General features: G+C 44.0%; 1 protein-coding gene across 1 annotated transcript; it reads left to right on the top strand.

The window, feature by feature from the left end:
- Positions 1-30850: 30850 nt before the first annotated feature.
- Positions 30851-52931, top strand: BAG3 (BAG cochaperone 3). The gene is made up of 4 exons (XM_075000534.1): positions 30851-31202; positions 47163-47516; positions 48191-48577; positions 51642-52931. Exons 1-4 carry the CDS (start codon positions 31026-31028, stop codon positions 52398-52400), a joined length of 1677 nt encoding a protein of 558 aa, XP_074856635.1. The 5' UTR covers positions 30851-31025; the 3' UTR covers positions 52401-52931.
- Positions 52932-63673: the final 10742 nt, after the last annotated feature.

The following is a 63673-nucleotide window of genomic DNA, read 5'->3' as shown; positions in this document are numbered from 1 at the left end:
GACTTCTTTCGGGTACTTTATTACTGTCATTTTAGCAACCTATGATTAGGAAGACCTGGGTTTGTAGGGGAAGAAGGCTACAATAAGCAGAAATCAATAGCTGATTATGCATATGTTGATAATCATGATAACAATGTTCGGCAGAATACAAAACACACTGCAAGTTCCTTTGTCATCCACAAACTTGGACTACTTACCAATGGGCAACCTAGACTAGTGAGTGAGCTGCATGAGTGTCCCTTCATCTAAGTGGGCTGCAAGATTGATGGTCTCTCAAGATGGTCTGCCAACTGTGCTTGTGTACCTAGAATTTATTGGGTGTTTCAGCTGAACCGTATGTAGCAGCACTTTGACTGGATGAAGAGTGAGTGCAAGGCTCTCACAATTAATGTTGTATGCAATCAGCACACACCTCTCTTCATATGTCTATTATTTATGTGTGTGTCACTTTAGTAATAGTGGTATGAAAAAAAGCTACGTGGAGGGAAACCAGAAGAATCTGGCAAACTACACATGGGCAATGATAAACAAAATACCTTGCCGAGCACCCAAGAACCCCGATGGGCCTCATTTGGTTGTCCTTCACTGACTTGGATGGATAATAGATAGAAAATAGTTCAGAAAAAATAGTCTACTGGATAACCAAGGACTAGAAGGTCTAATTAATTATGAAGAATATTTTCATTTTTATACATGGACCAAGAGATTTGCCTGGTGTTGCTCAGGTGCTTAACTCAAATAATTTTTCCCCTTCATTTAAATCATTGCTCTGGAATGGGACTGGGGATGAGTTCAATATACAGGCTGCCTGGATCCAGCCCTCTCTATAGCAGCATGAGGCCAATTGAGAAGTGCCATGGTTGGGGAGGACAGACAGCCACACAAACACACAAATTCTCTGAAATATACAGCAGATAGCTGCTCTTTTCTCCACTTCTGTACCCTGCTGTCCCCATGGGATTATACAGCAACGAAGGGTCCTGCGGCACCTTATAGACTAACAGAAAAGTTTTGAGCATGAGCTTTCGTGAGCACAGACTCACTTCATGTGATGTGATGAAGTGAGTCTGTGCTCACGAAAGCTCATGCTCAAAACTTTTCTGTTAGTCTATAAGGTGCCGCAGGACCCTTCGTTGCTGTTACAGATCCAGACTAACACGGCTACGCCTCCGATACATGGGATTATAGATATCCTTGTCCCCATCTCTGGTCCCTTGCTGCCCCCTGTGGTCATTATATAGTATAACTGTCCCTGCTACCAGAGCCCTCCCTTTCCATTTATGAGGAACAATTGCATTTCAGGCACATCTCACTGTTCTGGCTCAACCAAACCCTCACTTCACTTTGTTATAAGAGGTCCATGCATACCAAATTGGATGGTTTTATTTGTTATCATTTAGAATGTGTTCTTGAACAGACAGATGGCTCGAAAGACAGACTCACAAACTCTCATACATATAGTCAAGTATCAGAGGGGTAGCTGTGTTAGTCAGGATCTGCAAAAGGAACGAGGGGTCCTGTGGCACCTACATCTGACGAAGTGGGTCTTCACCCACGAAAGCTTATGCTGACACATTTCTGTTAGTCTATAAGGTACCACAGAACCCCTCGTTGCTTTCTCATACATATACTAGATTATTGATAAATGGCTTCACGGAAGTGCTTGAAGCAGAGAAGCATTTCACTGCTGAAACAAATGCCTCTGCAGTGCCCATTTTATGTGTATAAATACTTAACAATACAAAATTATACAGTTTGAGGACCTGGTTCTGTAAACACATATTTTACTACCAAGTGTGCTTTCTACAGTCTAGCTGATGTCATAGTAGAAAGACTCATTGGTACTGTTGCAGGATCAAATTTGAATGGCTTATTTCTACAAACTATATGTCCTCAATGTGTTAAATTCTACAGTTACAAAGATGACTAAGAGCAGAAGGATTACTATAGGAGATAAAAATCACAGATGAGAAAGGAGGTTGAAGTTGAGATCTGAACAATGTTTTAATTCCCTTTATGCTAGCCCTTTTTACTTAGTGCATTGCCTTGTTAGTTAAATGTCAACAGCTGAAAATTAGCTACTGTTACATACATTGTGGAACTGTCAAGTTTAATGATGTTTTAAAAGACTGGGAGAGGTGACAGAACCCAGTGTATTCTGCCCTTTCAAAATATCACACATTACATATGTTCTTCCAATATTCAACAAACTGTCAGTATGCTGAATTGATGGTGGTAATCCCAAATTCTGCTGAAAACATTTGGTATGGGGAAGCAGGGAAAAAGGAAGATATAAACGACATCTGTGACAGGTAAAAGTATACAGGAAAATATAAATGATATACTATTACTCATATATGCTATCACAGGAATCACAAATACATTCAGCAAAATATCTTAGCCTTTAATCTTACATGTCAAGTTAGTGTTTTATTAATAAGTTAATTAACTCACTAGTTTCGCTAAATTCTATGTACCATTTAGCTATGTTGAGTCTTGGTATTTTTGTAGTACTCAATAACTAAAGGGGGTGGGATAGCTCAGTGATTTGAGTATTGGCCTGTTAAACCCAGGGTTGTGAGCTCAACCCTTGAGGGAGCCATTTAGGGATCTGTGACAAAAAAAAAATAAAAATGGGAGAATGGTGGGGATGGTGTTTGTTCCTGCCTAGAGGGCAGAGGACTGGACTTGATGACCTCCTAAGGTCCCTTCCAGTTCTATGAGATGTGTATCTCCATATAATAGCTAACTAGCATATTAAAATGACCTTAAAAATTAGTGAGCAATACCCTACTCTTGTATATATGTTTCCCCAGAAGAGCTAGAATACAACATAAGGATCTTCCTACAAAGTTTCTTCTACATAATTCTGTCTGAGGGGCCATTGAAGCTAGTAAAGGAATTGATCCACAAAACCCACAGATGTGCTAAGATCCACACAGATGATAGGATCTCTCCAAAGGCTCAGAGCATACACGCAGAAGCCTGTGTCCTGTCCATACCCTCTCCCATCACATACCTACATACAACCCCATAACCTGAGGCTTCACACAGAAATCTACATGTAAGGAATGTACCAGCAGGAACTCAATGCTGCTGAAGGCTGGGAGGAATGTGTCTCCCAGAGATCATTTCCATGAGAATGCAAAGGGGTGCATATGTGATACCTTGCAAACAAAGACTGATGGGTAGCAAGGAAGCAATGCAATTTTGTCTATTGTAAACACATTGTTGTAAAATCACAATTTATGCTAACGCTCAGTATAAGAATTGTGAAATCTCACCAATGCTCCAAGTCATTGTGGGGGACAGGGCAGTCAATATAACTGCATAAAACATGGATTACACAGGGCTCCCTGGTTTAAAGCATTGAAAAGCAGATAGGGAGGGATAGGGGTTGAATCAGATAGCTGAATCCCTTGGCCATATACTAATAAGCCTGGTTTGGTTAGCCCTCTCCACCTGTTAAAAGATAGAGCTGGACACTAGTATTTTTATGAGACTCCACTTTGGTAGATATCAAGAGCTGAAATCACAGGGTTTATGCCTCAGGCCAGACCCACAGCAGCGGATAGGTGGACAGCATGACTGGCGGGCAGCCAGTAGGAAGAGAAGCAGAGGGCGCGAGTGGCAGGCAGCCGGTAGGAGGAGCAGCGGACAGATGGACAGCGTGAGCAGCAGGCAGCCGGTAGGAGGAGCAGCGGATGTACCAGCAGCGGATGGACGGACGGTGCAACCGGCAGACCAGCGCAAAGGTGGCATTGTCTCAGGTTCCATGAGGGAATGCATCAGCGGGAGGTGTCAGTGCCCGCATGGACTGGACACAGTTGTAAGTGGGGCATTTGAAATGGGGGTGTGGAGAAAGTTGGGCGTGTGGATTGGCTGTTTACAGGATTGGACTGGTGAGCCTAAGAGGCCAAGGACATTGCTCAATGCATTTAAGCTGGGACAGTTACTTGAGGATTGGTTATGAACTCTGGGTGTGATCATTTTCCCCAGCTTATGCTAATTGACTTTTCTGCCTCTTTTATTAAAAGTCCTTTTCTACACTTAGATTCTGTGCTTGCGAGTGGGGAAGCATTGCCTCTCCAAAGCACCCAGGGGTCTGTGATGTTCTCAGCCTACTGGGTGGGGGCTTGAGCCAGTTCTGTGTGAGATGGATGAAAGGGAACCCCTGGATGTTGAACCCGGCCCTGGTTGCTGCCAATTCCTTCCGGCAGAAGAGTTACATACATTTGGAGCAATGAGTTTGCGTTTTAATGTGAGGGGAATTCCTCTTATCCAGCAGTAACTGCTAAGTGAATTGATGGTTCGAAATTCATCAGGATTTGAAAGAAGCATGTCACAGAATGCAGTTACTCCTCAACTGGAAATGCAGGATGTAAAATGCAGCAAAGTCACTGCTCACACCCACTTCTACTGAAGATCTGAGAGATTTTCTCACACGTAGTTTTTAGCATCCTCTTTGTACAGCAAATGGTAGTAGTGGCCCAAAAACATCACAAATTCAGGATCCGAATGTATTGTGTTTAGATTTTAAACTCTGAGGCCACAGCATTTCAGCCTCTTTTTTATTTTTTTTTTACAGAGCACTGATATTTTTTCAGTATAACTACATGGCTTGCAGGCAAGTCTGGGATATATTGGGATTTCTTTTTTAACCTAACTCTTGCTAAATTTTAAATGGTGATTCTTTAAATAGAGGTTCCAGGTTGTATTCATATTATTACCATAATGATGCCATACAACTAATAAACCATAAACATTGTAATGTATTAGATACCAGAAAACTGATGTACTACTTCTGAAAGAGTTGGCTCTCCATATCTTATCATTGTCTAATATTAACATTGCTTTCTAAAGCTTCTATTTCAATCTTAACACGCTTCAAAAATTCTCAAAGCACCATGCTGCTTCAAACTGAGGTGCCTGGTAGCAAATATGGAATGTACAATAATAAAACTGCCAGTCTTTTTTTTTTTTTATATACTGTCTTTTTAAAACTGAGCAGGTAAATATAAAAACTACATTCCAATTCTTGAATCAGCAAATTGGTTTTATTGTTACTCCCTTATGTCTAAGGATTCAAACTTAGTAGCAGTAAATTACCTGCTCATCATACACATAAGAATGTCTCAAACCAGTTCTAAGAATGAGGCATCTGCATTACAATAGACACCTTTATTTGCATCCTCAGCAGAGAGCGGAGAAGCAATAAATGAACATGGAAATGGACCTATCCTCTCACACCTACAAGTGCTGTCTGTGCTATGGATGAGGAAATTTCTTTGGGCTCAGGGGCCACTGACCCATAGAGATATAAGTCAGGGGCCACAGAAATGAGAAGCAACCCCCCACCCCCTCAACAAAAACCCAGCTCACTGATGTGGTATGAGGGCCAGGGCTATGGGGTCTGGGCAGAAGGGAGGGTTCAGGAGCACATTGGGAATTGGGTGGTCAGGAGTGGCCTGGGGGTAGGTGATCTGAGCCAGAGTGGTGTACAGGAGCAGGCTGCGGGTGGGGGTCTGGATGGGAAGGGGGCGCAGGAGCAGGCTGCGGGTGGGGGTCTAGATGGGAAGGGGGTGCAGGAGCAGGCTGCGGGTGGGGGTCTGGACGGGAAGGGGGTGCAGGAGCAGGCTGCGGGTGGGGGTCTGGATGGGAAGCGGGTGCAGGAGCAGGCTGTGGGTGGGGTCTGGATGGGAAGGGGGTGCAGGAGCAGGCTGCGGGTGGGGGTCTGGATGGGAAGGGGGTGCAGGAGCAGGCTGCGGGTGGGGGTCTGGATGGGAAGGGGGGTGCAGGAGCAGGCTGTGGGTGGGGTCTGGATGGGAAGGGGGTGCAGGAGCAGGCTGCGGGTGGGGGTCTGGATGGGAAGGGGGTGCAGGAGCAGGCTGTGGGTGGGGTCTGGATGGGAAGGGGGTGCAGGAGCAGGCTGCGGGTGGGGGTCTGGATGGGAAGGGGGTGCAGGAGCAGGCTGTGGTATGGGTCTAGGTGAGAGGTGTAAATAGAGTTTAGCGTGCAGGACGGTTTGGGGTGTGGGATCTAGAAGGAAGGGGTCAATGTGAGACAAGGGGTTTTGGAAGGAGTGAGCAGACGCAGTATGCAGGTGTGGGATCTGGGCAGGAGGAGAGGGCGTTTGAGGCATCAGGTGTGGGAGCGGGGGGTCAAGGTGGGGATGAGGGGTCTGGGATGGAGGAGGCAGGAGCACGTTGCAGGTGGGGAGTCAGGGTGGGAGGGGGTCTGGGGTCTAGGAGGAATGGGTGGGGGTTTGGGGTGCAGGGTCTAGGAGGGAAAGGTAGCAGATGAGGGGTCTGGAAGAGAGGGGTGGGGAGTCAGGGTGATCAGGAGCGGGGAGGAAGGGAGTGGGGTCAGGTTGGGAAGGGGAACAGGAGCTATCTGAGTGGAAGGGGTCAGGGCAATGGGGGAGCACTTACTTTTGCAGCACCCCTGGATGCACATGACTCTGCATCCCCTCCCCTGGCTCCCAGGCACCACTCTCTGCCACTCTGATGGGCTGGAATTTGAGGCCACTGCTGCTCCTCCTGGCTGGGTGATCAGCAGTGACCAGCACCAGCCAGAGCTCTTGGCCCCTTTGAAACAGCACAGCAGTGCTGCTCCACCACTCCCCATGGCTCTGATGTGACTGGTGCTAAGGGTTGATGGCCCTGGGCCCTGCCCATTCCATCCTGGGCCCTGCCCCTTCCTGGGGTGTGGAGCCAGGCCCCCCTCCCACTTTGCCCTAGTGCCCCCAATGGCTGCCAGCCCTGCTGAGTGTAGATATGGCCTTAAACTTCCAGGCCAAGAACTTTAACATGTATGTTAAGATACAGCTAATGAGCATATTAAAACAATATGTTAGAATATTGCAGTTACAGAAAAAAACACTGTAAAGTTTAGCAATTGAAATGTGAAGAAGTAAATAAACACTTTAAAAGCATGATTGACATTTACAAAGTAAGGGCTTGTTTTACACTTTGAAAAAAAAACAAGACTACAGATGCAGAACTGGTACTCGGTTACCAAATACCAACAAAAAATCACTAATCACTCATTGAAGGGTTAAAAATGTTGCAGCATAGAAAGATAACTGATATCAGTGCCATAGAAAGAACTGCTATGAGCACCCGCATGGCTCCACAGTATGTTAATATATTTATGGCTGACCTGGAACAACGATTCCTCAGCTCTCATCCCCTATTACCCCTCCTCTATTTAAGATACATTGATGACATCTTTATGATTTGGACCCATGGTACAGAGACTCTAGAAGAATTCCACAAAGACTTTAACAATCTGCACCCCACCATCAACTTATGCCTCGACTACTCCATGTGAGAGATACATTTCCTGATCAGTACCACACTGTACCGGAAACCCACTGATTGCTACACTTACCTACACCCTTCTAGCTTCCATCCTGCACACATAACTAGATCCATTGTTTACAGTCAAGCTCTTAGGTACAATCACATTTGATCTGATCCAACTGACAGAGACCAAAAACTACAAGATCTTTACCAAATATTCATAAACCTGAATTACCCACCAGGAGAAGTAAAAAAACAAATCAACAGGACCAGACGAATACCCAGAGACCAGCTACTCCAAGATCGGCCCAAAAAAGCCAAGAACAGAACACCACTGGTCATCACCTACAGCCCCCAACTCAAACCACTGCAACAAATTATTAAGACCTACAACCTATTCTTAATCAGGATGCCACACTCCAGAAGGCCCTAGGTGACAGGCCTGTTCTCTCCTACAGACAACCTCCCAACCTTATGAGGAGTCTAACCAATAGCCACAGTCTATACCGCAGGAATACCAGTCCTAGGACTTTTCCTTGCAACAAAGCCCGCTGCCAGCTTTGTCCACATATCTATTCTGGTGATACCATCGCTGGACCTAATCGGGTTATTCACAGAATCACAGGCACATTCTCATGCTCCTCAACTAACATCATATATGCCATCATGGGCCAACAATGCCTAGATGCTTTGTATATTGGACAGACTTCAAACTCTCTCAGACAAAGAGTTAATGGGCACAAAACAGACATCAAAACACTCCTGATCCACAAACCAGTTAGTCTACATTTTAATGGAGTGGGCCATTCTGTTAATGACTTAAGAGTTTGTGTCTTATTGAAGAAGAATTTTCACTTTGCTTTGGAAAGAGAAACTGCTGAACTCTCTTTCATATTCAAATTCGACACATTAACATGTGTTTCATTGTGATGGCTGACTTTTATTTTTCAAGGAGAGGATCCCTGGGGTGTGAGCATTCAGGATGTTTGTAAACTTATCCTTACAGATGGTAAATCTGAAAAGAGAAACTTTTCTGTGCCTTTAGAGCATGTCTATGCTGCACTAAAAGACTGGCAGCAGCAGCAAGTCTCAGAGTCCCAGTCAACTGACTTTGGCTGGCAGGGCTAAAAATAATACTGTGGGGCAGGGGAGGGGCTTTTGGAGACAAAGCTGCAGGGGGAAAAAATCAGAAGCTGACTTAATGTATGAGTATCAGATTCACCAGGCTCTAATAAGCACCATTCATCTGATTTCAAAACTATGATTCCATGCAGTGGTCTAGTGTTGTTAGACAGTTTGCCTCTCATGGCAGTGTAAAAACGGACAATCTGCTCGACCACTGGCATTCAGGGAGGGGGAGTACCCTACATCAGCAATTACCTTGCAACTGTCCTCAAATGTCATCTACTCCACATCTAATGATCTTGCATTGGTAGCAGTTATGGGGAATGCAATGTTGATATTTACCTCTACTCTGTCCCTGCATGGATTGGAGCTCTGCTGAAGCAATCAGTTGAGTAGGGATGGTCTTAAGAGTTTTGGACTTGGGGGGCTCCAGAGAGACTCAGAAATGGGCTTGCGCAAGCTGTGTTTGCTTGGTGGACACTAAGTTTAACAGAACTCTAATTTTAAAACATGCAGGCTTATTTAATACAACTTTTAACCACTGGGCCACTTAATTTTCAGGATACATTGGTGCAAACACTGCTTTCCCTGACCTGTAGAATAGCAGTGCTGGAACATGAGGGTCCCATATGGAACTAAATCAAAATGAGCCAGCACACACATCTACAGAAAAGCACACTCCAGGACTTGATGCAGCAAAGACAAAACTATACTGAGAGGCCCAAATGAGAATCTGACATAGCAAAAAAAAGAGTACACAAATAACTTCCCCTGCCTATGCCATCAGTTGGTAATCACCACTCCCTATCAATGGCAATAAGCTTAAAAATCAATGGTATGCATGGCTATTGCCATTTACTCTTCTGTGACAGTGAAATGATACAAGTGGAAAGAGACAAGTAATTTTTATTTAAACATAATGTTCTGACAATAGATGTAGTAATAGTAAGAAGCAGTACAAGCCAGAAGTGTGGTAACTATACTAAGAACATCACACTACCTTAGGCTAGGGTGAAAGCAAACATGGTTGACAACAAGCCACAGATGGAGAAGATGTAATCACCTTGCCATTATAATAAAGGGGACAGACCCTCACTGCACCTGTGCTGTCCTCTAAGGCTGCGTCTACACTAGCAAGTTCTTTCATTTTTTGAAAGGGGGCTTTTTCGAAAGATCCCACAGAGCGTCTACACACAAAGTGTTCTTTCGAAAATAAGCTGAAAGAATGCAGTGCTCCTTTCGAAAATGGTCGTCCACGCCCTTTTCAGGAAGAATACCTTCTCCTGAAAGCTTCTTTCAAAAGAAAACGTATGCCGGCGCTCTGCAGGGCCCTTCTTTCGAAAGAGCAGACCTCATGGCACCCGCTTTTTTGATCCTTGGCCCATTCTTTTGAAAGAGCAGGGGCTGTATGGACGCTATCTTTTGAAAGAGCAGATCATCCTCTTGATCCGCTTTTTTGTGTGTGGACGCAATCTTTCGAAAGAGGCTCTTTCAGAGGAGATCTTCCAGAATAGCTTCTTTTGAAAGATCTCTGTAGCTTAGACTTGGCCTAAGCAGGTGGTTCCGGGAGCGGGTAGGGGAAAGGGAGCCTTCCGACCTCTTTTATTCCACCCCTCACGCCCCCACAAGAGTCTGAGATTGTCTGGGGACCAGACTGGCCCTTAGAACTTGTTCCCAGCTACAGGAGTCCCAGGGCCCCTGCTGTCAGACTAGGCCAGGAGAATGTATGACACAGAGCCAGTTCCTCAAATCCTACACTATCTGGATTCCCCTATGCCAAGTGAATCCCCAACCAGATGGTTAAACCAGTTTTCCTGCTTTTTTGAAAACTGGACACATCAGGGATAAGGAAACGCCTGAGGTCCCCTTCAGCACTGCACACTGAGCATTTTCACAGCTGCATGTAGCAGTTCGTTGCATAACATTTAGCATTTTGTGGCTTCAAAACACTGTTCATTCATTAATTAAGCCAGCAAGACTCCTCCCAACTAGGTAAATAAGTATAATTAACTCTGTTTTACAGATAGGGTAACCTACGAAAGGCTTAAGTGCGTTTCCTGAGCTCACGCAGCAACCCAGTGCAACTAGAACCCAGAATGTATTCAACTGTTCCATTTAAGTGACTAGGAGTTTGTAAGGTATGATTTCTCCCCACTCTTTTAGCTGGAACAGTAGCAAGCTGCTGAAAATCAGAAGCACGGAATCTGTTGTGTGATTAAGATCCTTACTCAGAAAGGTCTCAGATCTCCTAATTAAAAGGTGACTTCTTCCAAAGTGGATGTACCACCAGCAATTCCTTTACTGCACCTTTGGCAGCACAAGGCTAGCAGAGTCATTAGGATGCTTGGCTGGTGGTCAATGGACACCTGCTTCAACAAACCAGCTCTTCTGATTAATCCATGCCCGTTGGTTATATTGCTGGGATAAATAAGTAGTTAACATAGTCCCAGAAATAGATGAGACATTCCGTCCTACACTTATTGGACTACACTACATTATCAGTTATCCACCACCACTCTTCACTGAGTCCAATGGGAACCTGATAGCAAGAACCCTGCAAAACCACAACTTTATTTGAACAGATTTCTGCATCCCTGTGCACAGATATGGTTGTATTGCTTATCAGCTTTGCAGTTTGGATGCTGGTCCAAATTTTTGTATCTGTGCAGGGCTCTAACAGAGAGATAGGGTGCTAATGCAGATACATACAAAAAATGGAATGGGTAGAATGGGTTGTATAGAAGTCAGTTATCACGGCTGTGGATCCAAATTTTTGCGTCTGTGTTGGACTCTACGGATAGCACAATAAAGTCCACTTGGTCGTATTGTCACTGAATACAGACTCTACTGGGGAATTTTATGAAGCAGCTTCTTAATTTCTCTTTTTGTAAGAGCAGTTTATATTATAAAACTTGTTTGGCTTCTACACCCACATTTTTAATTATGTCCTTACCCAGGACAGTCTGGGAAGCTACACTGTAATTGTGAAACTTTGAGATGAGATAATTTCCCAGCTCTGATATCTTAATTTTCACCTATCTCTAAAAGGGAAATGTTTGTTGATGGAATTGAGACACATTTGTGGCTTACAGAGGAAACTGATTCTTTGTGAAGAGTTAATGTCTTGAGCAAGACCTTCAGCCAGAGGCTGGCCCCTTGATCCCGATCTGCTGAATCAAACAGGACAGAGTGACGCCCCAAGGGAGACATCCAGAATGTCCTTCATGTGTGAGGAATCCTTTGATGTTGCAAAGCTCACATAGCCTCTACATCATCTGCCTCTCCCAGTCATACTGAGTGAGCTGCTAGTAGCAGGGGCTGGAGTCAGATTGTGGTGTACTCTTTTGGTCCCCAGTAGCAGGACCACTCTAAGGCTGTGTCTACACGAGCCCCTTCCTTTCAAAAGGGGCATGTTAATGAGTGGGTTCGAAAGCATAATGGTGGCCGCAGCAATTTGAAAGTGTGGCTTTTCCAATCACGTGCCACCCATGGAGATGGGACCTTCCGAAAGGTCCCCCCAGTTTTCGAAAGCCTTTCTTCCTAACACTAGCTAGGAAGAAAGGCTTTCAAAAACTGGGGGTGGGTCCTTTCAAAAGGTCCCGTCTCCATGGGCGGCGTGCGATTCGAAAAGCTGCACTTTCAAATCGCTGCAGCTGCCATTATGCTAATGAGGTGCTGCATATTAATTGCAGTGCCTCATTAGCATCTTTAGAACCCGCTCATTAACATGCCCCTTTTGAAAGGAAGGGGCTCATGTAGACACAGCCTAAGACAAATTGTAGTTTATAATTCCATCCATCCCAGGTGCAGCCAAGAGTCACTTTTCCTTCCACCCTAAGTCATGTACCAACTGCAGCTAGGCTGGACCTGTGAACGAAGTAGGTCTTAAAGCTAATTATTTAGTAGATATTGCTTTCCCATCTCAACTATCCTCTCAAAACACAAAGGCTGTGTCTACGCTACAGTCCCCTTTCGAAAAGGGAATGCAAAAGAGGCATATCGGAAATGCAAATGCCATATTAGCATCTTCCGAAATGCCTCATTAACATGCCCCTCCGAAAGCAAGGCATGTATAAGCACAGCCAAAAGCTGCTGCTATTCACACTTATGTCAAAGCAGCAAGGCAGAGACCAAAGCAATGACTGTGACAGTGGCTGCTTCAGAAAGCTTTTTTAAAATAAATTTACTGCAGCTCCAAGCAATCAGGATTTTGAACTTGGTGGAAAAGTTCAGAGAAAGACATACACACTCCTGCTGGATCTTGGGCGTCCACACATGGTCTTCCGCTGACACTACTTTTAGGGCTTGTCTACACTACCACCTTTCTTCGAAGGAAGGATGGTAATTAGGGTGTTGGGAGTTTGCTAATGAAGTGCTGCGGTGCATAGGCAGCACCTCATTAAGCAAATTTCCCCCTTCGGCAACTTCAATGTTCTAAACTTCGAAGTACCGGCACGCGTCTAGCCGCGGCTCACCACTGGTACTTCAAAGTGCCGGGGCAACTTCAAAGTCCTCTTACTCCTCTTGAGTCATAAGCCAAGAGTCTTACTCTTGAGTCTTACTCTCAAGGAGTAAGAGGACTTTGAAGTTGCCCCGGCACTTCAAAGTACCAGCGGGTGAGCCGCAGCTAGACGCGTGCCGGTACTTCGAAGTTTAAAATTTCGAAGCTGGCGCAGGGGGGAATTTGCTTAATGAAGTGCTGCCTATGCATGGCAGCACTTCGTTAGTAAACTCCCAACACCCTAATTACCATCCTTCCTTCAAAGGAAGGTGGTAGTGTACACAAGCCCTTGATGCTGAACAATACCTCTTACGGAGTCTTTCTTAAGGCAGTGATATCACCACTGTTGGGCATGCTGAGCTCCCTCAGTTTTTTTGCTTTAGCTAAGACAAGTCAAATGTTTGAATCACAGGGCCCCTTCCATGCTTTTAGAAGACTGGCTTATGACTATGAATACACATAGGTCAAAGATGCTTTAGGCAAAACAGATAAAGTAACGTATTTTAAAAGTTGTAATTTGCTGAATCTGTAGATCCTCTTTGGCCGTGTCTACACTAGCCAAAAACTTTGAAATTAGCATGCGGGCGGCCGCAGCACTTCGAAATTGACGCAGCTCGCCACCGCGCGGCTCATCCAGACGGGGCTCCTTTTCGAAAGGACCCCGCCTACTTCGAAGTCCCCTTATTCCCATCTGCTCATAGGAATAAGGAGACTTGGAAGTAGGCGGGGTCCTTTCGAAAAGGAGCCCCGTCTGGATGAGCCGCGTGGCGGCGAGCTGCGTCAGTTTTGAAGTGCCACGGCCGCCCGCATGCTAATGAGGCCCTGAATATGTATTTCAGCGCTTCATTAGTAAACGTCGAAATGGCCATTTGCATGGCCATTTCGAAGTTTTTGGCTAGTGTAGACATGGCCTTTGTGTGCATATATATTTCTTGTATGTAACGTTAGAAATATTAAGCGTGAATCTGTTTCATTAGTCCAGGTAGTCTAGCAAAAGCCATTAGTCATACTTTGCGAACTTAATGGTAGGGTGATCAAGTCTAAGACCTGTGAATGGTTGGTCCTACACAGACATGTGGCTGCCTGATGCCATAACCCATTTTGGATCTGGAAATTTTCCACTCGAGGGGAGAAAAACATAAATTGAGCACAAAGAATTCCTGCCTTAGGTAAAAATGACGGAAAGGAGGAAACCAAAAAATAGCAGGAAGATACCAAGCACCAGGAGACCTCCCTCCCCACTTAAGATGCATGCTGGAAACATTTAAAATTGAAGGAGGAGGGAGGAAAGAGCACAGGCTAGGAGGCTTCTTAGCTTGTGAAACCAATGATTAAAACAACTGTTTAAAGCAAGAATTTGCATATAAGAAGTTTCTTAGTTTCTTAGGAGTACCTGGCATGTTCTGTTTATTTTGGCTTATCAACTTACTTTGATCTGTCTGTTTTCACTTGCAATCACTTATATCTTTCTTTTTACACTTAATAAAATTTTTGTTTATTATCAACACCAGTATAAATGGTACCTGGAAGTACGGCAACCTCTGTGAATCTCTCTTTCACTGATAAAGAACTCTGACCATATAAGCATTCTCTGTGTAACTCTTTTACAGAGTATGACAGATTGATTTGGGGCTTGGGTCATTTTGTGGGTTGGGTTCTTGTTACTATCACTGGCCCTATTGCTGAACCCTCCCACAGCTGAGCTGGTTCAAGTCTCTGTGTTGCTCTGTTGAGGGGCAGTAAGGTAACCCCAACTCTGTGGCTTGGCTGGGAGAAACCAGGGTTTCTGACCCAGCAGTCCAGAGCAGTTGGGAGCCCCAGAAAGCAGGAAAGTGGACTTCACAGCCTTGATCAGCACACCAGGGGAAAACAACCAGGGGACAGCTGTGATCCAACCTGTCATAGGGCAGCAGTTCCCTGAGATGGCAAAAATTATTTTGGAGGCTACATCTACACTTGTTGGGAATGTTGACGGCTGCTATACAATTTTAAGTATGCCAACTGTGTACTAAAATCAATTTTGCAGCTGTTGACATTGGTCCCTATCCTCACTGCAGAATATCAACAGGAGCGCTCCTCCTATCAACATTCCTTAATCCTTGCGGCTCACAAGAAGTGAAGGGGTTGACATTGAACCTGGAAGGTACCACACTTTGTGCATGCACAAAACAGCTCCCTAGAAGATTGAACCTAAGCGTTCGATCTTCCCCAGTTAAGTGTAGCTGTAGCCTAATTGTTTTACCCGTTTGCAGTCTGAGTACAGAATAGCAATCTAGCCACCAGGGGGAGGCCTGTAACACTAACCCAGTGCCAAGATTCGACTCACTACAGCGACTAAATTCTTATGAAAGAAGGCAGATTTTCCTAGTTTCTACACAGGAGGAAGGGATAGCTCAGTGGTTTGAACATTAGCCTACTAAACCCAGGCTTATTAGCTCAACCCTTGAGGGGGCCATTTAGGGGTCTAGGGCAAATAGATTAAAAAAATAATAATAATGAAATGTATCAGTGATGGCGATTAGTTCTACCATAACAGCAGCAGACTAGACTCAATGACCATTCCAGCTCTTAGTAGCAAGAATCATAAAACATCTAAGTGATTTATGAATATACTTCATCCTAGAAAAATAAAAGGCCCTCCATATATCTGGCCTATGGAGTTTAATTTCCCTAGAGAATCATGAGGTTAAGGGGAAATCACTGATATGCATATCAGCTAGTTCATATGAAAGTCCAAGGCTCCTGTTTGCCTGAAAAATATTGCTTGTGGTTTGAGTGTGACTGTCTTTATGAAATACAAAATGTGGTGGCCCTGCCACTAATGCTTGAATTTTTCTCTCCTTGTGGGCCAAGAGCAAGTAGAAATACTGTCAAAACAGAAGGATGAAATAAAGAACATGTTGCTATTGCCTCAAATGGAGGGAACATTGAAGATGTGAACACCACATTCAAATCCCAATGGGAATTGATGGAAACATGTGAGTCAGATCTTTTTATAAATCTAGATTCTGCAAAGTGAGAAAAAATGAGTGACTATCTGCAAGAGGATGATATGCTGGAATAGTAGCCAAGTGGACCACATTGAAAGTGTAATAACAATAACTAGTTCAAGATGACTGATACAGAAGATACCAATGGTTGAACATAATTCCAAGCAGACCACAAAGAGAAATGTTTCCACTTCACTTACTGTATCTTTCTACTAGAGGTTTTCTGCTTTGAATCAAAATGTCTTGTGCAACTGCTGAGCTGAGGATCCTTCTACAGAATTCAGCCAGATCACATACTATTAAGTGTAAAGATTCTGGATTCAGGTGAAGCAACAAGTCTTGATTCTGGGAAGTGATTTTCAGTAGATTTATATAAAGTGGGACAGGTGGACTGATTGAGAGATGCGTCAGATTGGAGCATTAGAACTGGGACTATCATTCCCACCTTGTCATTGTCTTAGCAAACCTTCTTAAAGCTTCTGGGGACTGACGGAACAGGTGGAAAGCAGACCACTGTCCCTTTGCAAAAGCATTGTCCAGAAGCACAATCAGAAATGACCAAGACTTCTTACCTCAAAAGAACAGAACGCAAGCAGTCCCTTGACTTATAACACAATCGGCTCCAGAAAATCACATTTTAAATTGAAATGTTATCATTAGTAACCAGAAGCAGTTCCATTGGGGATCAAATGTTGTGAATTCGAAGCCAACATCCAAAGTCAAATAAGAGTATCAGTTTATAAATGTTGTAAGTGCTGTTTGTCGTAACTGGAACAGCGTAAGTTGAGGACTGACTGTACTGGACATATCCATGTTGCTAAAGGGAAACCCCAGTCTGAAAGGGAAACCCCAGTTCTGAATACCTGATCCAGTTCAAGATTGTTAGAGCTTCTTCTACTGAGGTGAGCAACTAAATTGTTTTGGGTACCTTGCAGATGGAGAGCTAGTAGGCTGAGCAGATGTAGGATACACCAGTCCCAGGTCTACATCACTTTGTGACATATTGCCTGCCCTTCAATGTTCATGCAGAGCATAACAGTTTTATTATCCATCTGAACATGAATGGTGATCCTCACCAAGAGGGGCAGGAATTTGACACTGTTGATGAATGACCCAGAGCTCCAGCATATCTATGGACAACTGAGACAGTGCTCAGCACCATGTGCCTTGAATTCAGAGAGAGTCCAAGTGAACTTCCCAACCTGTCTTGGGACACATCTGTCACCAGCATCCTTCAGCGGGCAGTGGATGGAACAGAACATGTCAGTAGATATTTAAAAGATCCTTCCACCAAAGAGATGGCAGCATAGGGTGAGGAACTTCCATGTTGTATGTTTGGCTGGTAATCAGTCCTCAAACAGTCCAGAAGATTTGGCACTGCTGTTATTTTACTGCCACCTAGACATACCCTAAGGCTCCTGAGCCCAGCCTACATCTGTTCCACTTTCACTCCCTTTCTGTACCTTTGTAGTCTCTGAAGTAATAAGGTAATTAATTAGCTTTTCACGCTTGGCAGTTGATCTTCAATCTATCCGTTTGGCACAGTTCCATATACAGGTGTGCACTGGGCAACTAACTGATGTTTCAGTGATTAGTGTTGGATCACCTGCTGTTGCCCAAGGCTTTGTCACAGCACTGGTATGAGAAAGATGAAGGCATCTGCCTAGAAAATGAATAAGGTCTTGCTTGCTTCCTCTGATGGATCAAGAGACAAGAGCATCACCCTTCAGACCATGGCAGCCGTGTCTACACGTGCACGCTACTTCGAGGTAGCGGCACTAACTTCGAAATAGCACCCGTCACGGCTACACGCGCCGGGCGCTATTTCGAAGTTAACTTCGACGTTAGGCGGCGAGACGTCGAAGTCGCTAACCCCATGAGGGGATAGGAATAGCACCCTACTTCGACGTTCAACGTCGAAGTAGGGACCGTGTAGTCATTGCGCGTCCTGCAACTTCGAAATAGCAGGGTCCGCCATGGTGGCCATCAGCTGAGGGATCAAGAGACGCTCTCTCTCCAGCCCCTGCGGGGCTCTATGGTCACCGTGGGAAGCAGCCCTTAGCCCAGGGCTTCTGGCTGCTGCTGCGGCAGCTGGGGATCCATGCTGCAGGCACAGGGTCTGCAACCAGTTGTCAGCCCTGTGTATTTTGTGTTGTTTAGTGCAACTGTGTCTGGGAGGGGCCCTTTAAGGGAGCGGCTTGCTGTTGAGTCCGCCCTGTGACCCTGTCTGCAGCTGTGCCTGGCACCCTTATTTCGATGTGTGCTACTTTGGCATGTAGACGTTCCCTCGCAGTGCCTATTTCGATGTGGTGCCGCGCAACGTCAAAGTTGAACATCGACGTTGCCAGCCCTGGAGGACGTGTAGACGTTATTCATCGAAATAGCCTATTTCGATGTTGCTACATCGAAATAAGCTATTTCGATGTAGGCTTCACGTGTAGACGTAGCCGGAGTGCCTCATCCATTTGAGAATTAAGGAGATCATGACCTTAAAAGGTAGGAGTCCAGTAGTGGCTCAAACCTCTTTAGGCTGCTGACTACTGCAACAAGAATGTTCTTCTCATAGAAATTGCAATGGCCACTAATCTGGCTGCAGCAACAGAGGCATCTAGTGAGGGTTTCATAGCATCTCTTGTCAGAAATTGTCCTTCTAAATTCTCCTCTCTCAGTTCATTACTGGGCTCCTAAGGAAATTCTTCAGATAGGTGCAGAACTTTGTCCCCATTGAGTCACAAACACAAACCCATGAGTAGAGCGCTGTCCCTTCCCGCCTTGGGTAGCATGAGAAAATGATTAATCTAGGAGGGTCAATGAGCAGGCTTTAAGTGTTTGCCAGCAGCAGATGGTCTCTTAAAAGCATATCTGGTGTCCTGAAGTGACATCTCCTTAAGTCAAGGCACTTAAGGAAACTGGCTCCACAGCAAGAAATGGTTGCCCTTGAGGGGGGCATTGTGGAGTCAGACACACTTCCCATAAATTTCTATATAAAAATAACAGTGGAAAGATATGACAAGTACTCTATGGGTGCTTAGTACAAGAGCAGCAGCTAACACACTTATTAGGTGCATGAGATTCTCCCACCCAAAAATAAGCACTTTCTTAAAGTGTGCACCATTAGACCAGTAGTTTTCAACTACTGTACCACGGCACACTGGTGTGCTACAAGAACTATCCAAGTGTGCTGTGAAATTTTGTCAATTTCTCCTCATGGTGGCTCTTTGTAGAGACACTGCGAGGATTGGGGGGCAAGATTGATAACCCCAAGCCAGCTGGGGCTCAAGCTGCAAGGCTGCCAGAGTCCCAGCTGGTGCGGGGTTCATTAATTCCCTCCCTCCCTCGACTGTCACCGTGGCTCTTTGCAGAACCACCTTGAGGGGAAATGCCAACCCCACAGGACCCTGTTCTCACTGGGAGGCAGCTGAAATGCTGTTCCCTGGCCCAAATGAACTGGTGGGGAGCTCAACCCCACTCCCTGCTGTGGCAAAGGGGAGGGACAGAAGGCAGGAGCCTGCTGGAGCTGGGAAGCAGTTTAAAGGCTGCTTCCTGGCTCTGACAGGCTGGAAGGGTGGGGAGCCTGCTGTCAGTGGTTACTCATTTACTCCACATTTTGAAAATGTGTAAGGCAGCGTATTCTGTGGTGGATTTAAAACATTCACGCATTTGATCCTTGTTTAGCTTGTTGCATGCATTACTACATTTCAAACCTCTCTAATAAGACTGTCACCATAGTAAATGTAAGTAAATGTGACATTTAAGAACAATTGATTCAGCCGAAAAAAGGAGGTGTGGTGTGGAACTGTTTGTCTCACTCAAGCGTGCCATGTGACCAAGAAGGCTGGGAACCACTGCATTAGAAGACACAGCAATTGTGGAGACAGGGCAGATTTTTAAGTCCAGAGATCTGTTCTGCATCATCAGACCTATTTCTTGATGCTAAGAGCAAGATTAAAAAGCTTTTATCCCCCTTCTTAGCCAAAGAGCCTCAGTAAAACTAATCAAAATTCACACTGAGCTTCCCTAACCAAACCTAAACTACCTCAGAGTTACAAGGAAGTGGGTGAGCTACGGGAGTGGTGACAAGGAACTGACTGAAGTATAGGGCTAGAACAGGTGCAAGAGTGTGGAAGGTGTTTGTATTCACACCCCACGGACACAGCTGACTAAAGCAATAAGGGCCTGCATGCAGGGCAGCAGGTTGGCAGATATTTTAGTAATGCCCAGAGGCTGTACCCCAAACCCATCGAAAGGCCCTCCCCCTACCTGCCTAATGCTCTGGAGGGAGTTTTAACTTCTAGGGTAGGAGATTAGAATGGTGGGGATGCTAGCTTCGGGAGGGTGTTTGGGTGTAGCCAAAACGTAGTATTTTAGTGCTGGTGTAAAAATATAATTGCAGTAATAAGTCCTATACAATGATTTGCTTGTAAGTTCTGTATGATTCACTTTTTCACCTTGCAAGTTAGCATCACAAATTAAGTTGGGCTTCTTGTCTGAATTGCAAACTAAGTTATATAAAGGTCTTTTGGAAACTATGTAATCCTTTCTCTGAAATTCTTTTTAAAAATTGTTTGGTGTGTGTGAAGAATGTGGGTGAAAGCCATCACGAATGTCCAGATGGCCAAGAAGATGTGAGAAACTTGGAGATGATCAGAGAACATCCCTTGTGCCCAAGGCTGAACGAATTAGCAGAAGAGATGAAACCTGGAGACAGGCAGAAACTCCCAGAGGTGAGACTACAAGCAAGAGATAAGAATGGAAAGCTTAACCATAAACCTGTGTCTGCGTTTGTGGGTGAAAGCACATGCTGCTTTTCACACTCCATTTTTAATAAATGCTGCATATTGCCTTTTCATCTGAAAAGAAAAATTGTTCTCCTTGGCCTCTGAGGATCGCACAAGGAGCAATGGGCTTAAACTGCAGCAAGGGAGGGTTAGGTTGGACATTAGGAAAAGCTTCCTAACTGTCAGGGTGGTTAAACACTGGAATAAATTACCTAGGGAGGTTGCAGAATCTCCATCACTGGAGATTTTAAAGGGCAGGCTAGACAGACACCTATTGGGGATGGTCTAGACAGTGCTTTGTCCTGCTGAGAGGGCAGTGAAATAGACTCATTGGCCTCTCAAGGTCCCTTCCAGTTCTACTGTTCAATGATTCTGAAAGATCTTATGTGCTTCTTATAAGGATAACATGGATGCTGGGTACAGGCTCTGAGAGAGTTTTGGAGTAAGGGTGTGCAGGAGGGAGTTTGGGGCCGTGAAGGGATACAGATTCTGAGCAGGAAAGGATGGGGGTCAGGGGGTAGTACTTAACTGGGGCATCCCTCTCTAGCAGTGGCTCCCAGGTGCAGGGAAGCAGGACTCTCCGTGCATTGCCAGGGATTGTGTGTGGGGAGGCAGGTCCTGCCCCTCGCCTGGGCAATGTGCCAGCAGAGCAGAATGAACTCTGGCCACCCTGCTCCACTAACCCCACTACTGCCAGTGAGTACAGGGAGCTGGACCCCTGCTGTAGGTTCCAGGCTCTGCCCCTCCCTGCTCCCCACTAGTCCTCTCTCTGGCAGCTGGCCAGCCCCTTCTGCTCACAGTGTTTGATGGCACAAGAATCCTTGTGCCCCCTAAATGTCGCCTGTGCCTGGGGGTCACAGCAGGCTGGGGGGAATGTGCTGAGGCAGGTTTGCAGAGACCCGACAGCAGGCAGGGCTGTTGGGAGAGCCCCAGCCCTGAATTTTGGTAGAGCTGGACCTTGGGCCAGGAATATTCCTGATACTGACGCATCACAGAGCTTGCTTGCATGTGTGAAGTGCATACACTTACAGTAGAATCTGTGTGGACAAAGGCATCTCAAAGACTAATGTATATACACTAAGCATTTCCAGGATCAGGGTCTGCAATGCCCCGCTGCAATTTACACTGGCCAAATTGGTCAGTCTTTATGTAAAAGAATAAATGGACATAAATCAGACATCAGGAACGGTAACATACAAAAACCTGCAGGAGAACACTTTCATCTCCGTGGCCATTCAGTAACAGATTTAAAAGTAGCAGTCCTACAACAAAAATTTTCAAAAATAAATGGAAAGAGAAATTTCTGAGCTGCAATTCATTTGCAAATTTGACTCCATCAACCAAGGACCGAACAGAGACTGGGAACGGTTGGCCCATTACAAAAGCAGTTTCTCTGCTCTCGATGTTCACACCTGCACATTAGCATCTGACAATGGGCCACATACCCCCAATTGAACCGACTTGTTTTCACAACTCCACATTAACCGCCGATAAGGGCCATATCCACCCGGACTGAATAGACCTTGTCAACTCTGGCCCTCTCCTTTACCGACACCCCCCTCTTTAAATCCTCCTGTGAAACCCTCCTACTTATGCATCTGATGAAGAGAGTCTTTGTCCATGAAAGCTTATGTTCCAAAATGTCTGTTAGTCTATAAGGTGCTACAAGACTTCTTGTTTCTTCTGAAATGAATGTCATACTTTGTAAAAGAGAGAAGCACCTTTTTACCCTTTGGGCACTGACCACACTGAAGTTAGTCCTTGGTTGATGGTGGCCCTGAGGGGCTGCACAGGTGTGATTCAGAGAATATGGCTGTTTAGGTGTTTAGATAAAATCTTACTTCTCTATCAGAAACTACTGATTTATAGCTGTATGCAAAGGAACCCACAGCATGGTAATTCCCAAAGACCAGTGCATTTGCTTAGGAGCCCCAGTGGCTGAAGGGGGCCTCCCAACTCACATTTTATTATTAAGGCTATGAGAGGCCTGTGCACCCTCGTATGTGACCTATGTTGCAAAACTCCTTTTGTTGAATGGGGTTGTGACGGACATATCCTTAGTCAGGGGTCAGCAGCCTGCGGCTCTGGAGCCACACGGCTCTTTAAAGGGTCATTTGCAGCCCCGGATGCTGCTGCCGCTTACTCCTCTGTGGCTCTCTACTGTGCCCCCCGACAAGAAGCCCCCGGGTAAGACTTGGCCAGAGAGCTCACCTCAGGAAGACTCCCCACTCTGCTGGCAGGTGACCAACCTGGGGATGCGAGAGAAGTCTGGAGGTACACACGCCCCAGCTGCACGTGGCTCTTTGAGCAATAAAATACTTGGTACCTGTAACCAGACAAAATCTCCCCACTACAGACCAGCTTTTGTCTCCCCTCTAAGGTGCCTCAGAGCACAAAGGGCACTGAACAGCAGTTAAACAGCACAGTCTTTGATGCCTTCCTAAAGGGGCCCAGATGTGCTGGCTCATCGAGACCCTGAGAAACAGAAAACACAGATAGAGGGCTAGCAGGCTAACCGTGAACGAAGGGCCTCAGAGAACTGCCCTTGGCTGGCATCAATGGAGTGATGCACCCACACAGTTATCCCAGAAGAGAAATCTCCGCCCTTGTAAAAGAATGTCCTGTACTCCCAAATTCTTTATCTCCCGTCTTACAAGTGCAAATTAAGTAAGAATTGCTCTTGTAAAATCTGGCATCACAAAAGACAGACCAGTACGATCTGACACCATAGATAAGAAAGAGAATACGTGACCCAAGGGGTATGAAGATGGGCCCAGCAGCACACTGACTCTGAGTGCATTCCCACCAACTACCTGCTGGTCGGGTCAGGTGATTGCCTCCCGAGGTCCACAACTGGGGACACCCAACCTCGTATTCGTCTTTCCGCGGAATTGAGTGACCGATCCTGGCTTGGCTACGCTGGTATCGAGAGACGCAAGGAGGATAAGATGTACCCACATTAAGGTCTCCTTTGGTGTAGACAGTTAAAGAATTAGAGCTCTATAGATTGATGTCGATGTATTAACATGTTGTTGTATTGGATTGTAACGTAACCTGTTAACTCCTGTACTCTGCTAGCATATAAGAAGTAGACAATAGCCTTTTATAACCGCACGCTTATAACTGTAGCTTAATAAACTTGTAACTAGTTAAGATCTAAGCCTGACTGATGTTACTCTTTGTCACTGCAACACAGCCCGCACAATCAAAAGAACTTTAACCATTTGGTTACTACAGCCTGGCCATAGGTGAGAGTGCTAGGAGTCCAGCGCTCTAGCAGTTAAAGACTCGGATGGTAACAAGGGCATAGTTGGTACCTTACCACACATTACCCGGCCACCGGCTAACAGTACCGCGGAAGCACTGTACGCACGTGTCCTGCCCCAGCACTTTGAGGGAGAAGCATGAGACAGCGGTGACAGCAGTGGCTCCAGTAAGTCGCCAGCATAAGAACATAAGAATAGCCATACTGGGTCAGACCAAAGGTCCATCCAGCCCAGTATCCCGTCTGCCGACAGTGGCCAATGCCAGGTGCCCCAGAGAAGGAGAACAGAAGACATTGATGAAGTGATTTCTCTCCTGCCATCCATCTCCTGCCCTTGTACTGAAGGCTAGGGCACCATACTTTACCCCTGGCTAATAGCCATTTATGGACATAACCTGCAAAAATTTATCGAGCTCTTTTTTAAACCCTAATAGAGTCCTGGCCTTCACAGCCTCCTCCGGCAAGGAGTTCCACAGGTTGACTGTGTGCTGTGTGAAGAAAAATTTCCTTTTATTAGTTTTGAACCTACTACCCATCAATTTCATTTGGTGTCCCCTAGTTCTTGTATTATGGGAAAAGGCAAATAATTTTTCTATATTCACTTTCTCCACACCATTCATGATTTTATATACCTCTATCATATCGCCCCTCAATCGCCTCTTTTCCAGACTGAAAAGTCCCAGTCTCTCTAGCCTCTCCCCATATGGGACCCGTTCCAATCCCCTAATCATCTTAGTCGCCCTTTTCTGAACCTTTTCTAATGCCAATATATCTTTTTTGAGGTGAGGAGAACACATCTGCATGCAGTACTCAAGATGTGGGCGTACCATAGTTTCATATAGGGGAAGTATGATATCTTTTGTCTTATTATCGATCCCTTTTTTAATAATTCCTAACATCCTATTTGCTTTACTAACTGCCGCTGCACACTGCGTGGATGTCTTCAGAGAACTATCCACTATAACTCCAAGATCCCTTTCCCGATCTGTCGTAGCTAAATTTGACCCCATCATGTTGTACGTGTAATTTGGGTTATTTTTTCCAATGTGCATTACCTTACACTTACCCACATTAAATTTCATTTGCCATTTTGCTACCCAATCACTCAGTTTGCTGAGATCTTTTTGTAGTTCTTCGCAATCCCTTTTGGTTTTGACTGTCCTGAACAACTTGGTGTCATCTACAAACTTTGCCACCTCACTGCTTACCTCATTTTCTAGATCACTGATGAACAAGTTGAACAGGATCGGTCCCAGGACTGACCCCTGGGGAACACCACTAGTTACCCCCCTCCATTGTGAAAATTTACCATTTATTCCAACCCTTTGTTTTCTGTCTTTTAACCAATTCCCGATCCATGAAAGGATCTCTCCTCTTATCCCACGACCGCCTAATTTACATAAAAGCCTTTGGTGCGGGACCGTGTCAAAGGCTTTCTGGAAATCTAGGTATATTATGTCCACTGGGTGCCCCTTGTCCGCATGTTTATTAACCCCTTCAAAGAATTCTAATAGATTAGTTAGACACGACTTCCTTCTGCAGAAACCATGCTGACTTTTGCCCAACAATTCGTGCTCTTCTACGTGCCTTGCAATTTTATTCTTTACTATTGTTTCTACTAATTTGCCTGGTACTGATGTTAGACTTATCGGTCTATAATTGCCAGGGTCTCTTCTAGAGCCTTTTTTAAATATTGGCGTTATATTGGCCGTCTTCCAGTCATTGGGTACCGAAGCAGATTTAAAGGATAGGTTACAAACCACTGTTAATAACTCCGCAATTTCACATTTGAGTTCTTTCAGAACCCTTGGGTGAATACCGTCTGGTCCTGGAGACTTGTTACTATTCAGCTTATCAATTAACTCCAAAACCTCCTCTAATGTCACTTCAATCTGGGAGAGTTCCTCAGATTTGTCACCTAAAAAGGCTGGCTCAGATTTAGGAACCTCTGTAACATCCTCAGCCGTGAAGACTGAAGCAAAGAAATCATTTAATCGCTCCGCAATGGCACTGTCTTCCTTGATCGCTCCTTTTATATCTTTATCGTCCAAGAGCCCCACTGCTTTTTTAGCGGGCTTCCTGCTTCTAATGTATTTAAAAAACATTCTACTATCATTTTTTGAATTTTTGGCTAGCTGTTCCTCAAAATCTTTTTTGGCTTTTCTTACTACATTATGACACTTCATTTGGGAGTGTTTATGTTCCTTTCTATTTTCCTCACTAGGATTTGACTTCCACTTTTTAAAAGCTGCCCTTTTCTCTCTCACTGCCTTTTTAACATGGCTGTTAAGCCATGGTGGTTCTTTGTTAGGTCTCTTACTGTGTGTTTTTATTTGGGGTATACATTTTAGTTGGGCCTCTAGTATGGTGTCTTTAAACAGTTTCCATGCAGCTTCCAGGGATTTTAGTTTAGTTACTCTACCTTTTAGTTTCTATTTAACTAGCTTCCTCATTTTAGTGTAATTCCCCTTTTTGAAATTAAATGCTGGAGTGTTTGACTGCTGCGGTGTTCTTCCCAACACAGGAATATTAAAAGTTATTATATTGTGGTCACTATTTCCAAGCGGTCCAGTAACCGTTACCTCTTGGACCAGATCCTGCGTTCCAGTCAGGACTAGATCGAGAATTGACTCTCCCCTTGTGGGTTCCTGTACTAGCTGCTCCAAGAAGCAGTCATTTAAGGCATCAAGAAATTTAATCTCTGAATCCCATCCTGAGGTGACATGTACCCAATCAATATGGGGATAATTGAAATCTCCTATTATTACTGTGTTTTTTATTTTGATAGCCTCTCTAATCTCCCTTAACATTTCAGCATCACTATCACTGTCCTGGTTAGGTGGTCGGTAAAATATTCCTAATGCCATATTCATATTAGAGGAATGAATTGTCATCCATAATGATTCTATGGAACATTTTGATTCCTTTAGGATTTTTGCTTCATTTGATTCTATATTATCCTTCACATATAGTACCACTCCGCCACCTGCACGACCTGTTCTGTCTTTCTGATATAATTTATATCCCGGTATGATAGTGTCCCACTGATTGTCCTCATTCCACCATGTTTCTGTGATGCCTATTATGTCAACTGCCTCCTTTGATATGAGGTACTCCAGTTCACCCATCTTATTAGACAGACTCCTAGCATTTGTGAAAAGCACTTTAAAAACCCACCACTATTTATATGTCCGCCTTTCACAGACGCGTTGGATTTTTTTATATGCGATTGTTTCACATCTGATCTTGCCCATATATTATTTCCCACGTTCCCTATCTGACTAACTTCTAGGGAATCCCTATCTATGGAGCCTCATGTAAGAGAAGTCTCCGTCTGATCCACGTGCTCCCCCGCACCAATCGGCTTTCCCCGGATAATGAGGGGAGGAGGGGGCTGGGGGTGCCTGGTTCTGGAGGAGGGGTGGGGGTATTGGGTTAAGGGAGGGGATAGGGATTCCTGGCTTGGGGTGGGGGTGAGTTAAAGCCGGGAGGGGGGGCGCTGGAGGTGTCTGGCTCTGGAGGATGGGAGGGAGGATTGGGTTAAAGCGGAGGGGCTGGGGGGGTACCTATAATTTTTCTTTTTTAAAAGGAGTACGTTATTAAAAAAAAAGAAGAAAAAAATGTTGAGAAACACTGGTGTGGAGGGCTGATGCAAATATTGCTCCTTCTTGGTTAACAGCATATCCCCAGGCCCCTTTTCCTTTTCGTCTTCCTCATTTGTTCTCCAACCCAGCGCAAAAGGAATTTAAACTTTCTAACTGGTATGAATGATTGTGTGCGCATGGCTCTTTAAATAGGGGTTACAAAAAGTACAGTTTCACCGGACAGTAGGGTCGCAACATTTGCAAGGGTTCCGTGCCGAGAATCCTCACAAATGTTGACTTTTGCGAATACCTGGACGCACCGCACAGCTGGCTAGGGCACCTTGTGGTAGCTCCAGAAGCACCGCATGGGGACTACAGCAGCACCGTGCAGCGGCAACAGTGCCTCGTGCCAGCAACAGCACTGCCACACAGGAGGCTACGGCGCCTTGTGCCAGCAACAGTGCAGGGGATGACGAGCCACTTGCAAATAACTGAATTTGTGAATGTTAAATTTGCAAATGTCACAGCCTTGCGGTACTTATTATAGACTGTCTCGTATTCCAGCAACATCTAGCATGATTCTACTTAGCCCAATAACCACTTACTATGGGTGTGGCCAAGTATCCCAAGGTCCCAGAAATATAATATAATCACAGAACTTGTCAGGATCTCAAGAGGTTATCAAGTCAAATCCCCTGCGCTCACAGCCTACACGTGATCCCTGCCCCTAAGTACATGGAAGGTACTATCATGAAATACATTTGAGGCCCCAACCAGGAATAACCTCATAAACCCTGGTTTACAAATACACGACTCTAACTACCCGGAAAGTTTGTTTTCAGCTACCAGTCCCGGATCTCAGTGTTCTGTGCTATTCTTTAGCTGTAAATTACTTCTAAACGTCTTCTAAGAGCTCAGTAAGCAGTGGAAGTGTTGGTAATGTGCTAGAAAATACTCACCTCCTTTGGTCCAGAAAACTCTCTTATTCAGCATAAGTCCAGTCCCAAGGGTGTCAGGCTAGAGAGGTTCAACCTGTACCCCACTCTCTGTTGAGCAGAAGGAAACGAGTTTGGGGAGCAGCCCGCAACTCAGGGGCCCCTTGGTCAAAAGACCTCAGGTTTGTCTCACTCTTGCTACTCTGCATTCTCAGGAGGCAGATTTCCAAGCAATCAGAGTAACCATTCAGATGTTAGATCACTTAGAAAGACTGAGTTTAAAGCTCACAACTTGGAAACTCTGTTGTTTTTCTGTAATTTGTCATCTTCGGTGTATGGGGCTGGAGTTGTGGGGCACTGAGTCTGCTACTGAGAGGAGGGAACCTCAAGGCTGGAGCCTGCTGCAGGAGAGCTGAATGAGTCAAGGAGGATCTTGAGGTGGGGCAGTTACAAAGGCTGCCCTCCCTTGAGGGGGAGGGATAGCTCAGTGGCTTGAGCATTGGCTTAGTAAACCTGGGGTTGTGAGCTTGGCCCTTAAGGGAGCCATTTAGTGACTTGGAACAAACAGGTCCAAAAGAATAAAAGGGGGGATCATGCCTGGTCCTGCCAAGAGGGGCAGGGAACTGGACTTGATGACCTCCTGAGGTCCATTCCAACTCTAGCAGATGTGTGTTATCTCCCTTGTTCTGCAATCTGGTGCTAAGAACACACACCCACCCCACCCCTAGGAGAGGGGAGAAAGAGCAGTGGCACAGGGTACTGAGGGGACACCTGTTTTGTGCTCTGGTAAGAAGACACTGGCAGCTGGTGCTCACCTGTGCTAGGACTGGCGGTGGGGCCCCACTGCCGCAGAAGGGAAGGCTCTGTCCATCCAAGGCAGAGGCCTACAAGCCGCTGCCCCCTGCCTACTGGCCTGAACTGGGACTTGTGGGAGCACGAGCACCTGGTGGCCGGGCCTCACTCGCAAGGCAGAATGACCATACACTCCATCTTGGAATGCTATCATACAGCGGCGGGAAGGTCTGAAGTCAGGCCAAGAGAAAGAAATCAGAAAGTTGACAAGTAGTTGGAGAGTCCCCAAAGAGAACATCCTGACAAGCAGATAGTAAGCCCCCAAAGAGAACAGCTGGGGCTAGTAGCTGGAAGCCCCCCAAAGAGAACATCTTGGTTGTACAACATCAGAGGGTCTCAGGGGAGGTTCAGAAAAAGACCAAGGACAGAGGAAATCTTGTAACATGTTCTAACAGGCCGGGAGGATAGAAAGCCCAAATTAGGTAACAAACGCTTTAATTGGCCAGGTATCGAACCCCCAAGTAAGAAACAATATAAAAGGTGATTTAACAGGAATAAGGGTGTGGGCTCCTGGACACAAGGCGGAGGCTAGCAACTTCCAGTCCAGACAGCAGACCCCGGCCTGATCACCCGGACGTCACCACCACGAAAGGTCCCAACCAAGCCGTATCTCTGACTTGAAGGGCCGCTGTAACGTAGTTATTGGTGAGATGTGGGAGCATTGGATGTTATTGGTAAGTCACATGTAATTATATATAGTTATATGTAACCTAGTATTTAGCTTATGCCAAATAAATAACTATCTATATATATATATATAACAAGTGTTAAGTAATTATAGTTACAAATAAATAAATAAATCACTATTGGTAAATACCACTAGCTGGTCTAGCTGGGTCTGTATAGAGAATTATTGGGACTTAGAACAGCCACAGGGCATTGTGGTGTTCACAATCGGAGTGTTATTGTTTCTGGTACTCATAATACTGTGGAAACCTAGGTTTTAAAGTGAATACACTGAATCACATATTGCTGCTACACTATATCAGGCTGCTATAAAGGTGGGGTGGTTGGTCCTGGGCCACCCGACTCCCCCCGCTGTATCACACCCCACGCGCACCCACGGGACCCGGAGTAGGTCGGCACATCGTCAGGACTGAGCAGCTCCAGCCTGGGGGCTGCAGGCAAACACAAAGGCATCAATGCGGAGGGGAGAGGCCGCAGGACCCCCCTAACCCCCCAGAAAGCGCCGGGCCAGGGGCAGCCGCCCCACCTTGTCCAGAAGGCTCTGCTGGGGGAGGCAAAGATATTCCTGCTTCAAACCAGCCCCCAGCGCCATCCCTGCCGGAGAGAAGGGCCCGTGCCCAGGGGAGGGGGCGACCCTCTGTTATCCGGCTCAAAGTGAGGGGGAACCCCGCTCCCCGGCTGGGCCCTGCGTCCCGCACAAGCCCGGCTGGCCCCTGCCACGCAGAGGGCGCGTTAAGGACGAGGAGGATGCCGGAGGGTGACTCAAGCAGCCGCTCCCCGCCCCGCCGCAGCCGAGTCAGCTCGGCCCCACCAGAAGTTTCCAGCCGCGCCGACTTGTCGCTCCGTCTCTCCTCCCCCTGCTGCGCCCGGCCCGGCGCGGCTATTTCCAGACACTTCCACCCCTCTCCTCCCTCCCTGCCTCCGCCCACTGATTGATAAAGGTGCCGGCCGGGCCGGCGGGCCCCTCCAGTGCAGAGATCGGCAGACGCTGGCAGAGCCCCGACATGAGCGCGGCCGCCACCACGCCCCTGGTGCAGATGGAGGGCAGCGTCGAGCGAGGGCCCCTGCCGCCGGGCTGGGAGGTGAAGCTCGACCCGCAGACGGGCTGGCCCTTCTTCGTGGATCACAACAACCGCACCACCACCTGGAGCGACCCGCGGCTCCTGGCCGAGCCGCACAAGGTACCTGCCGGCGCGGGGGGTAAGCGGGGAATTTTGTAGCGGAGGATCCGGGGCTTTGCTCCCTGCGCAGCGCCTGGCACGGCAGGGGGCAGAGGAGGGACCGGGCTGCCGGGCCTCCTCTCGGTACATGGCAAATGTGGGGGGAGGGTAGCAGCCCTTCCGTGGGACATGGCAAATATTGGGGGAGGGGTAACAGCTTTCTTTTGGGACAGGGCAAATATGGGGGGCCGAGCAACCTCCCCATAGGATCTGGCCAATGCTGGCGGGGGTGGGGGGCGGTCAGCGGCGTCACCATAGGTCCTGGCAAATACTGGGGGGGTCAGGCAGGTCTCCTTTCCACATAAAAGGCAAATGGCGTGGGGGGTAGTCTTCCATAGTTCATGAGCCAAGGGGGGCAGTCGGGCCTCCCCTCGGGCAGCGGGGGGGCAGTCGGGCCTGGGAGAGCAGCTGCCTCAAGGCACACGGGGGGCAAGTTGGAGGGCAGCTGGGCCTCCCCTCCGTCCTTAGTGATGGGGCAACAAGCCCCCTGGGATATGTGACAAATGCAGGGTGGGGGAGAAAACGACCCTGCTCTTGGCACATGGCACTTGTGGAGGGCGCTGGGGCAATGGCCGAGCCCCTGCCCTCTCCTCGCTACGTGGCACGGCAGTGGGGGGTGAGGGGCAATGGCTGGGCCATCTGCCCTCTCCTCAGTACATGGCAATGCAGTGAGGCCAGGAGCTGCCTTTTGTCTCTGACGCACTGCAGTCCTTTTTTTGTGCATTAAATCATTCGATACCTTAGCCCTGTAATGTTTATTTAAAGTTGGGTAAGTCCACCCAGCTTGCCTGGAAAGCCAGGACTCTGAATTATTTTTTAGGTGTGTCTAACTTAAACAATGAACATCACTTAGAAAGCCCCTTCTTTACAGGGGATTTTAGCTTGGAGTTAACTTAATAATTTTGCTCTCTGGTTTGCTTTGAAAGCATGCTTATGGGAAACCTGTCTCTTACTCCAAATATGTCCATGTAAAGAGAAGCAGCTGACTGGTAGATTGCAGTCATGATTTTCTGAGTTGCCCTCATAAATGAATCTTTTAAGTAAACCTGTCTTGGTTTTATTAAACACTCACTTTATCATGTCCCTACATTTAATCAGAATTAATGGTTTTTGCTGGATTTAGGCAATAACCAGGAGAAAGAAGGTGCTGGAAACCCCTAGTGGCATTAGGGAGTTTTAAAGAGGCTGGTTGAAGATAAGAGTTTATTGTCAGATGTTTGCTCTGTTTGTCGTAAGTTGTGGTACACTAAACTTCGTCACTGCTGTCGCTTTTGAAACCATATTATTGGTGGTCATTGATCATTATTGTTCTAAAGACTAACACAGGGCTCAATTCTGCTATCCTTACACATGGAGTTCTAGAATTGGGCCTATATAAAGAGAGCTGTACAGAACTTTGCAGCACGTCAGAGGAGAGGAAGCTCCCAATAACATATAGAAGGTGCTGTTCAGGCTAGTGCTGAAAGAAGTCTGGGTGGGACTCTGTATCTCAGAGTGGTAGTCTGAATGCCCCAGTTGTTTCAGCTGCTAGAAAAGGTTCCTGAAACTTTAGAAATCAGCTAAAAACAGCGATTCTCAAATTGTGGGTCAAGACCCCATTTTAAATGAGGTCACCAGGGATGGCTTAGAAGTGCTGGGACCTGGAGCCAAAGCCTGAGACCAACCACGCAGGGAGAAAGGGCTAGGTTAGAGGACGCCTGCCTGGGGATGAAATCCTTGAGTGTTGTCCTCCCACAGCCTGAAGTGGTGGACAGGGGGCTCAGGCTTTGGTCACATGTTCAGGGGTTGTGTAGTAATTTTTGTTGTCAGAAAGGAGTTAGTGCAGAGGAGTTACCTCATCTAAAACTTCCACTTGTTGCCTTTAAAATGGTGCAGTGCTGGTGGACTGGTGCCTGTAAAGCTGCAAGTTATTTTAGAGCACCAAAGCAGTTACATCATCAGACTAACATTCAGTTCAGTTCAAACTAATTCTGAAGGTAAATACTGTGTCACCATTTTATCATCACGCTGAAAGGACTGAGGGCAACGTTAGTAGAAAGTATCCTTACCTGTGTTGACATGCAAGCAAAAGCCCACTGTAACAAGTTTGTTTTTCAATTATATTTGAAATACATATAAAATAAACCAGTCCATGGAAAATTAATTTTGTTGACTGATAACCACTCTTTGTGCAATTGTGAAACTTGTAACTTTCTTCATTAAATGTAATGGGAATAGTTTTTAAAATGCCTCAATTTTAGAATAGATTGAATACAAATTTGTATTACTCATTTTATGAATACAGGTCACAACTGAGAACTCAGTACCAGCCATACAGTGCTTAAGGGAAGCCAAGGGACTGATTTTTCCCCCCTCCCCCTCTCACACTGGTGTGAATCAGGAGTAACTTCACAGGAATTACATGCGTAGAGAACCAGTGGGAAAAGACATTTCTTTATTTAATACGGATTTTTAAACAATTTTTTCATTTCTGTTTTCATATTTGTAAATATTGTTAAACATGCTGATAGGCACCATTTAGCTTAATGACAAAGTAAATCAAGTCATTTTTGTAGTATTATGAAGATTACAGAAACATAAAATCAGTCAATTTTAAACAAGTGCTATATCAGGCGTGTCCAGCCCGCAAGCCGCATGTGGCCCTGGACAGCTAGTAATGCGGCCTCACAAGATCGTAAACTTTTAACATTATTATGTGATTTATATACATTAACTATATTATATCTTTTATATGCGGCCCAAGACAATTCCTCTTTACTCAATGCGGCCCAGGCAAGCCAAAAGGTTGGACACCCATGTGCTGTATAAACAGCCAAAAAAATCAGTCCTGTAGCACCTTTAAAGACTATATAAACAGTGTTAGGTCATCTTCAGTCTATATAGTGTAATGGGGTCCCTGTCAGGGTTGACCCTAATATAAACAAATAAATATATTAATAGATGTCTTGTGTAATAACACTTTCTTGAAGAAATGTAGCATTTTAAAGTGCTACATTCCTGCTGTTTTACTTTCTTGAAGAGTAAAGAATGTAATTTTGAATTATCTCCTAAATTTGCCATCTCTTCGGAAGTTAACAAATGTCTTGTGTAACTTGTTTAAGATAAAAAGTCAGATTTAAGCTGCTTTTGATAATCATCTGAAAACAGGAAAAATTGTGAATTGGAGTGGATTGGATTTCTTCCTTTGTGATGGAAACAAAATAAATTCCCATCTTATCTGATGTGAAATCTATGGTAATGGAAAGTAAATCCTTTGCTGCTAGGTTTTAAGCATTATCTTACAGATCAGTTTAAAAGTAGGTTGTTTTTGTTGTTGTTTTTTTGTTGGGTGGAGGGGGAGTGTACAAGCTTCTATATAAAAAGAATAAACAATTGCACATACCTTTGAAGAGATACTTTTAGGGAAACTTACTTCATAGTAATACCCAGTGAAAATATTCCCAAAAACAGGCACTTACGTGCTTTGGAGCTGGTTGTGAAGTTAAAGGGTAATAATGCTTCCTGAGATGAAAAGACAGATTTGATTTAGTGCTCTGTTCTGTGACTGACTACAGTCGCAAACTCCAGTTGCTTTCAATACACTGTTTTTTATGAATGGCTTGATATGGCCCTAAGAGTTCGGCCCTGATTGTAATTACCCATTCAAATTGAGAGGCAGATTCTGGCACCTTCTCTCTGGGTTAAGTAGTGTTTTATTTCACAAGTAGTCCTATTGACTTCATTGGAACTATTTGTGGACTGAGGTACTATTTAGTGTCAGTTAAGATTTTAAATTCTGCCTTTAAGGAGGTATTGTGCACCCTAAATAAGAGTTCTGGCCTGTCAAATTTGCTACTTAATTCCCATAATTAACAAAGAACAAATAATTTCTGGCTTCACATTCAACTGTAAATACAAACATTTCTGGAGAGGCACTAATTATGATTTTGTTAATTTGACTGAGATCAGATTCTGCATGCAGTCAAGAGGAATACTTTCAAATCGCTTGTTTTCTTCCTCACTTACTTAGTATAATTCAAATAGGAGAACAAGTTTTGTTTTGTTCAAATGATTAGTTGAGGCATACAAGAGCTAAAATTTTCATTCTTTACTGTTATGCTTGGATGATTCATAAAGAATAAAATGTTTTCTAAGGTGTCAGTGATGCCCTGTTCTTTTTGGGAAGCTAGTAAAAACAGGCAGTGAGACCCACTGACTGTGGATTACCATACTATTGGTGCTAAAACATCAGTTTAAAATTATTCAGATCCTCTTGATGATAACTCATCTCTTTGAGTGACCTGTGTAGAGAAATTAGCTTAAAGGACTACAGATGTGAGATCATGCAGAGTGTGAAGCCATTTTCTAGCTAAATGAATAACAACTTTAGTGATCATGAAACTCACCCCGCCCCCTTTATATTTGCCATATTGGGCATGATTCTCCTTTCATTTATTTTGGTTTTGTACTGGTGTTACTTCATTAACTTCAATGGAGTTACTAGATCTGTTGTCCCTTAAAGAAGGGATGAACAAACTTTACATTGGGCTCCACCTTTCCTTCCTGCAATTAGTAGGTCTCCACCCCCTCCAATCTGTCTAGTGTAATCCAAATGGCCCAAGAAGCAAGCGCCAGTCTCCTGGAAATGGTGCGCCGTGTTCCCTTGGTGGCAGTGGCGCCTCAGGAGCGAGGGAGGCAGCCAAGGCTGCAGGGGTGTCTGAAACCCCTGTTCCAAGCTCCATTTAAGTCGATGAAATCAGGTCCTCAATTATCAGCTAACTGTGCTGCACAATAAATAGCAGAAGGGACTTAAAAACATTCTGGTTATTTTACGTGTTGCCTTCCCCCTCACACTCCAAAATATGAAGAACAAGCACAATATGTTTATACAATCTATTAGGATTTACGGGAGTAGTAGTGGTTGCATGTCCCTCAACTTCAGTAATTTATGGCCCAGTTAGGTGTATGGAGTGGAATGTCGGAGTGGCCAGAGATCTAGGAACATAACATTTCCAACTATACTGAAGTGACTACAGGCATTTTGTTAATGAGTGAAAAGCATTTAGATCATTAAGGCAAGTTCTTCTCTTGCAGAATATTAACTACTAATTTATTGAATGATTTGGTGGCACTTTCAATAGTGTGGACCATGGAACTTACTACGTTTCTACTGGAGAGGTATCTTCCAACAAATACTATTGCTGTTCCTCTATTTCTTTGTTACAGCCATCTTTCATTCGGAATGTATGTCATAACTCAAGCAGGGCCTTTGCCAAGATTATTTGAAGTGGTGGGCAATCTATAAAATTGTTCAGTGGGAACCCTGAACTACTGAAAATGAAAATGGACCAAAAATTTAGCTGGAGAGAGGATGGCTTCAGGGTAGAGAGTATCCAGACAAAGGCTTAAGTGGCTATAGGAAAGGAAACATGTAGATAAGAGTTAAGTATTAACTAATGCTCCACTCCTCTATATTCTTTGAGGACTCTCCTTTGAAGTTTATTCTAACTAAAGATAACTGCAGGGACATTCACGAAGCAGATGTGCCAGTCACTAGTGGCTCAAAGGCATAGTAGGCTGGGGACTGTGGCTACCGTCCACAATTCTGAATCCCTAGAATCCTGTTGCATTGAATGTCATCTGCCATAAATGTGAGGCTTCTGAAAGATGCCCTTCCAGCAATGATCTCACATCACTGAGCAATGCTGATTGCCTTTAAATGATGCAAACAAACAATCTGCATTGCGTAGGACTGACACATGATGCAGTTATCCCCCCCAGGTGTTCAGGTTACCAAAGTCTCCCACTCACCACTAACTAATTTTAAGTGCATTACCCTTCTCCATTCTGTGTCTCATCAAAGCCCCCTTTTGGTTCACTAGATCCACACATAGGTGGTTTTTTGTTGTCATTTGTTTGTTTGTTTTTCAAAACATGTCTAGCATTGACCTAATACTTCTCCTTTTCAAGTCAATGATAAAATCCTCGCTTCCTGGAATGGGAGAAGAATTTAGTCAATGGTAAACAGTTATGAAAATCCTACTTGCGGCACAGAAGATTGGGGACAGGTGGGGATGGGGGTGGGAGGCTGGGCAAGAAGGGGATAGAGGGTGCTTACCTGGCTCTGCACTTCCTGCTGCTCCCAGGCACCATCCCCTGTTGTCCCCTTTGGCTGGTCAACCCATTTTTTATTTCCTTTATTTGCATTGCTCTTTCGAAGGAGGAATGTAAGTGTCAACACAGCTTTCTAGAAAAATTTTGGCTGGAAGGGACCTTGTGAGTGAGGTAAGTCTATCCCCTCACTCTGTGTCAGCACTGAGTATACCAAGACCATCCCTGACATTTCTGTGGGTTTTTAAAACATAGATGCCTATCTGAAATGAGTTTTGGTTGACTAACAGTGCCACTCTTCCTTGTTGTGAACCCCTTCTGTGGCATCAGTAGTACTTTCTTGCCCTGTTTTTGCACAAAATTACAACTCCTGAGAGTGCTTCCAAAGAGAGGATGCTAAAGAGGAAATTTTTGCAACTGGTTCTAGGGAAATCCTATTTGTGACTAGGGTGAAAGATAAGTGTTTTTACAGTTTTGAAAAATAGTGTGGATGAATTGTTATTTTAGGAAGTGAAACAAGGACCACCTATAATTAAATCAATATGAAAATTCAGGCAATAGAGACCTCCTGTGAAGTGAATGACTGGTTACTGGTTCGCTGTTCTGCTTTCCTTTCCCAAATGGCAGCATGTTGCTGTTTTCTTGAGGTTCATACCAGTCACCTGTGCTCTGATTTCATGGGACATAGCCAGTTTTTGGCACGCAGAAGACCAACTGTTTCTTATGGAAGATCATGTAATTAACAGAAATAGCTTGGTAGAGCACGTTGCTCTTATGATCCTCAAGAAAACTGTTGGAAGAGTCTAAGTGGGTTTTACTGAAAATGTATCCATCTTAGAGATCTTCTCCCTGCGGGGATGTCATTGTTTTTTCTCAGAACATGTTCAGTTTAGCCCAGCTGATGAAATCTTCTTGTGAGCCAGCTTCCGCTTTTGGAAATAAAGGGCAAGTGTCTTCACGTTCTCTGGAAGGCTATGATGTGATAGCCTAAGAGGAATCAGCTTGGTGAGCAAGAAAAGCATAGCTGTATTTCCTAAGACAAGATCAAGTCATAGCCAAATATATGTATATATACATATGCACAAATACAGCCAAGTTGTGACTTTACAGCTGGAAGTGTGGGTATCTACTTCTGAGCTGCACAGAATGTGGGTGGGCAGTAATTTTTTTTGGGGGGGGAGAAACACTCCAAGAATTTTGGTAGTTGGTCATGGGCCACAATTTGTGGTGTTACTCAAAGCTGCCAGCTGCTGCTGGCAAGCAAACATGTCTGTGTACCTTTGGGGGGAAGGTGACAGTGGGTCTTGGCAAGCACTGCTCTTGCCTGCATTTGCAAGCACTCATCCTACAGCTCCCATTAATGGAGACTGTGGGGAAAGGAGGAAGAAGCAGCGTGTGGAAACCCACTGCCCTCTTTCCCCCAAGGGCCCCAAAGAAACATGCTTGCCCAGCAGCTTCCAGCTGTTGCGCTTTCAGGAATGGCATGACTGGGGCCATGGCAGGAAGGTAGACTGCTTGAACATCCTGTTGGGCTGTGGGACACTTTTCTCCAGCGCTGGCCTGGAGGGTCTTGGTGGTGTGGATACAATCTGCAGGCCATATTTTGCATAGACCTTACTTGTGGTTGGATTGTTTTCCCTCTGTCTTCCATATCTATATATTTTCTAAATATATTTTCTGTGCTCTAAATCTGAAGTGGGTCTTACCCACAAAAGCTCATTACCTAACAAACACATTTGCTAGTCTTTAAGGTGCTACAGGACTGCTTGTTTTTTGTGAAAGCTACAGATGAACACAGCTACCCTTCTGAAACTATATATGTTAGCGTTTGTCTGTCTGTTGGTGCTATGTTTGTTCAATAACTCTTATTAAATTGTAAAAAATTTGGTAGGCAGCTTCTTCTTATCTTAACTTAACCCAAGGTCATGGGTTGGTTGTGCCTGGAAATTGGGAAATGCCTGAAGTCCCAGGATTTCCCAGAACATGGAAAGGGAGGGGACAGAAGGAGTAGGGAGGCGAAAGGGAGGGACACAGACAGAAGAGACATGGTACAGAGAGTGGCCACTTGGGGCAGCTACAGGACCAGAAGAGAAGCCAGTAGGGGTGGTACTCTGCTATCTTGCCTGTTACACAAACTAGGCAGCTCCCCTGCCCCAAATCCAGAGCCTCCCCCTGCCCACCACCCCGGCGAGCCTGCAGACTGCAGAGGGGCTGCTGGAGGAGAGGGCAGCCTCTAGACGGCCTGTAGGCCATGTGAGGGGATGCTAGATTTTTGCTGGTTTCTGTCCGCACAGATTTTTCCTACCGATATTACTAAAATGACGTGCCGGTAAAGCAAGAGCACATGAAGGGAGGTGTGCTGATTGCACGCAATATTGACTCCGAAAACTGTGCTCTCCCTCTGCATACAATCAGAGTGCTGCCCTGGTTCAGTTTTCCCATGCCACAAATTCTAGGTACACAAATGCAGTTAGCAAAACTGCCCTGTCCCGGGAAAACCTCTAGGTTATGACAGTCTTGCTGCCCACTTGCTACCCTATCTTGGCCGTTGCTGTCTTAAAGGGTCTCTCTTTGTGGTTAGTTTCATTGTACTTGAAAGCATCTTAAGAAAATGTGAGCAGCCATGTGTTTTGCAAGAAGCAAAAATGTTGCCTTTCTATTTTTCCCCTAGAGATCTTTGTAGCATTGTGTATTTTGGAATTCAGTTCTACTCTTACTCTGAGAATCATAACAAAAAAGCAGTAAAGTAGCACTTTAAAGAATACTTGGATTGGAAGGGACCTCAAGAGGTCATCAAGTCCAGTCCCTTGCCCTCACAGCAGAACCAAGCACCATCTAGCTCTCCCTGACAGATGCCTCGCTAATTTGCTCTTAAATATCTCGAATAATGGAGATTCCACAACCTCCCTACACAACTTATTCCAGTGTTCAACCACCATCCAAACTGTCTCCAGTTTGAGACCTGTTGTAATGACACACAGTTAGAGTTTGCAGCCAGCACATTCTGGAAAACTTTCGATATCCGTTGATACAGCAACGTAGGAGGAGTAAGGAGCGACTGAAGGCCATGATCTCCACAGCTGGCTCTCTAATTATGATAATTTTTGCCTCTGAGAATGTCTGAACAATGAGCTCAATGAGTTGGTCGTATGCTCCATGCCAGGAAGAGAGGACTGATGTGCAGAGATTGTCGTCACAAAGGTTCTTTAGCCTCTGTCATGCCCTGCTTGCTGCAACCTGCAAGTAAGGTTGGGACTCTTGATGTCACTCCTGGCCCTACCCACTCCATCAAAAGCCAAGTGTAGGATGTGGTGGCATGAAACATGTTTTCCAGTCACACAGTCTGTGCTGGCTCCACCTTTGTCTTGGTGAGGACCTCACAACAGCAATGTGTCCTGTTCACAAAGAGGTGTGATTGCTGTAATGCCCCTTTAGCAGAGCTGCTAGTGCTGTGCTTCTCTTTCATTTGCAGCTTGTTTGGAATGGAGCAAATGTATTTCCCTTGCTGGTTTCAGCAATCATGATCATCTTATGCTTGCGCTGTCTTCTTTAATGCGCTGTCTTCTTTAATGCGCTGTCTTCTTTAATGCGCTGTCTTCTTTCATGCGCTGTCTTCTTTCATGCGCTGTCTTCTTTAATGCGCTGTCTTCTTTCATGCGCTGTCTTCTTTAATGCGCTGTCTTCTTTCATGCGCTGTCTTCTTTCATGCGCTGTCTTCTTTAATGCACTGTCTTCTTTAATGCGCTGTCTTCTTTCATGCACTGTCTTCTTTAATGCGCTGTCTTCTTTCATGCACTGTCTTCTTTCATGCACTGTCTTCTTTCATGCACTGTCTTCTTTCATGCGCTGTCTTCTTTCATGCACTGTCTTCTTTCATGCACTGTCTTCTTTCATGCGCTGTCTTCTTTCATGCACTGTCTTCTTTCATGCACTGTCTTCTTTCATGCGCTGTCTTCTTTAATGCGCTGTCTTCTTTCATGCGCTGTCTTCTTTCATGCACTGTCTTCTTTCATGCGCTGTCTTCTTTAATGCACTGTCTTCTTTCATGCACTGTCTTCTTTAATGCACTGTCTTCTTTAATGCACTGTCTTCTTTAATGCGCTGTCTTCTTTAATGCGCTGTCTTCTTTCATGCGCTGTCTTCTTTCATGCGCTGTCTTCTTTAATGCACTGTCTTCTTTAATGCGCTGTCTTCTTTCATGCACTGTCTTCTTTCATGCGCTGTCTTCTTTCATGCGCTGTCTTCTTTAATGCGCTGTCTTCTTTCATGCACTGTCTTCTTTCATGCGCTGTCTTCTTTCATGCGCTGTCTTCTTTCATGCGCTGTCTTCTTTAATGCGCTGTCTTCTTTAATGCGCTGTCTTCTTTAATGCGCTGTCTTCTTTAATGCGCTGTCTTCTTTAATGCGCTGTCTTCTTTCATGCGCTGTCTTCTTTCATGCGCTGTCTTCTTTAATGCGCTGTCTTCTTTCATGCGCTGTCTTCTTTCATGCGCTGTCTTCTTTAATGCGCTGTCTTCTTTAATGCGCTGTCTTCTTTAATGCGCTGTCTTCTTTCATGCGCTGTCTTCTTTCATGCGCTGTCTTCTTTCATGCGCTGTCTTCTTTCATGCGCTGTCTTCTTTCATGCACTGTCTTCTTTCATGCGCTGTCTTCTTTAATGCGCTGTCTTCTTTCATGCGCTGTCTTCTTTAATGCGCTGTCTTCTTTCATGCGCTGTCTTCTTTCATGCGCTGTCTTCTTTAATGCACTGTCTTCTTTCATGCGCTGTCTTCTTTAATGCGCTGTCTTCTTTCATGCGCTGTCTTCTTTAATGCGCTGTCTTCTTTAATGCGCTGTCTTCTTTCATGCGCTGTCTTCTTTAATGCACTGTCTTCTTTAATGCGCTGTCTTCTTTAATGCGCTGTCTTCTTTCATGCGCTGTCTTCTTTAATGCGCTGTCTTCTTTAATGCACTGTCTTCTTTCATGCGCTGTCTTCTTTAATGCGCTGTCTTCTTTAATGCACTGTCTTCTTTAATGCACTGTCTTCTTTAATGCACTGTCTTCTTTCATGTGGTTGCCTATAAAGTTGTGGATTGGCTCTAAATCACCACTGTTGATTTTAAAGCCACTTATGATGTAGGCTGTATTTAAAATCACAACCACTTTCTGAAGGCTTTTATGCATTCACATTTCACCTGTCCCTCCCCTCACATATAAGAGAACAGGTTATCAGATTTATCCTACTCCTTTCAGACCACTATTGGATCTGACCCTTCATTCATTTATCTTGGCCTCTTCTCTTTTTATTGGAAGTTTTGATATTTTTTTTTTTAAAAATTCAGGTTTAGTTCTGTGGCAGGAGCGAGATGAGAAAGATCTCTTTTTTTTCCTTCTGCAGCATTGGTGCATAGGAGTTGGATTTCTGTTGCTTCACTTGAACCAGCAAGTTCGTGGACTTCACCTTTTTTTTTAAATCTCCATTGTATTTGTTTAATATCTTTTTTATAAAAATGTTTTAAGTATGGACTTTGGCCTGTTATAAACAGTGTTCAGTCATTTATTGTACGGCAAATAGCAAAGAGGAACTGAATATGAAATTATTGGCAAGCCTCATTTCTTACTAAGGAGTATTCTGGTAAAAAGTGATTCTTAGATTTTTTTTGTTCACCAATGTAATTAGGCTTATTTTGCTTTATCAAATTATACTGGTATAACGCTTTTGTATCAGTAGGTCTGCCTTTTCACTAGTTTTTATTCCATTTTTGTTATGACTCACAGTTGCACACTGCTTCTGGAAACAGAGGGAGAGCTTAGAATTTTGTTGCTTTATTGTGAGATGAAGGTCATAAACACTTTCATAGACACGTACAAGGAGAGAGAGAAATGACTAGCTATAATTGACATGAAGAGAATCTGAGTAATGTTCTACAAGATGTACTTACATTTATTTACAGCTGTAAGTAAGTAGAAATAACAGATTATAGGAGTACAGTTCAGTGTTCTGCTTATGGTGGTGCCAGTGTTTCCACGATAAACCCGAAGAGTGCTGTAAAATTTTACTCCAGGCATATCTTGGCATTTAAAAACACACACACATGCCTCTTTCTTGTTTGGCTGGTCGTTTTGCATTTCCAACCAGGGTCTGAACTGTGGAGGTAGGATTTGTCAGATGAGCTGGTTCATGAATATAGTTAGTCTAAAGGACCTGAAAATAATAATTGTAAGGTCCCCTAATATCATAGAGCATGAGATTGTCCATTTTCCTGCACATTATAGCTGTGTCTACACGTGCACGCTACTTCGAAGTAGCGGCACTAACTTCGAAATAGCGCCCGTTGCGGCTACACGCGTCGGGCGCTATTTCGAAGTTAACTTCGACGTTAGGCGGCGAGACGTCGAAGTCGCTAACCTCATGAGGGGATCGGAATAGTGCCCTACTTCGACGTTCAACGTCGAAGTAGGGACCGTGTAGACGATCCGCATCCCGCAACGTCGAAATTGCCAGGTCCTCCATGGCGGCCATCAGCTGGGGGGTTGAGAGATGCTCTCTCTCCAGCCCCTGCGGGGCTCTATGGTCACCGTGGGCAGCAGCCCTTAGCCCAGGGCTTCTGGCTGCTTTTGCGGCAGCTGGGGATCCATGCTGCAGGCACAGGGTCTGCAACCAGTTGTCGGCTCTGTGTATCTTGTGTTGTATAGTGCAACTGTGTCTGGGAGGGGCCCTTTAAGGGAGCGGCTTGCTGTTGAGTCCGCCCTGTGATCCTGTCTGCAGCTGTGCCTGGCACCCTTATTTCGATGTGTGCTACTTTGGCATGTAGACGTTCCCTCGCAGTGCCTATTTCAATGTGGTGCCGCGCAACGTTGAAGTTGAACATCGACATTGCCAGCCCTGGAGGACGTGTAGACGTTATTCATCGAAATAGCCTATTTCAATGTTGCTACATCAAAATAAGCTATTTCGATGTAGGCTTCACGTGTAGACGTAGCCTCTGGGAGATAAATCCTATTAAGGATGGTATAGGAAACCTTTGCAAGGAGTTAGCTCATTCAAGAGTGCTCTGTTGGGAAGTGGAATTGCGGCTGCATGGCTCACCCCCAAACTTCAGACTTCTCAGATTCCAAGGAAGATTTTTGCCTCTGTACCAGCCCTTGGCAGCTTCCTGATAGGGTGCAATGGAGCACGGGCAACAGACTGCCCTAGATATGTTTATGAGAATGGTCCAATACAGCTTTAGATAACATTTTCTTGTTTGGGTCCTCCTAGCTCACCTTGGCTCTAACCTCTTCATAGTACTGATCTTATATCCTGTACTAAAATGTCCATATGAGGAAAGGACAATACCACAGAGGCGGCATGGGGCAATCGGCTAATGAGTCACCCCAGCGGGTAGTGTGATTCTGGCAAACATATCTAGCTAGCCTTCTCTCACTCTGCAATATGGGAATTGTCTTCAAAAGAATGGTGTGTACAGCTGCAGCAAACCAGGCATGGAATCTAATGACTCGGCATAAGCCACAAGGTGTTTCTTCTGAGCACGGACTCAATTTTCCTGGCTGCTAGGCAGAATGATTGGCTCCTCTCACTCGGCAGAAATGTGCTTTGCACATGGCTTCAGTTGCCACTTGATGACTGTTCTTGCTTTTTGTGTATGCTCAGTTTCCCAACATAAGCATATGTCCTTCCAATGCCTAACGAGGAATAGGTGCCAATAGTGCTAGGAACATACTGTATTGATCCAGATTTATATTGGCAGGGTAAATCCATTGATTCAGTAGGGAGGGTGAATGGGTGAAGAGGACCTACTTGTTTGCCTTCACTAAGGCTCCACCAACCCCAGGGCCATCCATATACAGGTGCTGATCTGTTCTTGAATCCGTTAACCTCTGAAATAACAACTCTAATGTAAAACCATTCCGAGATCAGGCTCGGACACATAGATGTTAACAGTATGGAGAAGCTAACCTAAAATAAAACTTTCTGGGCTTGGTTTTCCTTCCTGACTTCACTAGAGCAACTCTTAATTTACATCAGTGAAAGTAAATTCAGGCCCTCTGACTCAGGCCCCATCCCTACTTGGAGCATATGTGGTCCCATTAATGTTGTTAAAACACTAGTATTCTTTGCAATTTTATAGCTTGCTAAGTTTCTCAGTACTCTGAAGGGCACTAATGGGAAATCTAAGCTAGGGAGCGGGTCCTTCATCTCAGTGGTCTATAACGTTGTAACCCAAAGGTTCCTGGGATCAGGTAGTTTTGTTAACTGTGCTTCCATACCTAGAGTTTGTTCGGTGTGCTGATGGAACTGTAGCAGCTCTTTGATTGGCTGCAAAGGGAGAGCACAGCTCTCACACTCAATGTTGTGCGCAATCAGCATGCACCTCACTTCACATGTCCTTGCTTTGCTTTAGTAATACAGCTAGAAAAACACTACAGTAGACCCCCGACTTACATGATTTGACTTACGCGTATCATGCAATAATGTGATTCGAAATCATGAGTGGCGGGGAGCTGTGAGCCAGGCCGCAGCCTGGCTCCCAGCTCTCTGCCGCACATGGGAGCAGGGAGCCAAGCACAGCCAGGACCAGGGATGGAAGATGGCAGGGCCCCTCCCCCACCGGGTGCTGACTTGCAGGAAATTTGACTTATGCACGGTTGTCCAGGAACACAATCTATGTGCAAGTTGGGGGTCTCCTGTGCATGGACAGAAACCAGCAGAATCTGGCAACCCTGTGTGTGGGCAAGAGGAAACCAAAACGTCTCGCAGGCCAGACGTAGAACCTTGATGGGCTGCACAAGACTCAGGGGCCACATGTTGGCCACTACTATTTTAAGGAGACACTGGCATAAGGGAGGCAAATTCAGGATCTGATCGGAACTGGTCTGCTTGCACATGACTGTGCCACAAAACCAGGTTGTGGTTTTTTTTTTTTCCTGGTTGCAACAAAACTTAATACTATGGTAGAAACATTAGAAATCCTGTTATGTCCTCTTGTTATACCCTCCCTTTACTGAATAACGACATTACCTTCTGTGTAACAGAGTGCCTGTTATATGATCTTACTCAAATACATCTGGAACTTAGCCCTTAGGAGGACCTTAAAATAGAATGACAGTTGCAGGAAGAACTTTATTAGCTCTTGGTACAAATCACTTTCATTTTATGCAGAGCTTTAGTATAAGTGTAACCCAGCACCATGTATACTTAACTTCCATTCCCTTTGTTACATTTCCTTTTGGTAGCCTCCCTTTATTACTGTCATTTTTTGTTACACTCTCTTGAGCAGCTATTGCAAATGAATCATGTTTTGTTGAAAGCAGATACCTTTTTTCAGTATCCAGCATCAAAGACACTCTTTTAAAAGCCAGTGGAAAAAACCAATACTGAGAAACATTACTTTTCTGAGAGTTTCCTGTTTTCTTGAGAATTTCTTCCACTGTCTAGAAATGAGCTTAATTGTGAATGCTGCTGAGGATCTTTTCCCGACCACACACTGCTGTACATCAGGCATGTCTCCAACTGAAGTCAATCGGATTGCACTCCTATAAAACTGCTGTGTATCATATTAGAATCACGGTTATGAAATGGTGAAAAGTTGGATATACTTAAAGTTGCTATGTATCAGAAGTGAAGAATTACAAATATCCCTAGACAGATAATTTGTTCATCTTTTTTCTCTTCTGTATGCAATTCTGAATGATGTGCATCTATAGTTATCCTCTGAAATAAGAAGTTTTAAAGTTCTACCATACAGTTCTGTCATTGCTTTGAAGATGAAAGCTTTTAAGTTTACTTGTTTTTATGAGCTGCATTGATCTAGACTTCTAAAATTTTTCCTTATGGTGTTTACTTTTAGGAGAGTCAGACATCAGCAAATGGTCCTTCTCAGGATTCTCCGAGTCACCCACAAGTAAGAGAAGGAAGCATGGGATACCCTCAACTTCGTGCTGGCTACATCCCTATTCCAGTTATCCATGAAGGGGCTGAGAACAGACAGCAGCACCCATTTTACTCTGCTCAACCTGGCATGCAACGTTACAAAGTAGAAACTGTTCCCACCACAAAGCAGGTGCAGTCACCTTTAAGGGGGGCCTATGCCCAGTCAGAGTCCCCTGCTAGAGGACCAGCTGAAGCTTCTCAGACAGATAAACAATGCGGACAGACAACAGCAGCTGCAACTGCCCAAGTTCCAGCCTCACATGGGCCTGAGGTAACTTGTCAGTAGTGCCGGGATGTGTTTTGAATTACTCCCCAACACTTGTGACTTAAAATGGCATTACAGCTTTTTTTATCTCCCAAAAGTCCAAATTTACTGTGAATTACATTTTTCCTCTCATACTTTCCAAGTATTAAAACAAATACAAAAATGCACAGGGGTTTGAAATGGTATGACTACATTAGCATTGTTCCCATGAGTGGAATGCCCCTGGGAAACTAAGAAGGTTGGGCTACACTTCATACACCAATCCTAACAAAACACAAAATCATAGGAAGAGGTGGGAGAGTGTCTAAGGCAGCATTTGTTTGTGACTGTGTTTTGTTTTGTTTTCTTTAGTTTAACTATTTGTTTTAAATTTTACCAGTTTATTAAAGTTTCAGATAAAATCTGATGAAACCTCCCCTCCCTCCTCAGGGAATGCTGCAGCTCAGGTTTCCTCTACTACAGTGATGCTTTCTCAATAGTTCTGCAGTTTTCCAACAGGTCCCCTAACAAAATTCAGGGAAACCAAATCCTGATGTGCAAACTGATTGTACCATTACTCCTTCTATCTCCCCCTGCTTTTTTGGAGGGGTGGGGGGTAGGGGAAGAAATGTTGAGGCTGCCTTTCAATATAATAAAATAAAAATGTGAAACATCACTAATGACAAATCTTGTTTTTACAGGAACTTCAGTCTTCTGCAGCTTCTGACTCGCAGACAGGTTCCCCTCAGTCATCAGGTAGACCCAGTGCAGGAAGCCATCAGGTCCGTCGAGGTTATATTCCAATTCCTGTGATCCATGAGGATAAAGGTCTCAGGCAACAACCACAAGCCTATCATCAGGCACAGAAGACACACTACCCAGCCCAGCAAATTGATTACCAAGTTCACCAGCCCGTGTATCATAAAATTCAAGCTGAGGAGCGGGAGCCCAAGCCAGCACGAGAGCAGTCCCCATTCAGAATGTCTCAAAAGAGCACCTCAAGTCGTGACAGTTCACCAGCCAGAGTTACCACTCAGGTGCAGTCCCCAGTTCCCATCAGAGTACAGACAGCTGTGGACAGGCCCCAGGTATGCAGGATGATTAAAATAGTCTGATTTTTTTTTCTATAGTAATTGGGCTTTCAGTTATCAAAGTTAAAGATCTGGATTATACGAATAAACAAGCAGAATTTTACAAATATAATTCCAGCACCAGATCCTCAGCTCCTGTAAACTGGATTGACATGAGCTGAGAAGTGGGTCATCATTATTATTGTTGACAGTGACACCATATTACTGAGCCAGTCCATTCTCATCAAAGCTAGCATTTTGCATAGTAGGGTGCTAAAATCCTCAGTCTTGTATGGGAAAGTGTCAAAATTGGAGATTAAATGAAGAAGAACAGTTCAAGGATGCACTAAATCAATTCCAGTTGACATCAAGAACTCCATTCTCTTTTTACTTGCACTCTACATAAAGTTCAGTCAGGGATATATAAGGGAAGTACACATGAAAAGATAATCAGGCCCATGGAGTTTATAGTAAGAGTGTCACCATCTCATTCATCACTGGTTACAGCAACAAGTCCACTATTTATCATGATGAAAGAGGACTGGTAAAATCTACTCTACAATCTGTTTCTACATACAGTGCTTTCTCACTAAACTTGATGCTTTCAGGGACAGTGTGTCCAGTTCTGCAATTCATTCAGGGTAGTGAAATACCCCCATACAGGCAGTAATTTTTTTTTATAATGTAGTACCAATGTATAATGTCCCAGGCAAGCTCAATTTCTTAATAAAGTAGATCATATAATACCCATTTTACAGAAGGGTGAATCTGCATAGAAAGCTACTGGACAAGAAAGTAGGAGTGCTGACCAAAATTAGCACTTATGAAACTACAGAGATTTTTGTGTCTTTTTTGGAAGCACAGTCACATGACAGACAGTGGTGTCTGATATAATGAAGGGGAGGTCTACATTTTGACTATATGCATTTCGTGAAGAAAGTCTCATTTGTTTGATTTACAGTCAGCTATTCTGGAACAATATTTGGATCAAATTCTCCCTTCAGATACAGTTGCTCACGCATATTAAAAGACAGAATTAAGCAACTTCTCCAGATCTGAATATAATTAACATGAAAAATACAAAATTAAGCTGCCTACTGAGGCTGCACACCAAGGACATTTTGAGTCAGAATTACATCAGCATTGCACTGATTTCCGTAACTTAAATATGTAAGATAACTCAAAACCTCTCAAAAGGTGGGCTTTTTCCCTTTGAAATCAAAGGGGGCAGAATTAGGTCAGCACTGAGCCCTTTTGAAGACCCTCCCTGGAGTGTGAACAAAGTTAAGAAACACAGAATTAATTACATGAACTAAGCTTCAGGTTTTTTTGTTTGTTTGTTTTTTTTTTTTTTAAAGAGCTAATCCTTAAAGCCCTTAATTAGGCTTTATCCAGCCTTTATGTAGGCAAAAGTAATTTCTTTGGTGGTTATCAACTCTGAAAAGTAGCCCATTTATTTAAGCACCATCCATCAGCACTTACGCACCTAACATTAGGCACTTATAGCTGAAATAATTTGTCTGAGTAATTTTCCCAGTGCCACGCCAGGAATCAGTGGAAATAGGAAAAGAACTCTGACTCTCCTGATTCCCAGTCACGTGTCCATATCACAGAGCCTTGCTACCCTTGTTTTTTATGGGGTGAGAGCTCTTGTTGATTTAATTATTCCACCCTTGGGAGCGATAGTAGCTATTTCCACAGGAGAACTTCTCCCACCAAGTATCAGAGGGATAGTCATGTTAGTCTGAATCTACAAAAACAAGAATTCCTGTGGCACCATATGGACTAACAGATGTGCTCCAAAATATCTGTTAGTCTGTCAGCTGCCCCAGGACAACTTCTTGTTTCTCCTGCCAGCATGGTGCTGTCCACGCTTACACTTTTGAGCCACATAGCTTATTTTACCCTAAATTGTTGTGTGCACAGTTGCAATTTGTTACAAATAAAGTGTGAAGTGTTGACTGTTAAAGTCAAGGGCAAAACTCCCACTGACTTTGGGGGGTGGTGGGGGTCAGGATTTCATTGTAAGGGCATGTCTACACTATGGGAGAAAGTTGATCTAAGATATGCAACTCCAGCTACGAGAATCTACTGTTTCAATGCAAGTTCATGAGGAAAGTTTTAGGACTGGCACTTAATAGTTGTATTGTTTATAAGAATAAAGGAAACTGGATTTTAGGTAGAGCTTGCCCAAAACATCTAAAAAGCCAGGGTGCAAGAGAATGGAATAATTTTAGTGTTGCAGTGTAATAATGAAACTATATGGAATAAGTCATTGATTCATCTTGTAAAAGTGACAGTATTCTACAGTAGTTATTTAAATAAAATAACACTAGTGTGTGTTCAGGGATAGTAACTTTAATATTGTAACTATTCAAGGGTTTGCATCCTCACTTGATAGAATACAATAGTATATATGAGCTTGCTTATTTCTTATAGTTGAGATCCACCATCTGCCTTCCTGACCTTGGAATGTTCCCCCTCAGCCTCCCCACGCCCTGTGCCACATTGAGATTGGGGTCACATGAAGGGCCCAGATCTTGCAGAATGATGAGGAAGACTCAGTGCTTGCCCATTGCTGACCATGTCTGGTCTGACTGCACCTCCTGAATGGTGTAAAGGGGCTGAATTTGATTAGGAGAACATATCCCCCAATAAAAAGGCCAAGTTAAAGTTAATAAACCTTGGAACTAATCTTAGGATGGCAATAGCTGTGTTAACCAGCATTGGCAAAAATCCAGATTTGTAGTCGATTAAGCAGTTGATGTTACTAGTAATATTTTTTAAGCAGCATCTTTTAATTAAGCCTCAGAACAATGGAAGAGCCTTAAATGTTTTCTAAAGGGACTAATGATTTTTAGGTGCCTGAGCGTTTCTGGACACATGACTTGTGTTACCTTTAAAAAGGCTTGATTTTTCACAACATCACATTCGGAATATCAAGCTCATTTAAGGTGTCTCAATTTGGGCAACCAAAATAACTAGTCACTTCTGAAAATCTTGGCCTGAAAATTGCAATCTTTGTTTACAAATGAAAGAAGCAGCATTGTTTCCATGTCTCAAAATCACAATTTTTTTTTAGGCTTCTCCTCAACAAATCCCACCCCAAGAACCACCACCTCAAAGCATCCCTGAGGACAAGGCAAGCCCATCAAGAACTGAGATGCCTTCATCTTATATCCCAATTCAAATCATGCACAAAGAACCAGATTCTAAACCACTGCTCCAGGAACCTCCACCCGCTGCAGAAAAGGGTGATGAAAAGATTCCCCTCCCTGGTAAGGGCACACATGCAGAGGAGAATCTTGCTTCTGAAGAACCTTCACCACAGAAGATGATGGAAGCGGAAGAGACACAGAAGCATCCTGGTGTCTTGAAAGTGGAAGCAATTCTAGAGAATGTACAGATGCTTGAACAGGCAGTTGATTCCTTTGAAGGCAAGAAAACTGACAAAAAATACTTGATGATTGAAGAGTATTTGACCAAAGAATTACTAGCCCTAGACTCAGTGGATCCTGAAGGTCGTGCAGATGTACGCCAGGCCAGGAGAGATGGGGTCAGGAAGGTCCAGAATATTTTGGAAAGACTTGAGCAGAAAGCAGAAGATGTCCCCGAGGTAGTTCAAATTTATGGACTTCGGTCAACCTTGATGGAGAATAGTAAGCCACCACAGGAAATAATGGAGATTGATCCCGTGGTGGACAAAACTAGGAAAGATACAAGTAATGAAGATGCTAAAGAGGAAACCAAAATGGAAACACATCAACCTGAAATTAAGGAAGAAGTATTTACTGATCTTGCCAGCACAACAAACACAGTTAATAACCCAACTGAACCATAGTCATGCACTGAACTTTAAAACTCTCTGACTTCATAACTTGAAGTGTGTTTTAAATGAATTTTTAGTTGCATGCATTTCAGAAGCTTTTCATCAATTGGTTTTTAAATCAACAAAATGGCTTGGGACACAAACACTTGTGGGGAAGGGAAGAGGCTAAAAAGAAAATGGTGCATTTATCTTATATTCTTACACTGTATAAAATAGAGACATGTTTCAAGATCAAGTCTTGTACTTACAACCCTTTTGTGCCAGCTGAGGGCAAAAAAATGCCTCCAGGTTAACATTGATATGCGTTGTATTTCCATGTTTCTTCTGCAGGTTATTTTTGTAAAATCAAAGCCCTGCCTCACCGGAATACCAAACCCGTCTATCAATGTTGCCACTCTAGCAAAAATGTTTTATTTTTAATGTTCACAAATGGGCACTTTAAGATGCGTAGAAAGTGTGTAAGAAATTTTAGGGCTATTTATGTGTGTGAAGGACTTCAGTGCTATTATTTTAAAAAGGAAATAAAATAATATAGAAATCTGACTTAGTCTTGTGGTTTATAAACCAGAAAGCTGAGTATTTGGAAACAATTGGGGACATAAGAGTGACTATACTGGATTAGACCAAAGGTCCATCTGGTTCATTATCCTGTCTTCCTACAGTGGCCAATACCAGGTGCCCAAGAGGGAATTAACAGAACAAATAAGCATTAAATGATCCATTTCCTGTTGTTCATTCCCAGCTTCTGGCAAACAGATGCTTGGAACACCATCCCTGCCCATCCTGGATAGTAGCCACTGATGGACATATCCTCCTTGAATTTATTTATTGTGAACCCTGTGAAAGTCTTAGCCGTCACAACATTCTGTGGCAAGGAATTCCACAAGTTGACTTGCATTGTGTGAAGAAGTCCTCCTTTGTTAATTTAATTTGTTGACCCCTAGTTCTTGTGTCGTGGGACAGAGTAAATGGTACTTCCTTATGTATTTTTCCGTGAGTCCTGGGTCGTGTCTACACTAGCCTCAAACTTCAAAATGGCCATGCAAATGGCCATTTCGAAGTTTACTAATGAAGTGCTGAAATACATATTCAGCGCTTCATTAGCATGCGGGCGGCTGCGGCACTTCGAAATTGATGCGCTTCGCCACCGCGTGGCTCGTCCCAACGGGGCTCCTTTTCGAAAGGACCCCGCCTACTTAGAAGTCCCCTTATTCCCATCTGCTCATAGGAATAAGGGGACTTCGAAGTAGGTGGGGTCCTTTCAAAAAGGGGCCCAGTCAGGATGAGTCGCGCGGTGGCGAGGCGCATCAATTTCGAAATGTCGCGGCTGCCCGCATGCTAATGAAGCGCTGAATATGTATTTCAGCACTCCATTAGTAAACTTCGAAATGGCCATTTGCATGGCCATTTCGAAGTTTGGGGCTAGTGTAGACACTGCCATGATTTTATAGAACGCCCCCCACCCCCATCATGTCACCCCTCTGTCATCTCTTCTGCAAATTGCAAAGTCTCAGTCTTAATAATCTTGCCTTGTATAGAAGCCATTTTGTGCTCCTAATCATTTTTGTTCCCCTTTTCTGAATCTTTTCCAATTCTAATGTATCCTTTTTATATGGGGCGACCACATCTACATGTAGTTTTCAACCTATGGACCCACCATGTATTTATATAGAGGCAATACAATATTTTCTATCTTATCACTATTATTTTCTGTTCACCTTTTAAACTGCTTCTGCACACTGAGTAGATGTTTTCAAAAAACTATCTACAATGACTTCAGGATTCCTTGCTTGAGTGATAACAGGTAAGCTAGAACCCACCATTTAATATGCATACTTGGGATTAATTTTCATCTGCTATTTTGTTGCTCATTCACCTTGTTTTGAGAAATCCTTTCATAGGTCTGCACACTCTGCCTGGAACTTAACTATCTTGAAGTTTTGAATCATGTGCACACCTTTGCCACCTCACTGTTTTGTTCTTTTTTTTACCCCAGATCACTTATGAATATGTTGAACAGCCTTAGTCCTTGTGCTGATAGACTGTTACTGCCTTCTTCTAAAAAGAGATTTAATATCCTATTGTAATTTAGGCAATGTCTGCTTACACCTGCTTTCTAATGAAGGCCAAGGTGTGCGTTTGCCAAACTTCTTTCCACCATGTTTACCAGCTGTATGCACTTGGTGTAGTATGAGCACTTAGTATCTTCTGCTTGGCATGCTGGTATTAACAGTTAGTACTTTTAGGCTATTTTTATATGGAACATTGCTACAAGCAACTCATGTCATTAACCATACAATAGTTTCCACTTCTGAAGTTCACCATCATACCACAGTATTCACAGATAGTTTCTGTAACAGAAAATCAGTAGGATTCACAAAAGCCGGTCTGGTTAGTGAGTTTATTTCAGGGCCAGCTACATGTTGTATCTGGCAAAACAATACATGCAGTTTCCCAAGCAACCCACTTTTCTGTGTAGTTGAACAAGAGGCCTAATTCTTTCAGCTATGTCCATGTATATATATCAGAAATAAATCCACTAATGGCAGCAGAGTCTGACCATTGCAAGTGAAAAGGGATTCAGGCCCAATGAGTTTTCCACTGTTTATTCTCAAACTGTTTCTTATTCTTTCATTTTATAAAGTAGACAAGAAAAAAATCTTGTTTATAAGCTTTTGTATTTATAGTATATGAGACCCTCATCTTGTGAAAACTGCATGTGAAACTGATGAAAGGGGATTAGACTGGAAATTAAGATTGTGGCATAAATTAAACCTATTTCAAATCCTGGTTATGAAAGGCATGAAGCCATTGAGAATTTGGAATTGTTATTAGATAATTTGTTACAATTGAATTTTATAGCCTGTAGATTGCATTAAACAGGTCTCTTACAACTTCAAAGCAAAAACTATGATCTGTTTACTGACTAGTTAATTTAGAAGAGATTGTTGCTGTTCACTTTATTTTTATTTTGATGATACTAACACATAATTACACAACAATTTGTAACCAGTTGGCTATTCTTAACTTCATGACCAGCACTGTAGTCATTCTAGTAAAAGAGGAGCAAAAATTTATGTGCCTGTATAATTATTGCAGGAACTCACTTAAGTGGCACATTCTCCTGCATGATCTGTAAGGACACACACGTCTGACATTGTAAAACAAATACAGGTCGTATATCTACTCTGGAACACTCGTTTGGCAACATCCAAAATCAGGCATAATTTTAGTTAGCTGGATGATCACTTTGGGTGAGGCCAAGTTTCCATGGTTCCGTAAAGTTTGTTTACATCCCCCAGTCCTGGCTCCCAGTGTTCTGTGCTGTTATTTAGCTGTAATGTACCTTTAATGTCTTCTAACAGCCCAGCAAGCAGTGGAAGTGTTGATAATGTACTAAGCAGTACTGACCTCCTGTGACCCAGCAAATTTTCTCATCTGGCAAAGGTTTGATCTCTATTTAAATTCGGGAAAATCAGTCCTGCTTCCACCAAACCAACTATAAACAAAGAGTTTTTGGAGGTAAAGATTCTCCTTAGTAGGACATCTTAAAAGATTTGATATTAAAGGTCATTGATTACCTTCTCAGCTAATTAAAGTCTAGGCTATTGTAATTACTGAAACATATTATTTCTTCAGTAAAAGATAAGGTTATAAAGGCATCACAGTGCCAATCAAGCATATAGTGAGTCATGTAATGCTATCTAAGATTATTCGGAGTATAGAGAGCCAAAATTTCCTGATAAATATCTAACAAAGGAGCAGGAGCCAAATTTTGATTCCCTTAGTCAGAATAACTAGCGCTCTGCAAATAATTTCATCAATGTCAAAAACACTTTTCATAAAGTAAGGTGTGCTAATAATCTTGCTAAAAGGGCTGCATTCTGAGAGAGGGATCTGTCCTGAATGAGGGGCAGGGCACTGTGTTGTCCGTTTGCCACTGTCTCCTTTCCAGTTCCCTTGCTGCTAAAAGAGGGAGTCAGCTGCAGCCAGTAAGGCATATGCAACCTGACATACCAGAATATCTGCTACCCAGCATATTGGAAGGGGTTGGGAAGAAGCCAAGCCACTCATTTCCTGTCAACTTCCTCCTGCAAACTTGCAGCTTGGAAGAGCCTGCTTCAGGTCCTCTGTTATCATCCATTATGCTGGTAGCCAGCACAGGAGAGTAAGGGAGTGCCTTACACCCTATTATGGCTAGTATGTTTAGGGTCAGAGTGTGACCCTGCTAATTGATTAGTTATAGAAGTTTGCTATTGACTTCCACAAGCAGCAGTATCGGGTACATCCACTTGCCCTCACCAGTCCACAGTAAATTCCATGTAGCACTGTACTCAAACTGGAAACATGTTTTGGACTGCAGCATGGGTGCAGTTACTCATGTTTAAGTGACAACTCGGCATGTGCAATAATCATTTTCAAAATACTATCTGGAGAATGTTCAGTAACAAATGCAAAGTTGCCTGGTATTCGCTAGCAATTGATGGCCACTACCTTTGATTTTATTTTAACAACACAGCCCCAAGTCATCCAAAACAGACCCCCAAATCTGAGTATACTTTTGTCCATCTCACTCCCCAAAAGAGGAGCATCAGGAATACATGAAGCCAGTAGAACTGCAGTCAAGGCTTGGGCTATTTTCTGATCACACTGTCTTGTCCAGCTGGTGATATTTTAAATGCCAGAAGCGGCCTGTTCTCTATATATAAACTACCACCACAGACAGGCATTGTGTTTCTCATAAATATAGCCTTTTGGGTATTTACATACGGCTACACTTCATACTTACAAACTACCCTGAAGGAGGGGCCACATGCATTAATGCTGCCTAGGAGCAGACTAAGGTCCACACTGTGACACAGTTCGTTGCCTGGTTGCCCCTTATGCCATATTGGGAATAATTTCACCAGGCCTTGTCTTGGTGCAGATTACTTCCCAGCCTCCAGGTATGTTTAGTTGTGTGTGGAGGCTATTTCCACAATGGCTGTATCTAGATTAGAGCAATTTGTGGACAGAAGTTTTCTATTCTGTTGACAGATTGTGGCCAAGTTGCAAAGTTCTGTCAACAGACAGTGGCTGGACTGCCTGGCCGCTCTCAACAAAATGACCAACTGCAAGCAGACAGGGCTGCTCAGTGTCCTGGAAGCCTTGTTTGTGAAGACAGGGCCCCCAGAATGTCCAGAGCGGCTTTCTGTCGACAGAGGCATTATGCCCTCTGGGGAGTGGGCTAAGAATGTCAACAAAAGTGCTGTGTTCTGTTGATTTACTATTGACAGAACACCTTAGGAATCTGGACGTTCCCTGGGTAGACATAGCCAAAGAGGGGAAGTCTCATAGGTGCAGGGCAGTCTGTTACAGAAATCACTCTCTTGCCCCTTCTATGCCGCAGGCTGTGGGCAGCCTCTGCAGGGAACCAGGGGGAGCACCTTTCATCCTCTTACATGCCTGTATGAGGATGTAATGTGGGTCTTGAATGTATTAGTCTGTTGTTTGGGGTTTTTTTTGTTTTTAATGTGACTAAAGAAGTACCAGTCACATGGTTTTAAAAAAAACTCATGTAGCTGGCTGACATTTACTTGCTGGAGGAAAAAAGTGGAAGATTAATCTTAGTGAACTCTCTGGAGGCTGCAATTAATATGTTTTCGGCTTTTACATTTCCCCCTCAACTTCACAGATTTCTATTGTACATGACAAAAAACAAACAAAAAAAACCAAACAGAACTAGAAGACATTGTACTGTCTCACAAATAAGACCTGATTATAACTAACACAAAAGCACAATGGGCCCAGTCCTGTACCTGTTAAAATCAAAGGGAGATTTTCTTGTTGAGTCTAATTCTCTCGTGAGATGACACCAGCACACAGTCACTGACTGAATTGGCGCTGTAAAGGAGGACCAGAGAAGAGATGGTAGCCCTTTGGATATGAGGAATTCTCGAATAATTATGAGAAATGGCTCTAGATATGTTGGACAACAATAAGCAGGTTCATTTCGGATGCTGCGCTCTCAGGTTCCAGCTTGATTTCCATGGCTTGTTGTGATTATTACTGCTACTCATCACCCATGTTGTTCCAAAACACAAAATTGGTAGAGATCAATGAAGGGGCAACAGCTGAGGACATGGGAGGCTGCATTCTTGCCTCTTTGTGTTGCTTCTGGAGAATTCTTTGGGAGAATGCCTTCAAGGGAGCACCCCTTTAAAGTAGGGTGTGTGTATTATGGACTCAGCTGGAGCACCTTATGCTCTGTCAGTCACAGATGGCTACGAAGGCTGCATGTAGTCATCATCCCACCAGGGTCATAAGGTTGCTCACCACATATTGGAAGCAGTACTGAGGACTTGGTGCACAAAGTCATTGCTGTCTCTCTGGGCCCTCTGCCAAGCATAGCTCAGCCAGACCCAAGGAAGGGGCCCTAAATGCATTATGAAACAAAAATGTAATTTGCAGAAGAAAAGTAGGAGCCTCAGTCCCATCAACAGTGTGATGCAGGCTGCTCCATCACTCAGGCCTTCCCACTCTGAGCACTGTAACACTTAAATTCCTTTAAAAATCTCCAGCTAAGTCTTGAACTTTGTTACAGCTGGCTTGGATGAGGGCTGCAGGTTTGTCTGGGTGACAAAACTGCCACCGATGGCATTACTTTCCCCTTTGTCCAGAACTAGGGTTGCCAACTCTGACAGAAGCTATTCCAGATTTCTTTTCACTAATGTGACGTAAAGTAAAATAGCCTATTAAAATTTCCCAGATTGCTTTCAATAATCACTGGGAGATGGCTGCCAATTCTGGGAGTCTTTAGGTCAAACCTGGGAGGGTTGGCAACCCTACCTGCAGTACAGGCTCCTGTGGTCTTGTCCTGGAGGGCTGGGCCTGGAGTCTGCCTCTGGATGTTGTTACCTGGTGTTTGACATCACAGCGTTGCACAAGTCCCACACTCCATCAGGTGTCAAACCAGAGCAGCACTGCCACCCGTGCACCAGGTCTCTTGTGAGGCACCAGGCCCAGCTCTGCGGAATGAGAGCTGGAGGAGTCACTACTATCCAAGTGAGCATGGGGCAGCTTGGCCCTCCAGCCCCTCCTCACCAGGCCAGGGTTAGTGCTGCAGGGCTGGTGAGGGTGCTGCTCTGGTGGTCAGTGCCCATGAGACGGAAGGTAAATGTAGTTACCTGTGACTTTTGCTACATTTGCTGTGACTGCTTTTTGATTTCTCATTAAAACAAAGAAACAAACAAACAAACAAAACACTGTGATTAATCTGCAGGTCTACCAACAATATACAGTGTCGACTAAAACAATTAATACTTCTTAAGACAACTTGGGACTGTGCTCTTGTAGTCTGATCTAAATACCAAAGGCAATAAAACTTTAGCCAGTAACTGCAGCCTCAAGCATGGCAAAGCTTGATGCTGTAAATTTACAAGCAAAAAGTTATTTTCTCAAGTTTTACTATTTTGAATATTAACACTATGGATTCAAATTCTCCCGTTAGATGTGCACATACATCATTTGCCTGGAAGAAGAATACAATGGTGCCTGTGGCCATATTTGATCCTAAAACACCTTACTATATAAAATTTTGAATAGTTTTTTAAAAAGCCCTTATAATCTGAACATAAGTTTTAGCCATAAAAAAAATCAGCCTAGTAACATTTTCCCCTCCTATTTAGGTTAACAGAGATATTTAGCATGTCAATATGTAACAAAAAATAAATGCAAAAATCTTTCCTATTAAAAAGGAGTCCTATGCCTGAAGAAAACATAAACACCATAAATCAGGTTATCTGTGGTGTCTTGGAAAGCTGTGCCTTTTTAAATCAGATTGTTTTGAAGGACTTTTTATCAATTCTTTCTAACGAAACTGCACCCTAGTACGTATTCATGTGTGGTGTCATCAGACATTTCCATAGGGCCCTCTGCAAATTGAACAGTTTGTGCACTGTTCTGTAACACTAGCTACAAATGTAATCTTATTCCAACAAATGGAATCCCAAGTGGGAGTTATTTTAGGAAAGGCAGGAGCCTAGTGGGAGAACAGGGAACATGTACTGACTCCCTTTGTCAAATACCTTTCTTTCTTTCCTTATTCTAGAATGTTTCAAAATAATCAGCCATTTCAAACACTCAAAAGAGAGAATTACAAGGAAGCCCTGCACACATTTCTTAAGCGAACACAGCTATCAATTCATTTTGAACAAATGCACAGGATTCTATCCATCTTCAAGCTGAGGACAAAACCCACTTATTTCCATGCTCACTCCACATCCTAATTATGTAAGCACTGATGTTATAAAGTGATATTGCATGATTTATGAATGATTTGGGCTAGAGAGGTTTTCAGCATTTGGTCAGAAGTTCAAATCCTACTTGGGAAAAGACTTACTTGCCAACCTCACTAAAGAATGGTTGTACGGAGTTCTTGGAAATGAGTCAGTAGTCCAATTTTAACTCCATGTCCCACAACCCCCTCCCTCCATGGTCTGAATTTGCATGATTTGATATGGTTGCCCTCATTGACAGACTCAGCAGAGAGGCCACAGAATGAGCAAACCTGAAAAATGGAATAGCCATTTACTCTTAGAAACAGGCTACATCTACACTTAGAGAAAACTTCAAAACAGCCATGCTAATCACCATTTCAAAGAATACCAATGAGGTGCTGAAATGTATATTCAGTGCCTCATTAGCATGCTGCCAGCTGGGGCACTTAGAAATTGCCAATTTTCGCTCCCGTGCAGCTCATCCAGACAGGTAGGATAGGAATAGGGGATTTTGAAGTTTCCAGGGTCCTATCGAAAAGGACCCCCATCTGGATGAGCTGCACGGGAGTGAAAAGTGGCAATTTCAAATGGCCAGCGGCATGCTAATGAGGCACTGAATATGCATTTCAGCGCCTCATTATATTCTTCAAAATGGCCATTAGCACGGCTATTTCAAAGTTTCCGCTAAGTGTAGACATAGCCATGGTGTCTCTCCACTCACGGTTGAGGTGCATGGACGGGGTGGTATGAAGAATCTTGCAGTGTTGTATCTATTCAGTGAATAAGTAAAGGATCACAGTCCCAAGGGCTTCACAAAAGTCGTTTAAAAAATTCATGGGTATTCATCTCAGTCTTGAATTAAAGAGGAAAAAGTCCTACTTAATAACTAAAAAGACTTAGAACTGCAGGCCTGGTTTCCAGCAGTGCTTAACAACAAATAGATCATATTTGCATAAGAGTTGTGATTTATTGTTTTGAATTACTGGCAAACTCCAGGTTCCCATTATTTCCATCTTGTCAAGGTAGCTCAGCTACTTGCATCAGGGGAATGAGCACAGGGCTGCATTAATTGTCTTGGGAAAATTTTCCTACAGGAATGGTAGGCAGAGACCATAACTATACCTTAACCGTGTTCTCTGCACACATGCTGATCTGGGGAATATGAATGGGAGATGGATTCCCCCTTCCCCTGGAAAACAGGGAGATCTCCCATGGCAAGGGTTATCTTCACAGACACATACACCTTGGGGGAAGAGATATGGACAGTATTAAGGACCACAGGATTTGGGCCAGTGAGAGTTTTGAATTTTACCTCAGTGAACACTTAGCATAAACAGAATGGTTATCAACCAACTGCCAGATAGACTGTCATCATTTCTTCCTGCTGATGACTGGAGAGCTGTAAAGTAACAACTCAAGTATCCTGTTAGGTGTACCACTATTCAGACAAATGTTTCTTCAGGCACCTGCACTAGGTGGGCTCCAGGAAGCTCTGTACCAGCTTCCATCAGTTCCATGTTTTGCTCCAAGACATCCTGCCTCTTACCTGTGGTCTTCTCAACTGCCATGCAACCTTTCCCTCCCTTTCTGGATCACCAATCTCTAGCAAGTATCAGAGAGGTAGCCGTGTTAGTCTGTAGCTTCGAGAACAACAAAAAGTCTTGTGGCACCTTATACACTAACAGATATTTTAGAGCATAAGCTTTCGTGGGCAAAGAAGCTAGAAGACCAACAGCAGACTGGTCCTTTGTGTTGTGAGCAAAGGCATATTTAAGCCTGAGAGAAGCTTGATATGAATAAGAGCTTGTTTTGACCACATTTAACAGTGTAAGCATAAGTAAAACTGTGTCTGTGTAAGAAATTGCAGGATAATCATGTTTAGTGTTGTGTATGGGTAAGAAACTTCTGAGTAACCATGTTTGTGAGAACCAGAAAAGACAAAGTAGCTTAAAAAGCTAGAAAAGACGGGTTTGAACTAACACTAAACTTGTAGTGACCAGGGAGAAGAGAAAACATGGAAATGAAAGACAAATACATATGTATAAGAAGGATAGCACAAGCATTATAATTAAGTGTGTGATAAAGAGAAGCTGAAGCTATTATCTGGTGATGGCCAGCACTGTAATGAACTGATCCTGTTACACATCCCATTTGTGAGTAATTCATCACTACACGCTGAGTGTTTGGCCTTAGTAAATATTTGTCAGACCCATATGCTGAGTCAGTGAACTTCAATCCAACACTTCGCTGACCTACTACACTCCACAGATTTATCACAATATTATTTCAAAAAGATTAAGGGGGCCAGGATCAATGCTTTGGTGAATAGTAACAGAGAGGAAGCCGTGCTAGTCTATACACTATCAAAACAAAAAGCAGTCAAGTAGCACTTCAAAGACTAGCAAAATAGTTTATTAGGTGAGCTTTCGTGGGACAGACCCACTTCTTCAGACCATAGCCAGACCAGAACAGACTCAATATTTAAGACACAGAGAACCAAAAACAGTAAGCAAGGAGGACAAATCAGAAAAAGATAATCAAGGTGAGGAAATCAGAGAGTGGAGGGGTGGGGGGAGAAGGTCAAGAATTAGATTGAGCCAAGTATGCAGATGAACCCCTATAGTGACTCGGAAAGTTCCCATCACAATTTAAACCATGTGTTAATGTGCCGAATTTGAATATAAAAGCCAGCTTGGCTGTTTCCCTTTCCAGAAGGGTGCAACAGACTTCTAACTCCCTTAGACAAAGTGTCAATGGGCACAAAACAGACATCAAAACACTCCAGATCCACAAACCAGTTAGTCAACATTTTAATGGAATGGGGCATTCTGTCAATGACCTAAAGGTATGTGTGTTACTGAAGAAGAATTATCGCACCATTCTGGAAAGGGGAACAGCTGAGCTGGCCTTTATATTCAAATTCGGCACATTAACACATGGTTTAAATCGTGATGGGAACTTTCTGAGTCACTATAGGGGCTCGTCTGCATACTTGGCTCAATCTAATTCTTGACCTTCCCCTCCCAC

The sequence above is a fragment of the Carettochelys insculpta genome, chromosome 7, assembly GCF_033958435.1.
Source record: "Carettochelys insculpta isolate YL-2023 chromosome 7, ASM3395843v1, whole genome shotgun sequence".
Classification (NCBI taxonomy): domain Eukaryota; kingdom Metazoa; phylum Chordata; order Testudines; family Carettochelyidae; genus Carettochelys; species Carettochelys insculpta.
Note: the sequence above shows the minus strand (reverse complement) of the source record. Positions and strands in the feature narration are given on the sequence as shown.

Coding starts and splice junctions, on each gene's coding strand:
- BAG3 (XM_075000534.1), top strand. CDS start 31,026: ATGAGCGCGGCCGCCACCACGCCCCTGGTGCAGATGGAGGGCAGCGTC. Junction 31,203..47,162: donor TCCTGGCCGAGCCGCACAAG/GTACCTGCCGGC, acceptor GTTTACTTTTAG/GAGAGTCAGACATCAGCAAA. Junction 48,578..51,641: donor CAGCTGTGGACAGGCCCCAG/GTATGCAGGATG, acceptor ATTTTTTTTTAG/GCTTCTCCTCAACAAATCCC.